The following is a 72,089-nucleotide window of genomic DNA, read 5'->3' as shown; positions in this document are numbered from 1 at the left end:
TCCAGAAAACTGTCTTTGTCATATAGGGCAATGCCCTTTATACATAGCTTAAACCACTCAAGACAGACATATGTCAAGACTGCAGACGCCTACAGACCTGGTTCCATCCTTATTAGGATCATCAGTATAGTATTGTGGTTGGAGCATTTTTAACAATCAGCAAGAGTTATGCATATGCAGGGTTTAAGAAGGCTTACAAATATTTCCTGCAATATGAAATGAGAGTATTCCACTTGAGCCAAGTCACGCATGCTACAATGCCACCTTTTAACCATCACAGGAAGGACACCTCAAGTTCAGTACCACACCAGCAAGGAATTGTGGGTATGTAAATTAGCTCAAATTGAATATCCATTTTTTCCAATTTCAGGTGAAAGGGGTTTTTACAAGCCTTTTTAAATCCACCATATTTTTGCTGGTGTTTGTTGAACATATCCCAACACTCCCATCACAAGACTGTCCGATTATACTACACTGATGATCTCTGATAAGGGTGTAGTTCTCTGCAGTCTTGAGAAATGTCTGTCTTTGGTTGATTAGGGTATGCATAAAGCATATGCATGCATAAAGCAGCCCTGTAAGACACTTTTCTGTTGCAAAGGACTTGCATGTAAGTTAATTTGCATACCTACAATTTCTTGCTGATTTCTTTGCTAAACTACTGTAACCATGGGTCCTCTGGGACCTGAGGGGAAATTCTGTCTGCTAGGAAGGTTCCCTAGCTCTTGGGTCTTGCATCATAGCCTGCAAAAAGGTAATGCTTTACACTAATCACATGTCAATTCCAGTGGCTTGATGATTTGTGGTTGCTATGCATTCACAAACAACACATTTGATTTAACGCACAAATAGCCAGCAATCGACCTGGATAAAAAAACAATTACAAAAAAAGATGAAAATCATATAATTGTATTATTTCAATGAAATGTGTTGGGTTCATGATGTCGTATAGTCACGAATAACCCGCTGTTTAAGAATTAGACATGCATTGTGTGTGCTTCCTGGCAATTACATGTAAAAAACGTAAATGCAGGGTATATTCTGCTTCATAAGCAATGTGTACAGTGACTCAGAGGAAGGGATCATATAACCCATGGGGATGGTGGTACATTAAGGACAAACTTCTTTGCCCATAAAATTAATAGAGGTTATTCGTGCAGTGCAATTAAAGTGTGTGCCTCTTCTCTGGTCTGAATGTTTCCAATTGTTTAGGAACTCTGGGAATAGATCAAAATTTCAGCAGCAGCTTCCTTAATTAAAATTGTCAAACCTATAATACACATTACTCTGTGGGATATAATAAAGTCCTGCTTCTTCACTATTTATTCAAGAGTAGAAATGGTAATTCTTCCTTAGAGCTTTGCACAGCAGACGTTCCATTTTGTAGGCCGTGACCCAATCCTCTTCAATTTTACAGTGTTTGGTTCAATGCATTCTGCTTATGCCAAACCCAGAATAGATGGGTGTTTTTTGTGTCTCTCTTTTTTACATATTGTTATGCAGAACACTTCAAACCGCTTTGAAGTGTGCATTAAATATAGTACATTCTAATGTCAAAGCGCATCAAAGTGAGATATCAAGCAAATTAGGCGAAGGTGTGTAAAAAATGCAGCACATGGAATTTTGCAAGTGCCCATCCGGGGAGATTGTCAGAATTTTGCAAATAATTAAATGTTGCAGTACGAATGTATCAGAGCCGAGGGATTGACAGTAAACTCAAAGACAGGTTTTCAAGGTTCAAAAGACATTAAAAAAAAAAAAAAAACAGTAAGGGATTAAGAAGCACTAAATAAACATGCTGGCTAACTCAAACAGTATTAGTAAATTAGGCGTTCTGGGGAACTTTAGCCCATCAGTCCTTACCTCTCTCCCCTGGGCTCTCCTAACGGGGAGATACACGAATCACTGACCCCAGTGCGTTGTATGTGCCACATCTTTATTTATTTATTTATTTATTTATTTATTTATTTATTTATTTATTTATTTATTTGCATTTATATAGCACGCTGTTACTTGCAATAGCTTAGTTACATAGTACAGGCATGGTAGCGATTGTTGACACATTGTGAATGTTACAGGAAATCATACTGTTATTACAGATATTGCTTTTGGTCATATAATACAGTATACATGAAAAGTATTCGTGCTGATGTGTCTGGCCTTATGTGAAGAGGGTAGTCTTCAGCGTTTTGCGGAAGGTGGTGAGGGAGGCCTCACCACGGATAGTGGGTGGTAGGGCATTCCAGTGAGAGAAATTATCTAGTATCTGCTAACTATTTCTAGTTGTTTCTGGCCTTTTGTCAGACTTGTCAGGATGTCACACTCTTTGAGGTATGAAGCCTGCAGAAGTACCCTTGGTGCTCAGACTCCTATGCTCATGTCCCACTCGATACCAGCACAGCTTGTTGTATGCCAGAGGCTGCCTTGCTGATATAATACTAGCATAGTTGTTTTCAGCTGGGGCTTCACCTTGGTCAAGCACCGTGATTGTCTGAGATGCATCTATATTATGAAGGCACATATTTCAAGATATTTCAATGCTTTTGAATGGGAGAGACAAGCCCTGCAACTCTCGGCTTCGGAGCGGGGCCACGCTGATCATGCGTGCATTGTTAATGCCTTTCCATCTCCATCACGGGCAGGCATTCGCTTTCCGTCTCAGTCATGGCTTCCATCCATGGTGATGAAAATAGCTGTTGCATGGCGACGCATCTTGACAACCTGGTCATTCTTTGTTCAAACGAGGTGACCGTCTATAGTTTAGCTACCAAAGCCAGTGACTGTGCTCTCACAAACACGCAAAGTATGATAACGCCTGCCTTGAGCTCAAGTACTTTTTTACCTGCTATAGTCAGTAGTCATGGTTTATAACAGAACAGTAGATATTTCTGGGTGGAGATGGTCATCATGTTTCCCTTAATGGGTGGTGATGGCCTATTTTTCAGTATTTGGAGAAGGTCATGCACATGCTGATTGGAGTTTGTTCTTTAGCTTAAAGGTCTGTTCCTAGTGCTGTGTGTAACATTACCTATTCTGGGGGTGATGATGAAGTGTATGCCCAATCCTCATGTGCCAACAGCTAGCTGGGACCTGACTATTTCCGCTTCCTGCTTCCCTATTATATAAATCCTTTCCTATTCTATAAATCCTTTGCAAAGCTGGTTTCTTCAGAAGTTGAAAAGTAGTGGGGTTTGTAGACTTGGAGTCATGAGAGAATTTGATCCTAATATAATTTGATTTAGCACTTATATAGAGGTACAAACCCTCAGGAATCTGAGTGCTGCCAATTATTACCCACGGTGTGTGGTGCTCATTTATTGACCTCGGAAGGATGAAAGGCTGAGTTTGGCACTGTCGGGATTCGAACCTGTGTCGGCGGGCTCGCTGTGCTATCTGACCTTCTAATCATTGGCCTGATGCTGGTGAAGGCTAGGGTGGCTGGGGGAAGGGGGGTCCCACATGTACCCTGGGTTGTACCTCATGTAGTGGGTGGCAGGTAACCAGGGTCACCCTGTCCTATAACCCCGGGAGCTCCCCATTAAAAAAGGCAAATGATTTAAAAATAGGAGTGTGCTAATAATACAAGCAGAGGACTCGAGTGAGAACTCTGGTGCATAATTAAGCAATATGACCTGAGCGGCGGGGCCATTGCCGACTCAGGTAATGCTCCGGGGCCCATAGTTATAGGCCCGAGCGAAGCGTGACTGGGGCACTAAAAGCATTTTTTTCTGTCCCGAAAAGCTGCAGCGTTTCGGGACAGAAAAAAAAAACGACCAAGAAAATGGCTGCCGGGAAAGGGAAAACAGGAGTCTGTTTTCTCTTTCCATGGCGGCCTTCGTGTTCCCAGCGCGTCGACTCCCGAAAAAAAAGAAGCAGACGGTAAGTGTGGTTGGGAGGGCGGGGAAGGGGGGAGAAAAAAAAAAACATACCTTCGTCCCTGCCAGGGGATGATGGAAGCCTCCAGCTGTGTGGAGGCGCAGAGTCTCCACACTGCTGGAGGCTGCCATCGTCCCCCACCAGGGACGCAGGAGCAAGAAGGTAAGTGGGGTGGGGTAGGGAGGAGGGAGGGAAGGAAAAAAAAAACCCTTACCCGAGTCCCCAGCGGGGGGCAGAGGCAGCCTCTCAGCCGTGGGGAGGCTCGGAGCAGGGATGGCCCCGCTTCAAGCCTCCTCATTGGCTGAGGGGCTGCCACGCTCCCCCCGCCGAGGACAAGGCAGCTGGAGTCCCGGCTGAGAATCAAGGAATTCTCGGCCGGGTAACGACCCGGCAAGAGCCAATCAGAATGCGTGTTGCATTCTGCTTGACTCTCGCCGTGTACTAATGGGGAATACGTAGGAAAGAAAAGTAGTGACAGAAGTGGCATTTGAAGCAGGGACAAAAATGTGATCCTGAAATGTTCGGTTCTCTAAGGAAACTGGGAGAAAAATGTGGACAAATAAAAGATTTTGTTAGCCCCTGGAGGAAATAAAATGTGTAATACAGTACGTTAATATCATACAGTACAAAACAGAAATCTAAACGGGAAAGAATGGTGGTATGAATACAATTAGTTGTGACTGACAGAAAAAGAACAACTTCCTTCCAGACATTTTTGTTTCTGCACGATTGATATTCAAGCCAAGACTCATTGTCCAAAGTCAACGTATGTATTTGAATTGAATACTGCTTTTATCAAAAACAATGTGTTTATCATAACTGTATTCCCTTCTATGAATTCCTAAATAGGGATTGGGTCTTTACATTTCTTTCAATATAGTATTGTGCTCAGTGTAAAGGTGTATGATGTAATGTTGTAATTTTGATTACTCTGCCTTGTGATCCACCAATATGCAGAAAACACACAAATGTGCTCCAAAATGTCATCATCTTCAAAACTGCCCACACTGAAAAGCTGTCTCTCCATCATCACCACCTGGCAACCCACTTCCTCAATCTCAACCCCCACAAATCTGAATACCTCATAATCTGCCTAACCCAGACACAACCCCAACCTCACACCCTGGATCGGACAACCCACCACAGGCAAACCACAGATATCCTTCTCGACCCCAGTCAAATCCCTAGTCGTTGCAATCAAACCTCATCTTACATTTGCGCACCACACAACTGCTGTCACCTGAACATGAAATCTACAACATCACCTCTTATACAAGAAAAAACACATTGTTCTCCCTCACGACTTACACACCACAGTCCAAGCACTGGTTATGTCAAAGCTGGACTGTGGAATGGATCTCACCAGACTCCCCAACAGCACCCGTGCCCCAATAAAAGCCATACAGGATTCAGTGGCAACTCTCATCATGCATCTACCCATACATTCCCAGATCAGCCCCTGCTGTTTCCCCAACTCTACTGGCTAGCTATATCCCAGAAATTGTCTTTCAAAGGACTCCTCATGGTACAGAAAACCATCCATCTCAACAACGCAGCCTACCCCCACAACAAATTGAAACCCTTCACCCACATACACACACCAGACAAACTAACCAGCATCTCCTACACATTCCACTCTGCAAACTAGCATGCACACAGAAACAAGCATTCACTCAATTGGAACTCAGAGCATGGCACACATTACCTGTCCACCTTCACGTTGCACACTCCACTGCCACTTTCCAAAAAAGCCTCATGCATACGTCCTTCCCCACACCTAATCCAGAAACACCACCTCCCCTTCCATTGCTTAGCTATCATTTCTTTCAATCCTAGCCTGAAAAATGTTTTAACTTTAGTTTCACCTCGCACCTTCTGAACTTGTCAACAGTATAGTGTGTGCCAAGACCCTCTTGGTAGGTCCAGGACAGGTAAAAAAAACACATACATGAATACATGCAATTATAATACCTGTGTTTAACTGTTGCTCTAGCAAAATGTATAGAATTAGTAAGAAGATGTAATTTCAATGTGATGTTTGGCAGAGAGAAGTGGTATTTAAGTGTGACATGTGGAAAGGGTCCCGATGGAACCTGCACACGTATTTGCTGTTTCATCCAACAGGGGACCACGAGGACACTTAAAATGAGGAAGATGATATAGATGATGGCGAACCCATAGAGGGGGTCAAGCAATTCAGGTCCGGAGTTGACTGAGTCTTCAGATGCTCCATGGGACACAATCCCAATATTCTTCAGAGCCATTGACATCCAGCACACAGCCAGCAAGAGGCAGACAGCATCTGCACAGCCATGGTGACTATGCCACCTCTGAAACCTCAACAGACAATCTTGGCTGAACATGAGGCACATCTGCTGAGGGCTGGGGACACCTTGGTACTAGTGGAGGTCATTGACACTCTTATGGAACACTCTCTTCCCCAATCATGTAGGGATCTTGCAGCACCTCCTCCAGGCACAGAGGATGTTGTCCATGGCTAGGAACAGTAATCAACTATTCCAATCCATACTTCTCCACTTGTACCTCCTGTACCTGTGGCTGATATTGCATTGACACACATTATGGATAGACTTAAGGCTCCCTTGGAGACTCTCCAGGTGAAGGATCATGATAATGCAAGGAGACAGGTGGATGTCTGTTTCGAAATGTGAACAATCGTGGCTTATGACAAACGGTCCCAGCTCTGGGTGGAATTGCTAGGGGAGGTTCTGACAGGTAGGCAATAAGCCAGACATGATTCCTGGCCTTCCCGGGAGAAGGTTGCAGCTTTACCAGCACAGATATGAGCTCAGGCTAAGGTGTATGCCCATCTGTCCTGAGAACTGTTGCAGCTGCAGCAGTATCAACAGATACTCATGCCAGGCGAGTAAGGATGCCCACATGTCCTGGGAGAAGGCCACTGCTCATGCAGCCTTGACAGCATATGCAAAGATGTGCACTCAGTGCAAGGAGGATGCACACTAGCCCGGGAGAAGGCTGCTGCATATGCAGCCACAGCTGAAGCAGAAGTAGCCTGTAGTAATCCTAGGGAGGAGGTCCAACTGTCCCGAGAGCAGGCCATTGCTGCAGCTGCTCAGACCTGTGTTCAAGGCGATTGAGAAGGCTGATTGACCCCATAGAAGGCTTCCAGGCAGGGCCAAGACAATTTCCCTGCTGCCCATAGCTCCTCAGCTGTGCTGCACCAATAGTCCTGCAGCAATGATGCCCTCTACGCCTGTATGGAGAAGAGAAGCCTACACCTGTCTTTTCTCAGAAAGCATTGAGCATTGTTGACCTGCCAGGATCAGTATCTTGTCCACATGCAGGATGATGTATATTGCAAATCAATCCCTACCCATTTCACAACTCTCCCTTTCACTGATCCTACATTGACACTGCAGTTGTTATCCATTCTAGTCACCCCTACCACTCCCACCATCATCAGAATGGGGGATCATTAACACTGAGCAAACAGGTGCCAGCACCGAAACATCAAATCACCCTTCTCCCCTTCCTTTTAACACTGTATTTTATTTTTCAATATCATGGATTTTGTTATGCATGCTTTGGACACGTTTAATATTTGGATACAAGCAGGACCTGGAGATATTGAACAAGGCCCTAGTCTCTGGCTCCTTTTCCCTCCCCAGTACATTTTTGGGACTCAAAGTGGACATTGTTACCTCCAACCCAAACGGGCACCCGCATCCTTCCCAACCCTTCATTTTGCATTAACATCTATTGCTGTTCAAGTTGTGTTGTTATTTGGTCTGTGTCTTTATACATAGGAAGTCGAGAGGGAAGGATTTCATGGCAATATTAACAGTGATGCACTCACCTCTATCAGAAGAAGTTGTTCATGATTTCCTCCAGCAGGAGTAGGCCATTGACATTGTCTTGTTGCTGCTGGGTCAGAGCACATCTCCATCAGGGTCAAGGTCACCATCCTAAGAATAGGAGTCATCAATGTCCTCATCGGGCATGGGGCAAATTGTGCCCAATGTCAATGTTGCACTGCAATCAACAAATGGCCATGATGACAATTGCAGGCCACTACATGAATGCACATCATCTCTAGTGCAGCCACCACAATTGGAAGAATTAGTACATCATCTGGATAAAGATCTCTGTGGGACAACATAGAGGATCTATGTTGAACCGCAGAGATCTTCATCTGGACCAAGTACCAATTTTGCCCTAGATGTATGTATTTGGGGCCTGCGGTAATGGCCCTGTATTTATGGTTAAGTTGCTCAACCCATAGGAAGAGCAGTTATGGGTGGCTTATAACTAGTGCGCTTTTTGATGAATTTGCATTAAACTTTGCAAAACAAGTAAATCACCACCTCTGAATGATTCTGCAAAGCTGCGTGTGGTTTTGCCAAGGTGGGCAAAGTTATTTGGGGGTTCCCAAAACATTTGAACTACTAATAGACATACATTGAAAGAAATGTTACTCATGCTTCAAGCCCACAATGTTGGATGGGTTTACACAAAACTTGTGCGAGGAGTGGCAGCCTAGTCTCGAAAGCGTGCTTTTTGAAATTCGGTGTAAATGCATCTGGTAGATTTTTTTAAATGCCCAAAATGTAAGCCCAAAAAAATTATGATATTTGCATCCGGTCCGTGGACTCACTTCCTGGTTCAGTGTCTTTAGGTGTCTCTGAGCCAATCAGGGAGCCATTTAACATTTGAAGACATTTATGTGCACACTGATTGGTCAATTTAAAATGTGAGGTGCGTCAAAACTTTGGAAATGGATGCCATGTTTGATTTGCGAACTGCACCCAAAGTCCGGGCGCATCGCAGTAAAAACATATTATAAAACATAACATTACACTTGTCTAACTAATAAAACAATCTCTGGGGAGGTGAGGGTTGATGAGGATGGGATGGAATATGTCCTGAAAAAGCAAAAAATCTGTGTTTTTTTCTTCTCCAAAGGCTGCAAGCATCTCAGATCTTCAGGGACATTGCTGAGAGGTTCATGAACTGGATAAAAGTTTGGGTGCATCCATGTATATTTCTCCATTATAGGGTTGGTGATGAGCAGGTTTTAGATGGCTTATAACATTGCCACCATTCAATGAAGGTGAATGAAATGTTGCAATATAATTGCAGACACAACTTCGAATGCTTTTCACGGTTTGGTGCAGTTTTACAAAGAAGGGGCAAAATTAGAGTGGGGTCCCAACATGTTTTAACAATTTATAAATGTGCTACCGTTTGACAAATCTGCACAAACGTTTGCAAAACGATTATAAACACAACTTTAAATGTTTGTACACAGTTTTAATGGATTATGTCAAGTGGGAGCTAAGTTATATCATTGTTTTTGTACCTACATTTTGACACTTTTCAAAAAATAAAACAAGGGCGGATTTGCAGCAAACTTGTGCAAGGAGCATTGGCAAGGACCCGAAAGCATGGTTTCGTAAATGTGGGCATGTTTTATTTTTTTAAAAAGTGTCATAATGTCAGTACAAAAAATTGCGATATGTCTTAGCTAATTTAGGAATAGCCAGATTGTCTGGCCAAACAAAGGCCTGGGACAACCTGGCCACTCTCCATGGCCAGCAGGGACTGGCTATGTGGTAAAGTTTTAAAAACTGGTATAGGTTTGAATGGGGAAAGCAAATTCTGCTTGTGGCTACGTAAGTGCTGGACGGGATTGCAGCAAACGTGCATGAAGAGTATCAGCAAGGACCTGAAATCATGATTTTGCAATTCTGTCCTGTGTTTATTTTTTCCAAAGTGTCAAACTGTAAGTACAAAAAATAGTTATGTAACTTTGGTGCCTGACCCTCAACAAGGACACATGAATACTCCGATTTTCTTATTGGGACATGCAACATGACGGACACCCATACCCTTTTGATTGTGGAGAGTGGCCATGGCTGCAAACCATGAGCTCTGGCCATTGGTCACATAATGGGGCCATAGTGGACACTGGACTAGGATGCAGGCTCGGTGCAGTGGATACTGAGGTTGGTTTGGTGGGGATGGGGTCATGGTAGAGCCTCATGCCCTAGGCAAATCAACCATGACTTGCATACTCAGAATGCACTGCTGAAAGCGGCACACATCAGTATGTGCTGCAAAACATATGGTTGTTAAAGAGGTTTATATTTCTTTCATATATGTTATAAGAGGAATTATTAATCACTTATATACAGTGCTGTAACACCCTAAAACATGTATACTAATAAAAACCTATGGAATTCACAGAAAAAACTTAGTTAATGGGACATTATAATTAAGTTGCACTAATAAAAACCTATGACATTCACTGAAAAAATTGTGTTAAAGGGACATTATTGTTTCTAGTTAAAATCGAAAAAAGAAAGACATTTGCCAGTTATGGTAAACATTGCAACCGTAACTCACTACACTACCATCTGCTAAGGCTAACACTCAGGACATCAAAGATGACATCAAAAAAGGGCAAATAACTAACATCAATAATAACTTAATAATTAAACATCACTACTAATACAATTGCATAACAAATGACAAGATGATAGATCGCAACACTGATGATGCCATGAAGTAAACAATACATGGAGAGGCACCGAAATATGACATGATACATGATATGCTTGGGTATTGACATCATAGCTGCAATATAAAGAGGTCCAAAATGGCAAACATGGAACATGAGGAACAAGTGGAATGCAAACTTATCAAAGCTGAATACACCCCTCCTATTTGGTAAGAAAATTAGCTAAAGACAGTTTTAATATTTTAGGATAAAGGAGTACTTTCCCCTAATTACACGAGTATCAATTCTCAATTCTTTTTCTGAAGGCTTTAAAAACCAAATGGTCCATAATTAAAAAAGCATATGAAATGAGAAAAAGAAATATGTGAATAAAGCAATATAAATCGATATGCGGTAAGCAATTGTTAGGCAGAATCACAGGCAGTACCCTTTGGGAACACTACATGCAATTAAGACTACAAGTGTAAGCACAATTTCACCTTTGGTACAAGCCTGTACTACATAGTAAAGTGGTACCGTGGCCAAAAAAGATTTCCGGACCGCATTTGCACAGTGCCTTTTTAGTGAAGAAGCGCTGTAGCTGAGGCAGTTGTTCCTGGCAGTTCGAGCAGACCTTGCTGTTCCTGGGCTTCAGTCGTGGGGACAAGAAGGAGAACATCAGGAGGTTTCTGCACTGCCTGGTGTTGAGGCCAATATCGTAGCAAGATGTTGGTTTAAGGTGTCACTGCCTTAAAGTCCACTAGCTGGTTTCCTTCCCTCTGGCTATCCGGTTTTCAACAGCACTCTGATGAAAATTCGACCAGATGGGGATGGTGTCCAGGTGGCTTGCGAGTTGGTTGTTCCCACCAAACTCAAGGAAAGAAGTTAACCTTGAAGGGCTTCTCTGTCTATGGAGTTTCAGGAAATTCGGACCTGCAGCAGGGCTTCACCGGTCGTCCAGGAGCTGTAGCAGTCCTCTTCCTTCAGCTCGTCTTTGGTTCTATCGTTCCAATGTTCGACTCTGCTTTCCAAGTCCCAAAGACCTACTTTTACACAGTTTTCCCCCATTCATTCCAGCCTGGCTGTCACTCACACAGCAGGGTGGCTGTCCTTGCCAGACAGTCATGCGGCCAATCACGCCAGAGTGCATTCAGGTCTCCTAGGAGACTAGGCACAGGGAGTTTTGGGCACCTCCCTCACATCCTGCCCATCCCAGACAATCAGGCACCAGAGGAGGGCTTCAGCACTGAAGCCCACCAAAGGCCAATGAACAAAGGGACCAAACCTGGTTTGGCGCGCAGAGACAAACACAAGAAGGACCTTTCCTAAAAGAAATTCCAAAAAAAGATGACCAGTCAGTTTTTACAGATAGGTCTGGGGCGCCATGTTGAAAAACATGGCTGACCCGATTTTTAGCTACCGTTGTTAGCGGTCGGAAAAAATCACGGTAGTTTGACCTAAACCACTGCCATCAGTCATTTAAAGTAGGAAAGGATAACATTTGACTGTTATATGAGTGTTTTTACTCAGGGGAAGCTAGGCAACCCCTCCAGAACGCTATAGGAAGATAGTGTGTGCTGGGTCAGTAAATTTAAAAAGACACACAGAAAAAGATGATGCCTATGGGGGTGTTTTTAAAACTCCATATCCAAAGAACAGAGAAGTAAAGCACACACACAATACATGGAAGAGTGGGAAAAAAAAGGCTCACACTCTTCCCAGGTAAAAAATCAAATCCTAGAAATCCAGCAAAGTTGCTGGGGGTCCCACAAGGTAAGGGAAATTTGCACATTTTGAGAATTCACCCTAACAGCAATATTATGCTAATTAACATCAGAGATGATATATGGGGTTATATTTGGATATTTATGACAGGTCTTACATCGTATCCCTCAGAAAAAGAATAAATGGAAACATGAATTGCTATCAATTTGCCTGTAAATACAGGATAGAAGCAGAACAATTTGCTCTATCACTTAAGTTTGATAATACAAAAGCAAACAATATACTGTGAACTTTAACAATATACTATTTTCTGAACACACATCTATTTTTGCTTGCCAAGAGAAGATAACAGGATTTAAATTGCCCATATTCTATCCTATATGACAATGTAATGAAGTTGGAGTAGGCTTGCTACAAGGATCATTTGGAGTAATTGTAACCATTTATGATTTGTTAAGGTTGAATGAGAGACTAACATCTTACTTTTTTCTTTCCTCTTTTTAAATTATTCCTTTCCTCTTTTCCCTCCCTCTGTTATTTTTGTTTCACTTGACTTAATGTTGGATCAAATACTGTTAAAGTAACTCTAGTTAAATAAAAATATCAGGTATTGTCTTTTTGTCTAAATGAATGTAAAACACCAAACTTGATTAGAATAGTGGATTGTAATCATATTTATCCATCTTGCCTGCCTCCCTGATCAGTCTAAATCCATATGACACATCGGACAACCATGGCCATGTCAGGAAGTGTGATTTCCCCCTTTTGACCCTGCTGCTATTGCTTGATTGAACCTATACTCTGATACCTTTCCTCAATCCTCAAACTCTTTTGGATGGGGCGGTGGTGTTTGGCTGGTTTTTAACCACTGCCAGCCCTCTTGGTCCCTTACAATGTTTTCTATCACATGTTCGCCCTTGTGATGTCTGGGACCACATATATCCCACTCTGCCCCATCTCCCTTTTCATAAAAAATGTTGTTAGCTAATCTCTCTAATCTTCCCCTTTGATGTGTACATGATGCCCAACTCCCTTGGTAAATAAGTTGAATGGCCCATGATGATTATCCATCAAGCCCAATAGAGCTGGAACTTCAATGGATCTGTATACCGATCCGTCCATTGCTGCAGCCAACCTGCCCTTGCAGAAATGCCTTCACTGTTTTATTACTTCCTGTACTACATTCCGCTGATCCACATGGTGTGTATAAACTGAGAAGAAGGCATATGTATTATGTGTACACATTAGGGTGTGAATGGGTCATATGCAGAGAAGGGCTGTGATGGCATGAAGGTGTGGGGTTTCTTATATAGCATGGTGGGACCATACCCATGGTGGAAGGTGCTATACACTACTACCAACTCTCTGTTCCTAAATATCTGCTTTGTTGAGCTATCCGCTCTTCCATCTCCAACTCTCTGAGGGTCAGTCGCTTTTCCAAGCAAAGAGTTGGGGGCAGATATCTTTCTTCGGCTGTGGCCTCCTACTGGAAAAGCCTCCCTACCTCTCTGAAACTTAAGCAGAACCATTGTTGGTTCCGGAACCAACTCAAGACCTCTTCTGCCTTCTCTCTTCGTCTCCCTTGCTGATCACCTGCCTGTTCCATACACTGGTCACCTGGTCACCCTCTGAATTCAGGCCCAGATCACTGCCTGTCCAGCTGCAATCCTGCACTGCCTCTTGGCTCCCCTGCATTTGTAGTCTATATCTGTAACCCTATAGTCCCCTCCTCTGCACTCATTTGCCACCCGCTGGCTGCACTCTTGTTTTTCTCCTTTGTCATGCACTTCTCCATTCTCCCCCTACCCTCAACACTTCTCCTCTCCCCCTTCCCTGCTCTTGCGCATTCTGAATGACACAAGGACTAGTAAGATCATTTTTTTTCCCTCCCTTTGATTTGCCCTCCTTGTCTTGTCGCACCTAGAAACACTTCTGTACAGGCACATTATAAATGACATATCATATCATATCATGAAAATGAATGAATTAATGAATAATACTCAGCAGACATGCCCAGGTTGCTATAATCCCTCCATGATGGTAGGCATATTATTGCAAGCCAGTGTTTGGAGCTGGGAATTCTGGCAAACATGTGGGTAACAAGCATGTCCGAATCGCAAGCCATTTGCACATTGATGAATGTTGCATGCAATTGTTTCTGAAAACCTGCTTTATTGCCCCTTGTGATACAAGGGCTGCATGTCTACATAGCCACAAGCACATTGGGGAAGCCTATGATGGTGTAGAACTTAGGTTGCATGTGGTTTAGGGTCACTGGGTCAGTGGGGAAGGAAATGTGGTGCTTGGCCAATTTCAACATGGTGGAGAATGCCTGGGATGCAGACTGATGGGCTGCCTTCAGGCATCTCAGGTACAGATTTATGGGACATGTTCATTAGTTGGACACACGCAGAACCTGCTTGAGGTTCATATGCTTGATCTCTTTTTCGTTTCTTCCTCACTAGTTCAAGTATTACCTACTCTTCCATTGACTTGGACTGACCATTATCTGTATCTTTTCAAATATTTCTCCCTGCATCCCAAGCTTTTTCCTCTTAATCCAAAACTCTATTACAGAGCTGGGAATCTGTTGAACCTTTAGTCCTAGCCCAGACTATCAACTTTAACTTTGTCTTTCTTTCTGCGATTTGTTCTTCTTTACCTATTGCAAATCTTGTGACAGCTTTTGCTAGTGTGGCTGACACATTATCACCCCTGAAACTCATATTTAAATTGTTGTGTCCCTCAGCTCCTTCGTTTACACCAGAGCTTACAGCTATGCTTTTTCAACTGCATCAAGCTGAGCATAAATGTCATCAAAATTATGAAGTTACAGCTGACCTTTTTTAAAGATAAACAGGTAGCATATCACAGAGCTATTAGAGTAGCTAAGTGCCTTTATTATGCAAAGCCATTATCAACTGCAGAGAACACTTCCAAAAGTCTGTTTAAAGACTATCAGATATCTGACAGCTCCCAAATCACTTGCTTCTGCTCTTGCCTCTCAGAGCTTATGTGATAATCTATCAGTATGTTTTCTTGAAAAAATTGAAAAAAATAGGATTGGTATCAATCACTCTTGTTGCCCTGTAATTACCACTACCCCCTTTCCTTCACTGCCACACTTGAATGCTGATCTGCCAGACTTTAATTCCTTTCAGCTACGGATTTCAATGACACAGGTAGTTTTGGATCTCAAATCTGCTTCTCCCATGGATGGAATTCTCCTTCACCTTGTAAAATTGACGGTGGGCCATCTTGATGAGATCTTGGTAAAAATAGTTAACTAATCTGTCAGTGGGTCAAATTCCCAACCCTCTAAATCATGCTTTGGTTGTCCCCTTCTTAAAAATGCCACCCTTGTGCTTCTATTTCACAAAACCTTTGCCCTATCTCTCTTCTTTCCTTTTTGATGAAGCTTCTTGAGGTGCTGGTTACTCCTCAACTCACAGACTTTCTCGAATTGTGGCGTTTTAGAGCCTTTACAGTTAGGTTTCCAGCCTCTTATGTGCACCAAATCAGTCCTTGTAGCAATGATTGAGGATTTGACCATGGTCCATGATCATAGAGGAGTGGCTGGTCTCATTCTGTTAGACCTTTCTGCAACTTTTGACACCATTGACAATGCACCCTCCTGTTCAGGATGTGGACATCTGGTATCTCGGGTACAGTTCTGGACTTGTGTTATGCTTTTCTTTCTTCTTGGTCTAAATCTGTTTCACTGCCTCCTTATAGATCATCTCCAGTCTCTCTTTCGTGCAGGGTTCCCCAAGGTTCTGCACTCTGACCGCTGATTCTTAACATTTACATTCAGCCTTTAGCTAAACACATCCATTCCCATGGCTTCGGTTTCTAAACTAATGCTGTTGATACCCAGCTTCTCTTTAGGCTGGATGGACCTGGAATGCAACAGCACTGCCACCCATCGTAAGCCCTGCCTAGAGGTCATTGGTGAGTGAATGAGCACAAATTGGCATAAGCAGAATGGCGATAAGATGGAGGTGTTGGTGGTGGGTCTTCCTTCTTTGCTGAACCCATGTGGACCCCTGATTATTGGGCCTCTTTGCTAGGTGCTCTGCCTGCTCCAGTTCAAGTGGTTAAAAACATGAGTATTAAATTAACATTCTCAGTTTTGCCACAGGCACAGTTTAGTGCCATTTGCAGTGCTGGCTTCTTTAAACTGAAACTACTGAAGATGGTGCTCCACTACATTCATCCTAGTTATTATGCTTGCCCAGCCTTCTTATCATCTTAACTGGCTAGAGGGTTTTGCGGAATACTGCTGTTCACATATGCACAGGGATTCCTTATGGCCAGCCTCACTGCTCAGCCCGCAGGAAACTTCACTGGCTCGCTGTCTCGGTACGAGTTCTGTTTAAAGCACTTTGACTAATACATCAATCTTTTTACAAGCAAGGCTGTCTCTCTCTTAAAGAGAAGATTTCTCCATATTGCGCTCCACGTGCAGTGCACTCTTCCAGTCTGTTTCTCCTTAAGGATCCCCACTTTCGGCTGGCTCAATGTGGTGGCAGGGCTTTCTCTGTAGCAGTTCATAAGCTCTGGAACCCGCTCCCTCTGCTCTTAAGGGCTATCTCAGATTGTAATCTTTTAAAACCTAAACTTGAATTCTGTCTGTTTTGCTGATCTTTCCTACACAGGTTAAAAAAAGACATCTCATCATAGGGACCTCAAGTTCCATAATGCATTATCTTGTAGAAACACGACCATGATTGTCGGGCAATATTCCAGTGACACAATTAATACAAGAACGGACACCCTCCATACAACATGCAGCTATTAAAGTTAAAGGTAGCATGTTAAATATCAATGCACCTGGGGGATAGAGTCTGTATACAGGTCAAAAAAAGACAACTTATCATAGGGACCTCTAGTTCCATAATGCATCATCTTGTAGAAACACAACCATGATTGTCGGGCAATATTCCAGAGACACAATAAACACAAGAATGGACACCCTTCATATAACATGCAGCTACTAAAGTCAAAGACAATATGTTAAACATCAAATACTACGATTCTCACAATCCTGTAGAATCATGTGATTAGATCACGCAAATACTTATGACAATGAGGAACAGGATCATTGATCTTTACGACCTTATTGTCACTGTCGTTGTGTATAATTCAATAGAAATAGTTAATACATACACACAAATCTTTTATCTAGAACGCTCATTTCTCGAATAAACGCTTACCGTTTATTATGCTCGGGTGGTTGAGTTGAAACTCGCATCCCATGAAAAAAACGAAAACTACGTTTCCCATAATCCCAAATGATCAGGTGATATGATCACATGAGTACAAAAGAAGTAGTTACTAGGCAACAAGGCTAACTTGGAAGGAAGAGGCAGTACGGGTAGGGTGGAATAGTTAGTTCAAATTAAAACGATTGGGTATTGAAAGTTGGACATATTGAGCGTCAAACTGACGGTAGCCCTCAACAGATAGAAATATTCACGAAGACACAGTGAGAGGAGTGGAGAGCATAGTCGAGCAAAAGAACGTCCACGGCGGCACTCAACTACCGGTTCAGGTAAAGAGAGGTAGTTTCTTAAATCACCTCTTTTTAACACACGTAAACACGGGCAAGTTAGAGAATGTACTGACTCATATTATCGTTACAACACAGGGATGAAACGGCTATACATGAAGGGATAAATACCGTGAAGCTGAGCTAATACTCAGCAGAATACCACGTTGGAACTGTGTTTAGAAAAACAACTGGCATTTGAACATTGGAAAGAGGCCTTATCTGTCCCGAGGGGGAGAGGTAAAGAACATGCAGGTAGTATTGTATGTTATATAGTTTGATATATAATTACACAGTATCTTAAAATACTACGGATATTAAGTAATACATAAACATATCGTATTATTTACAGATAATCTAAAACAAATTGGTCAACATAGAAGGATGACGTTTCAATCATCTCACAATGGAATAACTGCAACGGAAATTGTCGAAGAAATGTTCATTTGTTAAAGAGGGATGAAGTTCTCATTCTAAAATTACTATATTATTGTTTGGACAATAAGAATCAGACAACGAGAGATTTGAGTTTGAAGAAAATAGTGTTAGTGCTCCTGAAGAAGAGAGACAAAACTCTCGAAACGCGTTGAGCCACCTTTTTAACTTTGTGGTATTGGTGAATATAACAATTTTTTGTTTGGTTACATGCATAACTGAAGGTATTTGAGTGAAGTGAACTCAAAAGATAATAATATTTAATTTAAGCTAGATACATAATCAGCAATTATTAGAAAATTTAAAAATTGTAAAGCTGTGGATTGAATTGTTATTTGGAAATATATTTATGTTGAATGTGAATGAATATTAAAAAATTGTCTTAATGATTGAACGGCAGAATAATCATTCACAAATCATGAAACAATACTGAGACTTGTTTGGAAAACTACTTTTCCATATTTAAATGGTGTGCAGGGGGCGGGAGTTCCTATTATCAATGGGAACTACATCTTTTTTTACACTACAAGCTACACAAGCATAACTATTAGTAGGGTTCCATTTTGCTGTGAAAGATGTTACTTTCAGCGTATCAGTGCGCAACTGTATATGTAAAGAACACACATACCCACAATAGACATTATTGAGGTAGTCCTTGAATCCACATAACGGTTTGCACATCATGTAGAGGTGCCCTGTGTTCAGTTCCATACAATCCTGTTTCAGTGGATCAACAATCGCTTTGCGGGAAGCTTTCTTAACACTCAACTTTAGGCCTGGGTTTTGCTGTGTGGGTTCTCCCAGAGTAGAGACGAGTCGAGTCTGGTAAACTCTGGATGTACAGACCTAATCCAGGGGAGTTAAAGTGCCCCACTTAGTGTTAGAAGGTTGGCTAGTACAAGTCGATAGGGAGCTAAATGCTCATTGGACCAGATCCTTAGTCAGTAAAGCAAAGGTAGCATTGGCAACACAACAGCAATTGGGGGTAGGTTACACTCCCGTCAAAGGCTGGGTATTGGGGCTCCCTTTGACTACATCAAAAGGACCCATTGAAAGTCATTTTCTACAACACTAAGGGAGAATGCACTTTGATGGCCCCAGAACTTGGTTCCATATGTGGCCGTTGGTAATGCCTGAAATCTATACAGTTCCAAAGCGGGGAGACAGCTCTCTTTCCATGAGTGTTAAAGAACCTCTGTATTCCCCTGCAATATTTTCAATGGCCGCTGTTGCTTTGTGTTAGTGGTTTGACCAAAGTAAAGTCTCAGAGAACCGGATGCCTAAGTAGTCATATGTGGCTACTTGTTCCAGGACCTGGCCCTCACTTTCAATTCTCATGGTAGTCCTCCTTGCTGACTAGTGTCTAAAAACCATTACCTTGTTTTTCTCTGTATTTATCACCAGTTTTAAACGTTTGCATTTTTTGGTGAATATATCGAAATTGCATTTAAGGGCCAAAGGTGAGGTCGACAAGATAACTGCATCATCCGCGAAAAATAGAGCATGTTGTCTGCCCTCTCCAAACCTAGGGGAGTCAAGGCAGTGTCTTACAATTTTCCTTATGATCTCGTTGATGTACAGGCTAAAGAGCAGTGGGGCCAACACACAGCTCTGCCTCACACCCTTCTCTACAAACAGTGACTCAGTTCTCCCCCAGGCCCCATCTCACTGATGCTGTGTTGCTGGTGTAAAGAGCATGGATATTATTTATGAGGTTCACAGGTGCACCCCTCGTACTCAATTTTCCCACAACTGCTCACATGGAACACAATCAAAAGCTGTACGAAGGTCAACGAAAATTGCATACACTCGAACCCTATTACGCAAGATGTATTTCGACAGGATCAGGCCCAATCTGAATCCTGGGTCTATGGTGCTAATGCCCTGGCGATAACCTGCCTAGAGATGAAATATTGCCTCCATTTTATCTGCCCATGTCTGCAGGTGACCCAAGAGCAACTTTGCATAGATCTTTACTACAATTCCCGGGGGCTTAACTATCATCCTTCTTGTAAATAGGCAAAATGTCTGCGTTGTACCAGGCTACTCTGCCAGTATCAGCCGCAGAGTGTAAGACACAACACAAGATAGGAGCCCACAGAGACACCTCATCCTGGAAGAGATCTATCAGCATTTTGTCTGGCCCTGGGGCCTTCCCTTCACCCAGAGCCATAATGTCCACTTCCACTTCCTCGGGTGATACAGGCATCACATCCCACCCCTGGGAGCACAGTCTAATAGGAGTTGGCCATTCCCTAATGCAGGCAGGACACTACAATACTGGGCCCTAAAGTGTCTGTGCCGGGTACCAGGAACAATCGGGCACCATTGTGGTTCCGGTGAGTTTAATCCATTGCCATTAATCAACCTCCAGAAACCGGCAATGTCACCTCATATACAAGTTAAATGCAGATCATCCAAGAGATCCGGATTATATGCAGGCTTCTTGCTCTGCGTTATTGCGTTGCAATTTGCCCTCAGGGATCGCAAAGGGTGCTTATCTGTTGGGTTCGCCAAATTCAGATATTTCAATAGACTGGCCTTCACAATCTAACAGTATGAATCAAACCAATTTGTGTTATATTGAGGCGTAAAATGGTGGCATAAAGTGAAATTTAAGCAGAAGGCAGCTTCAAAGGTTTGTTACTATGCCTCATGTATGTGATTTAAAATGTAGCAGCGAATAACACATTATGCATTATGAGGCGGAGCATACAACCGGGCTGCCTTATGCCTTGTCTTTATACTTTGTATGCTGTAAAATGAGGCCCTATTTGTTTTGTAGAGATTGTCAGTGTTGTTTCAAATAAAATTGATTATCTACTCAGACTCCTAAATATTTATCTGATTTTACAATCGCATGTTTTGTGCCTGCTTCTAGACAACATTATGTTTTGTTTACTTCCTTTAATATATAGGTTTAATGTATTTAATAATTCAATTGAATCTCTATTTATCATTCTGCGATCTTTTTGAAGCCAGTTCACAAATAAATGAATCATCTGTAAATGATACAAATATATTGTTGCATGTCCAAGGGATGGCATGTTCAGGTCATGTATATTTCCAAACTATGTTTTCATATCAATTTTATTGACATCAAACAAAATTGACGCAATCAAACATCCTTGTTTCAGGCAATTTTCCATCATTATAGTAGTTGATAAAGAACTAAAACCAGAAAGTCTCCTCCACTTCTCTTTGTATAGGAATATCAATACATTTAGTAAAGTGAAAACAATCTCTATCTTTCTCAACATTGTGATCAACTTCATCAAATGTGTTTGACATATATTACACATCCTGCGTAAGCGACCATGTAGTTATGGTTAAGTTGCTCAACCCCTAGGGAGAACACTTTTTGGGCAGTTTATAGATTTGCCACCCCCCAGATGAATCCTCACCAAACCTTTCAAAAAAGGTAGATGGCACCTTCGGATTGTTTCTGCAATGTTTGGTAAAGTTTCGTCCAGAGGGGGCAAAGTTTTAGGGAGGTCCCAAAATGTGTGGTTTTTCTCATAGATGCAAAGAAAAAAAAAGTGCTCACGCTATTTGCCCAAACCACTGTATGGATTTTCACCAGGAGAGGTGGCTTGGTCTCCAAAGCATGCTTTTGTAAATTTGGTGTAAATCTCTCAAGTAGTTCTTTTTAAAACAGCCAAAAAGTAGGTCAAATACAATTAGTGATATCTGGGTTTGAGCCGCAGACTCACTTCCCGATTCAGTCTGTGGACAGCCCCCTGGACCAATCCAGGGGAGACTTGATGTCCGCAGACATCAGACGGGCCCGCTGATTGGATGGTGAAATGTGTGAGGTACTTCATTAAATGGCCACTGCTGTCGTTGACCGCGAATATCGCAGCGGGGAAAAAATCTGAAAAACACATTTTGGGTTATTTGGTGGCCAAAAGAGGGCCTGGAAAGAATGGGGGAGTGGAATAAGGATGACATGGGCTGTCTTTATTGGTGGGAAAAGGGCATGCAAAGGCTGGGGTAGTCCACGGACATTGCAGTAATCCACAGACAGCACTGTGAGCATACAGTTTGGAAAACACATTTGGGGTTATTTGATAGTTGAAAGAGGGCATGGAAAGGGTAGGGGCGTGAAATAAAGATGGTATGGCACGTTTTTATATGTAAAAAAAAAGGTATTGCATATGCTGCCTATTCCACTGATACTTTTGGTGTCCGTGGACACTGATTTAATGGCATGGGGTTCAGAGCAATCTTTGTTATTTGAAGGTGTATTGTATGTACTTGTTATATAGTTTAATTATATTGTGGTGGTTGTTTATAGTAATATGTGTATTGTAATTATAGGTACTTTAGGGGGATTAAAAAGTATGTGGTATTTATGATTGTAGTACAATTGAGTATCGTGCTTTCGGAATATGTATTTCTTCACACATGGTATGGTTACTTAGTTTTCAGTAGTACAGCTGGACTCTATGGTTCATTTTCAGTGAAAAATAAAAACAGTATAATTTGTTAAGCAGGATAGTTGAAAAGCTTTAAATGCATATCATTTTACATATGCATTTACTTTTTTTTACTCCCATAAATAGTACCTTATATGTACTATGTTTGGTGCAACATTAGTGCGTGATACACTTTTGTTGTATTGACTTCAATAACTTTGTGTCAATGGGAACAAAAGCCATAGAGGATAAAAAAAAAAAACTTGCCACAATTATGTCAGTGGAAGTATGATAGTATGTTTGTTTCAAGTGTGTTGTTATTTAGGGAATATTTAAAGTTGTTAATACATTGGAATTGTGATGGCTTATTTCAAGTGTACTGTAATGAAGGGTATTTTTCAAGTACTTAGATAACTGTTTGCATGTTTTAACTATCTTGACTTTTTAAAGTACTTTTGTAATATTATGGATGTAGTTAGATACCTTTCAGCGTATTAGCCCTCATGCTACGAGGTCCACAGACTCCATGTTACTCTGCGGACAGCAGCGTGCCATCAGGGTCCTTTGAGAATGCCTGGCATGGAAAGGGGACTGTGGGGATTTGCCAATGAGGTGTTCTGGTTGTGGTTTGCAGGAAGACAGAGTAAGTAGTAGGTGTTTTGTTTGTTGTGTGCAGGGGAAATGGCTAGGGCTATTGCTAGGAATAACATGAATGTGTGAATGGTGGGAGATTGTGGAATAAATTGATGAAAGTGTTATATTGAGTCTTGTGGCATTTCTGCTACTATTGGATTGCAGGTAGTGGAAGATAGGTGGTATACAGTTTGTGGGATACATAGGGTGAGTTTATTGTCATTTTGTAAGAGTCTGGCTCAATTTGAATGGCCAGATATTATTATCGTGCATTGTGGAGGGATGTGTTTGGGCCATGTGACTGCTGCATTGTTGCAGTTTGCTATTAAGGATTTATTGAAAAGGGTAATGGAATTGTTTACAAATGTGCAGATTTGTGTTTCTGCAATTAATCCAAGGCATATATGGAGATGATCAAATACATTGAGTCCAGACATGGAAAAAGTGAGGAAACATGTGCTTTTTATTTGCTTCAGGGAGGGCCGCTTTTAAGAATCAAAATATCATGTTGGAACGTGTAAATAGTTTTCAGAGCGAATGAGTACATGCAAATGATGTTGGGAATGACATTTTCCTTCTTAATATTAAAAATGCTTTGAAATTGTTCCTATGAACAACTTCAATGGAAAAATGTGGAGTGTTTAGTAAAACATTTGCTAGTAGGTGTAGGATATAAAAAGTAGAAAAAAATGCCTCTTTTAAGAGCCACAATTGTGGAATAAATTGTTTAAATTGAATGTACACCTCCCCACCCCTTTCAATTGGACATCATGTCCGTGGAAAACGCAGTAGTCCACACACAGCACGTGCCACATCTGGGTCTTTGAGGGTGTGTGACATATAAAGAGGACTGTGGAGAACGCGGACAGTCATGGATGTCCACAGACATTGGTGGATCAGCCAGTCAGGTTCCCTTGGTGTGTTTTACAGGAAGAGAGGGTAGCAGGAGTTTCATTTGGTGAGAGCACTGAAGATGGCTATGCTTGTGGCTTTGAGAAATCAGAGTATCTGGATTTTGGGAGATTCTCTGATCCAGTCATTGAAGGAGTATGCTGAAAATCATTGCATCTGTGGAAGTATCGGATTGCAAGAAGGGGAGGTTTTGTGGCATGCAGTTTCTGGTTTGAACTGGGCAAGCTTGCTGTCATTCTTTACATTTCCAGACATCATAGCTATGCATTATGAGGGAGCAGTTTGTGGTATGTGAATGCAGTGTATTTGAAGTTTGCCTGTAGGATTTTTTCAAAAGCGTAATGTAACTGTTTCCAACCGCAAAAGATATTTTTTTGTCTAAGAAATTAAAGGCAAACATGGAGATGTGTAAGCTTTGTCAGTTTACAAATGGAATAATTGTGACAGCTTGCTGATAAAGCTTTATCTGCTTTTTTATATGCTGCAGGTATTTAATATTTTGAGAATCACAATATAAAGTCTGCTAGTGTAAATCCTTTTTGTGAGGATGGAGTTCATGTCGCAGATGTTGAAAATTCATTTTTTCTTCATAATGGGCCTCATTACAAGTCTGGCGCTATTGGCGGGTTAGCGCCAGACTCTTAATACCTTTCTGCCACCTGAGATCCCAGTGCCACCGGGACATTACAAGTCCCAGTGGCCCGGGATATCCGGGGGGGCAGCTTTTAACAGTGCTGATGCTTCCATGACAACTCTGTCATCTTGGGCCATTGCGCCTGTCAGGTCGGACGTGCCGGCCGGAATGGCCCCTGGAGGCAGAGTTTTAGTGAGGCATTCCGGAATGGGTGCCAGTACAGTGCGACCAGCATCCTTATTTCCAGACAGCCACATCTGTAATGAAGCCCAATGTTAGGAATGCATTGAAACAGTCCCTGTAAGAAAATTGGAAGGGAAGATGTAAAGGGTACAGTACTACTCTAGTTAAAAGCAAGAAAAGGGAAAAAAAGGTGTTTATTAAGAAACCCAAAAAACACAAAAAAAGCTTCTGTTCAGAGCCAATACTAAAGAATAAATAACTGAAAATTAGTTACATCTCCCCCACCCCTTTCATTGGCTGCGGCATCCGCGGACAATGTGGTAGTCCGCGGACATCGGGGGATTAGCCAATCAGGTTTCCTTGGTGTGGTGTACAGGAAGAGAGGGTAGCAGGAGTTTTGTTTGGTGAGAGCACTGAAGATGGCTATGGCAATATCTTTGAGGAGGCAGAGTGTATGGATTTTTGGGGACTCATGGATCCATTGGCTGTAGGTCTATTGTGAACATTTTGGATTAGCTGAAAGTCTTGGATTCCATGAATTTGAAGTGTCATGGTATGAAGTGCGAGGAATGACGTGGGCTGACTGACTCTTGTTTTGCAAGAATATGGTTCATTTAGACATCCGGACATCATTGTTGTTCATTGTGAAGGGAACAGTTTGGGGTACGTTACCGGAATATCATTGCAGTTTGGAAAGTTGACAGAAATGTTTCCAAATTCGAAAATTAAGTTTTCTGGGATTGCTCAGAGACAAATATGGATGGGTTCCAATTTATTTTGTACAAAAATGGAAAAAGGAAAGCGCAATGTGAATAAATCTGTGTGTTTTTTTAGGGAGATGTTGGCATGACATCTTGTCAAAATGAGAATATTACATTTCATATTGTCAACATTATTCAGAGAGATTGAGTCCATCTAACTGATGTGGGCAATCAGAGTTTTCTGGAAAATGTTCAAAATGCATTAACTCAGTTTTTGTGAACACAAAGTATGAATTCAAGTATTTATTAGAAGTTGCATTAAATACCATTGAAAAATACACACAAGAAATACAAAGTGTGTTTGGTGACAGTTTCAAAAAATGATTAAGTTGTCCAGAATCTTTGTTAGTTTGTAATATAAAAAAATCAATAAAAATATCAAATTTAAAAAGAGAAAAAAAGGTTTTTACCTGAAAAACTATTAAAAACATTTTCATTCCCCCACACCATGCGTGGAACGTTCTAGGTATCTGTGGACTATGCAGGCTGCAAAGGGTCATGTAAGGTGTTTGTTCTCACTTCTATTTTTTACCTGTGAAAGGTCACTCCTAAAAGAACAATTTTTTTGTTGTTACGTTTTTTAATTTTTATGGGGTTTTTTGAGTTTTTTTCAGGAGAAGCGAAGCAAGGTGGGGGAGGGAATGGAGGGGAGGGGAAAGAGCACCAATTACAGAGATGAAGGGGCAGGTGGACAGAGGAACATGTTGGGCAGGCCTTGAATTTAAGGTAAGGGGCAGTGTTGTTCATGCACCTTGACCACGGCCTCAAAAGCACTCCGAAACTGCTCCCCCTACAGATCAGTGCTTTGCAGTACATACAGAGTCCTGTGACCCTTGAAAGATAAGTGCTAACAGTGATCTGTGTGGCCTGTAAAGCGGACGCTGGCATACGCTGCCCCAAAGGAGTATCCTTTGTGGTAACCGGAGCTATTGAAGAAGATGGGTTAGCGGGTGTCAACCTACTTTTCACTGAGAAAGGTAGTGCTTTCCTAAGAGCACCCGGGTGGTTAGATTTGGTGTGGCACTCATGGCGGTGGTCCAATAGGGATACAGCCCAGGTTTTCCATGACTGAATACCACTTTGTACTCAGCGCATCTCACCGTGGTTGTACGAGCACTCAGTACATCCCCAACAGTGTTGAAAAATTGCTGCACTCAGGACTCACTCTGGTTGCTGGAGATAGGGACTTCCTCAACCTCATCTTCATTTTCCTCTTCATCCTGATCATTATCGCCATGCCTGCTCCCTTGTCCAGGCCTTCCAAATGATAATGGTGGTGGGGTGGCTGGGGAGGAAGAATGGCCATAACAGATGGTACACAGTGGATGGTGCAATGGGGAAACTACTTAAGGGTAGAATCTGGGAGTGAGAGGTCATGATAATGGTAGTGATAGGGAGTCCTGGTCGTTGGACACAAGAAAAAGAGCTGCTCTGGCCCTCTAGTCAGGCACCCACAATCCCACCAGAGATGAGCAAAAGGGGAAGGCGGGGTTTCTTGTTCCCTGGGGTTGCCTGGCTTTGGATAGGAAAAGATGTAGTACCTGTCTGGGAGGGAGGGAATAGGGGCAGAGTTGGGCTCTCTGTATGTGGGTGATTATATACCACATGCAGTATTGACACATACAGCCTGAAAAATCAACAGAAACACTATCAAAAAACGAATGGGGCAACCATCATGGTGGTGAGTCAATAACAAGAGGGGGATTGAATCTCGTTTTAGACCAAAATGGTTTTTGGCTACCATGTACAGTTCAGAGACATCGGGATTTCCATGGATACTTTATTCACCCTGATGGCTCAAAAAAACTATTTACATGTGGGTGGTTGCCTATAGAGAAGCATAAGTAAAATCTGGTTTTCCAGTAAAGTGTTCTGTTTGTAGCTAAAAAACGCACAGTCCCACTAGTCCCTGGGACGTGCTGGCAAACCCGTGCTGGTCTGGGTTTAGAAAACAGGGAGGGAAAGTTGAAGGTATTTTGGACCCAGGCCCCAGAAAGCCTGGTGGACAATGCAGAGGATTGTAAATGTATTCCTTGCATCCAGTCGGAGCCAATGAAGGGATTTAAGAGCTGGAGAGATACGATCCCAGGGCATGAGGCCAAGGACAAGAGTAAAGTAGATGGAGCCCAAAAGATTATTTATTTTAGTTCCAATTTTTAACTGTGAAATTGATTCCTAAAGGAACCTTTTTTTGGTTATTTATTTATTTATTTTCTTTTACAGAAGGAATAAAAAGGTAGGGACTGGAAAGAAAAAAACACTAGGATTCGTACATATAATAAAAGGTATTTATATTTAGAACATTTGTTTGTATTTTTTTCTGAGAATAGAGTAAAGAAATGGAAACGTCAAAAATATACCTAGCATTGGCAACTGGCTGTATGTGCTGAAGGAGCCTTGCCCAAAGCATCTAGGTTGGCAGCACCCACCACGATCAAGCTGTGACCAGCTTTGCTGTGAGATCTGCTATAGCTTCTGTTTGTATTACTTGTCCTTTTAAAGGTTTTTTTTTTTTGAGGTACAGGGAACACATCTTGATTGGGGGTGTAGAGTGCCCCTTGGCCTGTGGCGTTGTTTCCATAAAAGTTAACTAGGAATAGACCATTGAGTGTATGCAGATGTGAATGTGCTGCGCAACCCATACCTTCTTTAAAGACTGTGCTGCCATTGTCAATCAATGCTTGATCTAGGGTTAGACCTTGTGATTTGTGAATAGTGACAGCATATACAAGAGATAGAAAAAATTGCTCTCTGTGTATGTACATGTCTTTGAAAAGAAGGAAACGTGCTATTGTCTGGCCATATATTTACCTTCTGCAAGTTTGTGAAAGTGGATGTTGGCAAACGGAGTGTTGTTTGTCATTTGTATATGTTTGGAAGCCAAAAAACGGTACCAATTGCTCCATTGACTAAACCTTGTTCTACGTCAAAGTTACATTTTAGAATGACTCTGCATTTTAGACACCTAGACAATATTTTCTCCAATCCAGCTGTGTTAGAGATATATTTTTCCAAGATATTTAGTCGTGCTATTGCTATTGCTTGTTGACAAATGAAGGTGTCATGGCTTGTACTTCTATTTTGTCAGTCGAACTGATATGCAGTATGGGTTGCATTTCTTTTTTAAGCATTTTCTGGTCAGCTTGCACGCGTTGGCATTAAGGACATACATTTTAGTTTTTTTTGAATTAATTGTTCCATGACATCAGGCACAGATGTGTTCTGTCCATATAGCTCATGGATTAGTCTCCTATTTAAGATTGATTTTGCATCTTTACTAAGCAGACCAGTTGTAATGCTTTTTAAAATGTTAGCATAGGTGAGGTCTGCAAACTGAAACATGTTTTTAGTTAGTGCTCTGCAGTGACAATGTTGCCAGAGATTTACATTTCCAATGCTGCCAAATGTATTGCAGCATTGTTTGTGTTCTTATGTAGTCAGAATAGGTTGACTTTTCACTGGTGTTAACTGTAGGAGTTCCCCGAAAACAATAACATGTTTTCCTCCAAACAGTTCTTTGTGGTTGTTTTTTAGGACTTCTTGAATTTTGAGATGAATTAAAGCCAACATGAGATTGGAAACCATGCTTACATCACCTATCAGGAGCATTTTCATTTGTTTTAGAATTCTGCATACTTCAGTAGCAGCTTCTGCTGATAATTTGTAGTATTATAATTTGTGTTGTTGTTCTATGGAGAGGAGCAGTAAATGGTGAAAAGTTGCACCTTCTATGGTGTAGGCAGCTAAAACTTGTGGGGACTGTTACTACAGCAGAAAAGTAGTTTCTTTGTTAAGTTTTGTAGAAATGTGCTGATTAATTTATTTAGAATGTTTTACCTGAACCAGCTTCATCACTTACATACAGGAGCAGAGGTTTATAATTTTTACAGCTACATGTTTTAATTTCATGTTAAAACCAATGTTCAATTTTTTTTTGAGGGACTTCTAGATACATGTTGAGTTTTTCATCATTTAGCTTTGATTCAAGCACTGACAAGTCTTCCTCAGATTGTTTATATTGATACATGGTATTTTCTACCTCGGTCATGGCTATTTCTGCTTTATTTAGAATTAGTGATTCTCCAAATGGTTCTTAGCTTCCAGTAAGGGAAGGTTTACTGCCCCCGTGAGTGTCTTTGTCTAATTGAGCTTCACTGTCTTCCTTTTGTTGGTGTTCATTGTCCAACATTTGTTTTTATTGTTTGATATTGTCATTTGTTATACTGCTTTCATTTTCATTGAATGCAGCTTCAAATGAGTCATAGTCACCTAATAATTATTTTTCTTTTCTCCAAGGTTTAAAAGGTTGGAGTAGGGCCATGTAATACAATTCTCTATGTTGTGGAGATTACAACGATAACTTTATATGATTAATTAAACTGGGTTTGGTAAGTTTCACTAGGCTTCCTTCATAAGTTACTAAATATTTGCAAGTTGTGTCATTTGGTGTAACATTGTTTTTTTAGGTGTCATTTTGGGAAATGTAGTGTAGATACATGTTATCCAAAACAGTACCTGTGTTTGCGTAGTATGTGTCAATTAATTGTTTTATAAAATGTCCTGGCTGTTGGAATCATTTGTGGCTATATTTTCTATCTCTTGGTAGGATTTAAGTACTCTTTTATGGGATGAAACTGGTCCAGTGTTCAGCAAGCCAATGTGTTCAGATTTTCCATATAATGTTGTATCTGTTAAATGGTCTGCAGCTTCGTAGCACCCATATTCTTTATGTGAGAGCATTTTTATAACAAACCTGTACAATTTGAGTGATAGTGTTTTGTCAGATGGTTTGTCATCCCAGAGGTCTTTAAGGTCTGTGTCTCAGCTTTGGTGGGATAGGCTGTGACATATCTTGCAACTGCAGTAGAATTGTCTGCAATGTATTGTATATCTATGTATTCATTCCACAATAGGGCAATGATTGCACTGTAATTATGGATGTTCTTGGATGCTCCATCCCTTTTAATGTTGTATGTATTTTTAGGGGATTTGCCTTGTATGCTATGTTTAACCGAAGACATCAGGCTATTTACTTGTTCTTTTTTGAAAACTGGTCTAAGGAAGCCAAAGTGTTATTTGGTATAGCATTTGCCTTTTGTTTTTAAATCTACATCTGCAGTATTTGCCCCCTTATGTTTTTGGAAGTGTAAGACATGTTTATATAGGTCACTGTCACTGGTTTCCGAAGGGATGTCGCAGGTAATGTATTTTACAATAAACTGTAAAACAGTGGTGTCACTATAATGGCCAAATTTAGGATCATCTTTTATCTACAAAACAATGTGGATATGTGGTGCTCCTCTGGATTGATATTTTTTTATCCACAAGAAGTGTTGCACTTCTCAGAGCGGAGGGGACATTTTATTGGAGATGAAGTGCAGCATGGCAATAGAGCAATGGTGAAAGTATCTTGACAGTTTTCTGGTATTTTAATGTCTATTTCATCTTTATTTTGGTTTGCAGTGTGTAAGAAGTCGTGCAAGTCATCCCATGCATACTCTGCACAACTTAAATTAACAAACTGTGTGGGGGGGCCTAGGTTCCTTAGCACTCAACGTACATCATTGTGACGTTGGAACCGGTATTCTTTAACCCCACACATTTTTGCCAAGAGAATAGCAATACTTGACTGCAAACTTAATCTTTGTCTTTTATTGTTTGAAGCAGTTTCATAGCGCAAATGTTTAAGAGGTTAGAGCCTGTTGTTATTGTGTGTGCAACTCCGTAACATAGAGGTGCTAGTTCACTTTCAAAGAGGAGGTGGAAAATGTATTTGACATTTTGTCTGAATCTGGGGTCTTCTGAATACATTCTTTAAAAGCAATATTCTGATGCACTGGTTTGCTGGGACCTTTCATCATATATTCTTCCTTTTCCTGTAGGAAAGAGTAGAGGAAAAGAACATGCTTTTACACTTTTTACACATATGCTATATGGGGATGCTTTGGCTTGATGCATGTGATATGTTTCTAATGCATCATCAATGGTGTCTTTGGAGTATAGTGGATGAATTGTAAACTGGTCGAAAATTCTAACTGCACTAACAGGATCTACACATTGAAATTGGCCAGTTGCTGGTGAGACTTGATGGGGATAGCCACTGTGTGGCAGAGCAGGGTAGGGTGGTCTCCACAGACCTCAATCAAGCCCCTCTGTAGAGTAAAGTTGTCGGAGAGCAAGGTAATGCCAGTGGTACTTGAGGTGACTATATTTCCACTGGATGTTAGGTGCTTGACAACACTGTAGTTATCAGTAGATGTACAATGTGCGATGACCCCCCTGCTGTTGTCTATATGTTCGCCAGGAATTACCTAAGTGTGCTGTAGAGTTTGACTTGTGTTAGTGGTCAAGTCGTTGGGTAGTAATGCGCCTGTATCTCTAGCTCTCTGGGCCTTACTAGGTGCAGAATGGTGGGGGGCCCACTGGGACCTCACAAAGCTGCTTTGCATCAGAGTTGCGCCAGTGGTCATTGAAGTACTCCATGAAGAGGCTGCATGGGCACAGAGCATGGTGTGATCAGCCTGTTGAGTGGTGCAGTGCCTGTGGCCTCAGTTCTTCGTGTGCAGGATGGTGGGAGGGATCGATGCTGTCCCGTGGTGTAATTCCACACTAGTTTTATAGTTTATAGTTTTACAAAGTATATTGCTGGGGGGGCATACCACCACACAAGTCCCGGGTAATGGGCGACTTAGTGGTGCTAGGAGGCCTCCTCAATGGTGCCGGTGTCCGGGCTCCAGCTGGCTGCAAATGAGCTTTCTAGCCTTGAGGGGGAGGAACCACCACAGGTGGACTCAACAGTGGGCAGGGGGCTGCCAACTCCCAGCCCTTGTGCCCAGAGTCTCACCACATCAGAGTGCCTGTCTCAGTCTTCCTCTATGGTGCCACTCGTGATGCAGGTGCCGTCTTCCTCCTTGTCCCTCACTGTTACTCCGGAGTGCACGAGATCTTCATCCCTCACTGGAGCTCTGTAGTGGGCTGTCCGTCCCCTGCTTCCCGATCACTAATCGGGTCCAGAAAATGGTCTGCAGGCTGCAAGAGCCGTTAGGGGTCTTGCCTCATGGGTGTGGGTGCTAAAACATGATCTGGAAGAAGACGGATGTCACCGCAGCTGGCCTCAGGCATAGGAGCTCTACACGGGTGCATCCATCTTGTTCATTGCCAACAGTGCCCCCCTTATTCAACTATGTTTAAAAAAATAATGTCCTTCTATCTGTTAAACAGAAAACATAATTCGTTAAAGAAGACACACACTTTAAGTAACACAATATAATACGCAACTTTTTCTGACCCTCATATCTTGTTTCTAGTGCATAAGGTCCCTTTAACAAAGTTTTATTCACTGAATTTTATAGGTTTTTAGTAGCGCAACTTAACTATCAAAGTTTTTTTTTATACTGAATATACATATACATATCCATAGTGTGAATTTGATAGATGTTTACTAGGATTCCCTTACTTTATATACATGTAACATAGAATATGCTGATCCCCCTGCCAGTGATTTGATGTTCGCGAACTGTGCGTATGTCCGCGGACAGGCGCGGACAACATCAACATTACCCAAAAACTCAGGGGGTATCTTAGATTGTTCTATCATGCCATATAAACACTGAACAAATCCAAAAAGCAACACATAAACATATTATATGCAATAATAAATAAGAAGTGGGACCTAAATATGTAATACATCAACTGTCCATTTAAATATCATCTGTACTAAAATGGAATATACCAAAACAAAAAAAAATATTCTTCCAACATAATTACCTCACAGAAACTGCACAGCAAGAAGCAACAGCAGACCTACACAACAGTACCAACAAAAATTACCAGAAACTATTAAGTAAACTTCATTATATATTTCTAAACTTTCTGTACTAGGTACACTAAAAGTAATATATATATATATATATATATATATATATATATATATATATATATATATATATACATATATATATATATATATATATATATATATATATATATATATATATATATATATATATATTTCTTTTACACAGAAATGTCCAGTACTTTGGAATGGCTTGAAGAACATTTCCCACGTGATGAAATGAGTGAAAAAAGTGATACCAATGGTAGACACTTCACTATATAAGCCAATTAATAGTCATTACTTTATGTGTACATAACACATTTATTTTTTAACAGACCATACAAACAGTGAAAATAAGATAGCAAAAGAGACATTAGAAAATGCTCTGCAGCACATAAAACAAAGAATGGATATGCTAATGGCAATATCAATCTTTTAAAACATTTTGTGGAGGCCAACATAAAAGAAAAAATAAATACCATTGTCCCACATGTACCTTTTCCCCCTCCATGTCCCAATCAACTATCCCCAAACCATCACCACCAAGAAAAACATTATGATGAGACTTCCATCCCTTCATCCCCTCCCATCCATCCTCTCTGAACCCCTAATTCCCCTGTATGTGTGTCAGTTTCTGCTTCCCCATCTGTTTCATACATTTTATATTTGTATATAATAAAAAAATATCATGTGTGTTTTCATTCAATCCTCTGTGTCTTATTTTTTTAAAAAGGCAGTTAGGGTGTCCATGAACAGTGCGGGTGTCCCAGATGTCCGTAATTAACTAAAATGGAGGTGTCCTAAGAAAACTATACCTGTCCGTAATGTCCGCAAGCAAAATGGAACTGTTCTTAGAACACGTTAGATGTCCGAAATGTCCTCAATTAACCAAAATGGAGGTGTCCTAAGAACACTATACCTGTCCGTAATGTCCGCAAGCAAAATGTAATGTTCTTAGAACACATTTGATGTCGGGAATGTCTGCAATTAACCAACATTGAGGTGTCCTAAGAACACTATACCTGTCTGTAAAGTCTGCAATCAAAATGGAACTGTTCTTAGAACACATTAAATGTCCGGAATGTCCACAATTAACCAAAATGGAGGTGTCCTAAGAACACTATACCTGTTTGTACTGTTCGTATTTAAAATGGGACAGTCTGCACTGTTCGTAGAACATCTACGCACATGCGCACCACACCCATAGGTCCTGCGAACATCGAGCCTGTCTGTAACTGTCTGTCGCACATGTGTCACACTTTAAATTAGTTTGAGGACCCGAACACTGTCCGTAGAACACCTGCGTGCATGTGAACAACCATCCCTGTGCATTTGGTGTCCTGCGGACAGTCGTCCCATTCGTGAACTTGTCCGCAACGTCATCATATGACCGCACCCATGCTGAGCGTGTGTCCTGATTTGCGGACACTGTCCGGGTCCCTGAACATTTTAAAAGTACTTTTTGGACAATCCAAAATATTTTACAGTAAAGGTTCACCATTGTACATGTCCCAGACTATGTCCCTGGCGATCTACATACTTGTTGGAACTTTTTAAGCCTTTTCTGGGTATTCGAAGTATCTGCGGACAGCACAGGTGTTCGTGGAGCATGCACCAGCACCCCCATAAAGGCCACACCCTACAATTGCTCCTAATTCTGCTTCTGGCTACCTGACAGAGCATTGCTGCAGATCTGCATTGACTACCTGCATTGCTGGTGATTTCTGCCTGCTGTCTCCTAGATGGTGACCATGGCTGCTTCAGCTGCCTAAGCACCACCAACCCCTCCACCACCACCACGTCCCCAAGGGTCTGAAGAGTGGAACAGGAGTGAGGATGCAGATGAGATGGGTGAAGAGGATGAAGAGGATGAAGTAGTGGAAGTCCATACTACCAGCACTCACAGTGATGGACTTCCAAAAGCACATGCGAATAAGGTCACCTGCAACCAGTGCAAAATGGTGCTGAGTCGTGGGAGGCCTGGTTCATACAGCTTTGATATGACATCAATGAAGCAACACCTAAAGTCGTTCCACAGTGGGGCTATTAGCAAGGTTGTACCTTGTGATAAATGTAGTAGGTTGAGTTCCTCTACAACATCCTAGGTTTCCGCTGCTGTCACCACAATAGACACTCCTGTGGGACAGCGCTTCCCTCCAGCTGCCTCACAGGCCATTCATGATGCTGTTGACCCTTACCTTTCGAGGGTCACAATATTGTGTATGTACTGCGACGCAGTACTCTGCAGGGGGGAGAATCTTGGATTGCTTTCGAGACTGCGGTCCAGGAGCATGCAAAGGTCTGCTACCTACCTAAATAAGGCCCACCTTACATCTTCATCTCTCCACCTGCCATTTCTTATCCCTGTGGTTGGTGTCCCCTCCTTCCCCTCCTTTCCCCACATTTCCTTGTGTGTCATGTTTAAAAAACAAAAAAAATATAAAACAACAAAAAAAAAAAGGTTCTTTTCAGATCTGCCCTTCACAGTTTAAAAATAGAAGTGAAAAATAAATAGTGGAGGGCCCTGCGCATTTTTTAGAAGTCTGCAAAAATGTATAGTTTGGAAGTGCTTCCCTCTCAGAACCATTGCACTTTTTTATGGAAGGAAGTGGTGGCTCTGAAAGGAGCCTTTTGGTAGTGTCTTTTGTGTTTCAAAAACTTCAAATGGTGAACACCTACTGCAAAATGGATTGCTGTAATTACAAAAAAGGTTGCAATGCATTTTGTACATTTCTCAGAAACATCTGATTGCCAGCATAAGTAAGATGGACTCCATCTCTTTGGAAAATGTATGTGCTACCAAACATAACATTTTCATTGTGAAAAGAGGACATGCCAACATCTCTTAAAAAGGCACAAACAGCCTTATTGACATTGAGCCTCGCTTTTCCATTTGCGGACCAAATGAAGAAGAACACAGCCACATTTGTCTCTGTGCAATACGAGAAAAAATTACTTGGGAATTTGGAAACATGTCCATGACCTTCCCAAGTTCTTCTTTGATTGCAAATTGCAAAGACATTTCAGACACATGTCATAAACTGTTCCCTGAATTATAATTATGTCTGGATGATGCTGTGTTTCCAAATTAGCACAGAGAGGTACCAAGTCCAGCCACTTCATTCCATGCACTCCATGCCAGCGACTCCACAGTGCATGCACCTCCAACCAATGTATCGATGATTCTCCCAAAATCCAGATAATCTGTTTTCTGAAACACACAGCCATAGCTATCTGTTCTCTCTCAGGAAAAACACTTTCTGACAAACTCTCTCCTTAAACAACACACCCAGTAAACTTTATTGACCAATCCCTTGCTCTACTCATTCTCATTTGCATGCCTCTCCACCCCAAAATCCCTGTATGTAATATGCGGTGTCCGCGGACAACCGCCATTTCCGCGAACATATCGAAAATCTGAGCGTGATGAATTTAAATTTAAGTAATGTACCACATTTACCCTTTGAGGTTGGCTATGAAAAGAGCTGTTTTTTTGTTTGTTTTGCAGATGTTTGACAGACACCTGTTGTTGTTTATTTCTTACTTTACTCCTAAAATCTTCACATAAGCTTCTCCAAAGCAACCCTTACATTCCAAAACAACATGGCATTTCCATAAAAGATAAAGAAATGTCATCTTCTTTAAAATAAACAGCATTACTGGAATCAACGTTCTCATTATTACAGAAGAACATAACAGCTCTAAGGAGGAAAGCAAACATGCCTCGGTTGATTGCACACCTAGCAGTGTTTTGCTGAGGACAAAAAACAGAACTATTGTCCCATATTTCCCCAGATACTAAACCAGAAAACATAACTTTGGCATTTGGAAGGACGTTCATTACTGCTTAAACCAAATGTTCGAAATCTGCCAACAAAGTAGGTGCACTGACATGGCCCAAATTCAAAGCACCATAATGCAAAACTACCATGTGGGGACTGTTCATCCTACCCATATCTTCACAAATGTGTACAATTCCCCTGTACATTGCAATCAGGCACAGTCCTCCACACCACCTCCACTCCTTTAACATCAAAATGATTTGCCACATCCCTACACTTAGCATGCTGTTGTAAACCATGCGCAAACATATCTCCAACCACCAACACCCTGACTTTCTCCACCTCTGCCATCTTCACTACGCACAGCCTCTTTCAACTCAAATCCACAACCCCAACACCTGATTGGTTAATCCCTACAGTCCCCTTTCCATGCTGGATTTGCTGGACAGCCACAGTGTCCATGGAGCGCGTATCTCTTGGACAGCCCTTCTACCCTTTCCACTTCACTCTCTGTGCCATTCCCTCATTGGATACAGCAAAGCACTCACACAACCATCCACCAATCACATCTAAGACCTCTAGATCTAATTCCTTCATCATAGTTCAGCACTTCAAATGTACTGTTGATCACTCTGAGTACAAGTCTCATATCATTGGAAAGCATCTACTACAAAAACTACTGTACAAATCTCCAAGATTGCTACTTGCAGCTGCATGCATATCCATATGCATAAATACAAACTACAAGTATGCATGTTTTCTGCACAGTACATGTACAACTCTTATGATTGCATATAAGCAGAGTAACTTCCACTTAACTTGTATAACCTATAACATGAACTTACTTTCATTTTTCTCACCTGCTATAATCATTTGTCACTTCCAAACCTGTGTGCTATCTACATTCTTTTTTTTACACACACAACTATTTAACAAAGTGTAATTTAATATTAAAAAGATGGGAGAAATAACAGTATAATTGTAGAAAAAACACTTGGTAGTGTATTATAAAATTAGACACAGCCAGGATAGTTTCATGCATCTTTATACACTCACACAGCTAGACACTATCATTAAAAAGCTCCCAGCTGAAATAACACCACTGCCATTACATCACATCCTTCTGCTTTATTACCCACACCTTCACAAATGCATGCATCCCATGCCTTTCTATACAGTTTCTGCCATTTACCCTATAAAGATAGCAAAATTATATGATTATTACTTTTATCTCCTAACATCCAATAACACAGCCTTATGAAACCAAGTGAGTTTCATACGCTTAGTATTATACTCATTTACAAAGCATGTTGAACTAATAGATTGTAAGTAACATGTAAAGGCTGCACATAGTCCAAGAAAACTGCATAAACACACTATGTTCAGTTATCAAACAACAATACTAATACAAAAACATAAAAATCAACTTCTAAATTAACAACACTGCTATAAGCACACAAAATTAATAACTTCTTTCTTTCACAATTGCAGTGAAGACCACTCTCCTGAAAAGTAGCAGCATCTGAAGTACAACTCAGAAGAAACCTACTCATTCCAAACAAAAAAAGTAAGTACAATACTTCCATGATGTTCTAACTGTTACTCAAACACACTGTGGGGTTGATTCATGGAATTTGTGCACTGAAAAATGAGGATTTTTGTGCCATTTTGTCCACAAATCCCCATTTGTTAAACAGGGATTTGCAGGTATTATGGCACACAAATCCCCTTTGTTCGATGCACAAATTCCATGAATCAACCCTAGAATGTTAGAATTGCAGAACAAAGAACTGTTTTCATTCTTTTCCATTAGATTTAGTATTAGTGCTTCTCCTCACCACTAGATTACTTTGAATTGTCATCTGAACCCCAGTATAGTAACACACAAATACAAGAATAGCCTTCCCAACTAGTTGTAGCTGCCCATTGCAACACCACAGACCTCCACATACATCCCTACCATCATACTCAGACACTCATGCACACAGCACACATACATTGCAGAACAGCCCTACCCATACTGTCTTTTTTTCCAACAGACCCAAAAGAATGCCTACCAAAAATCAAATTGGTAGAAAGCAATGCAGAAGTAGAGCAAATCAAAATAAAAGTGTCCAAAATAAGCATCCAACTCTAGCAGAATGTGTTAAAAAAAATTCAAATAAAAGATCTAATAGAGTCATTAAGCGAAACAAAACAAGCTTCCAGTACAAAAATGTTGCCTCCTCTTTCAAAATGTAAAACGAAACAGAACGTGGTTAACAATAATTCAGCTACCACTACTGCTAACAGTGCTCCTATAAATCTTGATGTAGTGACAAGTAAACATACCAAAAAAAGGATTTTACAAAAATAATTCGGCCACAGAGTCCTTCAGAATCTTATAAAAACAGGAGAGAAATCATGCACAACCCTTAAAACCTACCATAGAAAATTAATCTTAGAAGCTCTCATTGACAGTGCAATCCTTCTCAAAAAGAAGTTATTTATTTTAGTGTTAAACAGAATGAAACCACTAACATAACCAACTACTAAACTACAAAAAAGACTTCTCAATAAATGGAATGTCAACAAAAATAACTTCTTAAATATCTGTGGAGGTGAATGGAGTCACACCACGAGCACAGAAACATGTTTCAATGAAGAAGGATACAAATAAGCAAACAAACAGAATTTCCATACAAGGCAGTGGACGAGGGTATGAAAAACTTAATAATACCATAATGGAACAAGAAAGGCTGCTTAGAAAAATATCCCCAGAAAACTCAGTATCACCTCTCCATCCGGCTGAACCAAAACATCCAGTGTACAAATGGCCGTGCACATCAATGTGTTACGTTGACAAAAAACCGTTCAAATCTTTACGCCAGTTCCTCAATCAGTATGTGAAAGGCAAAGACAAATTCAAAATTAAACTACTACAAAATATGGATACCTGTCCAGTGCGCAAATACACAAGACTACAAGGACATTCATTAGTCTGCATTTCAGGACCTATTTGCAAAAGCACCTTCCAATATATGAAAATGATGTGAACACATCATTCAACTATAAGAAATCTAGTCCATAAACTATACTAAGCTAAAAGTCCAGCTTTAGCATTAGGCAATTTAAATAACAATCTTCTACATGGTACAGACAAAGACCTACTTGAAGAAATAGAGAATATCCAGAGAAAATATTTTGGAAGTGAAAGCCACTTACAAAATACAATAGCTTTACAACAGACTAGGAACAATTGTACAAATGGCAACCTTCTACTACACACATACAAACAAGAAATACTAAAATTTAAACGTACATCCGCTGAAGTACCAAACCATGTGTGTGTGTGTGTTGCTGCAGAACTTTTAATAAAAGTAGCACAAAAACTGTAGAAATAACATACAAAATAGAAGACAATGAAGATTCCAAATGGTTTCAATTAGATCTCTACCTTATAGCAGAAAAGAAATATGAAATAAATGAAATCTTAATACTTTGCAGTTACTGCACTGCACAACTTGACAACAACCAAACACCTTCACATGCTATCATAAATAACTTAGAATTATTCCCACTACCAAAACCCCTGCAACATCTCAATTTATATGAGAGCACCATAATTCAAACAGTACACCCATTTCAAGCAATAATACGCCTTCAACCAAAAAGAGCAAAATTACCTCCCTCTGAAATAGTGAAAGGCATTTGTGGCAAAGTAGTTTATTTACCATTAGATTTGAAAGAAAATGTACACACTCTGGGAGTGCAATGTCCAATAGATCAATCTTTAATTGTCTTAGTAAATGGTGTACCTACAAAAGACAAAAACGATTTGGCAACAACTCGTAGACTTACATAAAGTTAGAAAAGCCTTGCAATATCTAAAAGACAATATTGCATACTACAAATAAATTAATATTGAAGAAAACCTGAGGAAACCACTAAAATATTTCAAGAGTCACCGGAAACTGGTCAATTTGAGCTTCTAGATCCTGCTACAGTATCCAATATTTAGACCATTATATAATTCATCCATTACACTCTAAAGAACCACAGATGATGCACAAGAAATGTACCAAATGCAACAAACCAAAGGATCACCAATCAGCATATGGGAAAAAAGTATAGAAGCATGCGCCTTTCCTCTACTCTTTCCTACTGGGAAAGGAGGAAGGTACGATGATAGACCCACTCAGATAACAGCATCAGGATACCACTCATTACAAATGTATTATAAAGATCCCAGATTTAGACAAAATGTGTAATACATATTCCACCTACTCTTTGAAACTGAACTAGCAACTCTATGCTACTGAGTTGCACAGACATTGAAATCAGGTACCCATTTTCAAAATATGTCAGCGACGCAATTACTACAAAAAGTGCAAGAAAAAGATGAGTTTCTACAATCAAGCATTACAAGTCTGTTAGCAAACATGCGTGATATAAAAGAATACTGGTTCCGATGTCAAGGAGATGTACGTTGTATGATAAGAAACCTTGGCCCACCCACTTGGTTTGTTACATTAATTTGTGCAGAATATGCATTGGAAGATTTACATGATTTCCTATGCATATCAAACAAAAACAAAACAAACATAGATATACTAACACCTGGAGAACTCTGCTCTCTAGATCCTGTCAATGTTTCAAGATATTTCCATCATCACTTCATTGCTAAGCTACACTTTATTTGTAATAAAACTGTTCCTTAGCTTGGAGAAGTGCAACACTTCTTTTGGAGAAAAGAATACCAAGCCTGAGGAGCACCACATATCCACCTGCTTTTATGGATTAAAGATGCTCCTAAATTTGGTCAAGACAGTGATGCCACTGTTTTACAGTTTAACACATATTACGTAAAAAGAACAGAAGAAGCAAAATATATCAATGATTACAATGCAATCATTGCCCTCTTATGGAATGCAAACATAGATGTGCAGTACATTGCAGACAATTCCACTGCAGTTGCATGATATGTTACAGCCTACTTAGCCAAAGCAGAAAAAACAGAGCTTCAAGACCTCTGGGATGACATATCATCGGACAAAACACTGTCTCAGAAATTGTACAGCTTAGACATAAAAATGCTCTCTCATGAAGAATGTGGCTGCAATGAAACTGCAGACTGTTTAACCAGTACTGCTTTGTATGGAAATTCTGAAAATATTGTATGGCTAAGTATTGGTCCTGCTAAATCTAGAAAAAGACTTCTCAAATTATATGAGGACATAGAAACAATAGCCAAAAATGACCCAACAGCCAAGACATTTTGAAAAAAAGAATTAATAAACACATACTACCCAAACAGGAGTACCACTTTGGAAACCATGCATCTATACCACATAGCCCAAAATTTCACATACAAAAATAATATAAAACCAGGTGAAAACAAAGGTAGATACAGAGTGACAGATTGTGAAGGCACCTTAGTGAAACTTAACAAACAAAGCTTAATTAATCATATAAAATTGTCATTAAAAACTCCTCAACATAAAGAACTATATTACATGTCCCTGCTACAACTTTTTAAACCATGGAGAAAAGAAGAAGACTTACTAGATATCTATGACTCCTATGAATACGCTTTCAAAGCAAGTGAAAGCACTATAACAGATATAAACTTTACACAGTACAAAACAATGTTGCACAATGAACAGCAACACAAAGAAGAACTCCAGGCCCAACTAGATAAGGACACTCCCAACAGTAGTCAACCTTCTGTAAGAGGAAGCCAAGAACCACTGGGACAGCCACTAATAGCAAATGAGGCAGAATTAGCTATGACAGAAGTAGAAAACACCCTCTCTCACTATGAAGAAGATACAGAAGACTTCACTATACTGAAATCAAAACTGAACAATGAGCAGCGTAGTATTTTCCAAGAAGTAACAAAGCAAATTGATATACGTCAGTGATCAAGCTGGTTCAGGAAAATCATTCTGAATCAAAATCATCAGCAAGTTCCTTCAACAATTGACAAACAACAAACAGTCAGCTGTTGTGACTGCCCCCACAGATTTAGCTGCCTACAGCATAGGCGTTGTCACTTTACACCAATTACTACTCTTTCCAGTAGAACACCAAAACAAACTAGATTATTACAAACTTTCTACAGAAGCTGCAATGGAACTACACAGAGTTTTGAAACAAATGAAAATGCTACTAATAGATGAAGTGAGCATGGTCTCCAACCTAATGTTGGCTATGATTCACCTCAGATTACAAGAAGTACTCAAAAAATACTACGAAGAGCTCTTTGGAGGAAAACACATTGTGGGTATTTCATAGAATTCGGCCCACAAATGGCACACGTGGCTGGCGCACAGTGTGCGTGTGCGGCAGTCGGCGCCAGCCACTTGCACCAAAACCCATTTCAGCACACAGCGTATTGATGGGTTTCAACATCCATCACCAGCCGTGGCGCAGAGCAGCACAGGGACCCTGCATCAGTGCCAGTTACACCCCCAACCCCACCCCATGTGCCAAAATAATTGCACAAATCCCCTACATGGCGCAAAGGCCAGTAGACCAGCATACAGCCCCCCTACCAAGAAAATGTGTGGAAAACTCCCCACGCACCCCTCGAAATATGCGTACCTCGCTTGCGCTAGCGAAAATGCATTTAAAAGTCCTTGAGCACCCCTCGGAATACGCATACTCCTCTTGCACGAGCGAAAATGTGTGTAAAAGTCCACGCGCACCCCCAGAATACATGTACCCCGCTTGTGCTAGCGAAAGCGCATGTAGAAGTCGACACGCACCCCAGGAATACACGTACCGCTTCCCACGATTGATGGAAACCCACATGGGACCTTCAACCCGTGGCGTGGGAAACGCCTGCATGCACATTATGTCACCAACGTACTTACGTGCTAAGGGCCTTTTCTTGGAATTTACACAAACGTGCTGTTTTTCACGTGCCAAATCTCTTCGTATCAAGCTGGCCACATGACAACACATGGAAGACCACGCTCCGGCCCAGAAGGCCAAATGACTGCCCCTAGAGCACCAAGCAGCCTCCCACGAGCCATCTGCTGCTGCCTGCCTGCCTCCTGCCACCGTGCCCTGCCATTTGGTGCCTGCACATCTGCCATCTGCAGGGGCCAGTTGCTGTGATCACCCCTGCTGGAACAGAAACTCCAGACTTAAGTTCCATCACTCCACAGCCCAGGCAAGGGCCCAGTTGCCCACCCACACTTGCCTCGGGGGTTGCCATGTCCGACACAACACCTTCCGGCACCAGTGGAAGCCCCCCAGCAGAGAGGCAGAGGGCTATCAGCTTCAGTGAAAATGAAGTTGGTATCCTGGTGGAGCAAGTCCTGGGGCATTATGGTGCACTGTTCACACCATCGCGTGCCAACAAGGAAGGATGGAAGAGGATCTGGAAGGACATAGTGGGTGCCATAAACACTGAGGGGGTGGAACCCCATGACATCAAACATGTCCAGAAGCTCTGGGAGGACTATAAATCCAGCACTCTCAAGAAGGCCCGGCGCCTCTTGGAAGCAGCCGATGCAGTGGGGCGCCGGGTCCAGCTTACCACCCAGCAGATGGGGGTCCTGGAGCACATTCGCCCAGTGCTTCACCACCAGATCCTCCGGATGCAGGCCCATCTGGAGTCGAGCGGTGTTCTGGTAGTTAGGTACTTGGCTGCATGTGTGACATGGGTCATGTTTGGATGTGTGTGTGCAGGGACATGATGGAGCTGCATGTGAGTTCAGTCAGGCATGACCCACATGGATGGTGTATGTGTTACAATGCATCATGCAGAGCAGCATGCGGAATGCACACATGTATGCGAGCCTTTGTCTGTACTTGTTTGGGGTGTGAGAGATGTGTGCTGCTGTCATGGAAATGCATGATGTACATGTCCGTGTGTCTGAGTAGTGTGGGCGCCGTGGATGCATGACACATGCCTGTGACGATGTGTTGATTCATTGATACAGCCTAGTCATCCCTGTATCCACTGTGTCTGGTGGTATACCGGTGGTATACCGGGCCAGAAACATGACCCTCCGGTGATGTGTGTGCATGTGACCAGCATGCCCCATGATGCATGTGAATATCAGCCCACCATTTGATACAACTCCGGTGCCTTGGACATGGATGCCAATGTATGTTGCATATGCCATGACTTTTCCTGCATGTGTGTTGCCTGCACTGACCCATGTGTTGTGGAGGGACATGATGGAAGTGACGTTTGACAGTGCCACTCATGTGCTATTTCTTTGTGTCTAGGGGACTATAGTTCAGTGTCTCCCTTTACACAGCAGCAAGTGAAGAAGAGGGCGGAGACCGGATTGTGGAGGAAAGCAGCAGGGATTCCTCCACCGGCCATCAACGCAAGGCCCAGTCACCCTCCCAGGAAATTCCATCATCTGGGAGCGAGGGTACCGGTGCCGCGTCTGCCACTACGGCTGCAGCGGAAGGAGTGGATGAGCCCCCACAGCGGCTTGCAATGGCGGAAGACGGTGCAGAGCTATCCAGGTTGCTGGTTTGTATAGAGGAGGAAGAGGCCGCTACATAGCCACACATGGAACTGGTGGGGGTGGTACCACTGGTGCAAGTGTTGCAGTCCAGGTGCTGGGGCAGGAGGGAGCACAGGTCACCGCAGAGGTGCCTGTGCATGTCTCTGTCCCTGACACTGTGACTGCATCACCATGCACCAGCAGGGATTCCCCGTCCCAGGCCCGTCCGCAGGTAGGGGTGAGATCCACGTCATCTGGCACTCCTCTACCTGCGGGTGAGGGGACCCGTGACCGGATTGAGTCTGTCCTGATTGGTGTCACGTTGCGCACACATGACATTCGTGATGACGTGCGTGATTCCTGGGGGGACCACGCACGTCATCAAGAAGAGCTGTGTGGCAACATGGCCCAGTTGGGAGGGACCATGATCGGGGGTTTTCTCCATGTGTCGGCCAGTATTGCGGCCCTCTCCTCCTCTGTGCACACTATACGCCAGTCATTCTCTGTGCCGTCTTCCGGTCCGGATGCCACCAGGGCCATCGCTGGATTTTCCCCAACCAATGCAGCCAGCCTGGTGGAGATCCCATTCCTGCTTGAGTCAGGAGTCGGAGGTCCAGCAGGGGTGGCCACCCCATCAACTGGACCCCAGCGGGTTGAGGATGTGCCGGCATCATCGGGCAGGGCACGTGCACGACGGTGCCAGTGGATTCCATCATCCCGAATGCCGTCATGGTGGCAGAGGCAGTTGCATTGGAGCCAGCAGCAGCAGGCTCAGCGTGGGAGGCATCATGGCTCGGGGCCATCAACTTCACAGGGGCAGGAGGACCCTGGACTGGGAGTGTCTTCCGTGTGGCAGCGGTTGGGCCAGCAGATAGATGCGGAGCGGCAGCGGGCGGAGGAGGCACGGCTCACTATTCAGGGTGGAGAACTCCATGCGGAGGGCATTGAGTCGGGCAGAGTGCCTCGAGGCAATTCGCAGGGAGTTGGAACAGGCCATGAGTGCATTCCTGCGAGACCTCAAGGCCAGGGAAGAGGCCTGCCTCCGGGACATCGACATGCAGTTCGATGATGCCCTGGCCCGGAACAGCAACAAGTGAGCCGTTGGACTTGCCCGCCACCATTGTACATAGTTCATTAGTGTTAGGTTTCCTTTGTTTTTTCTATTATTTTGGAGTTCATGGACATTGCACCACTTCATTTATATAGTTTGGACCATTTCATACAATGACAGATATAACCAAAGAAAATGGTAATCCAATGAAAAAAAAAAATGAATGTTATGTTGAATAAAAAAGTGGTCCATTGCCAATGTCAATAAGAAATAAATAATCCAAATAAAAGAAAAGCATTGATCCATGGGAACATTGAAAAAGACAGTATGTACAAGTCTGCAACTATATACAATGGAAGTCCAAATGGTCCATGATCCACAAACAAAAGGAAACCTACAAAAAAGTCCTATGAATAAAAAACTATATACATAAAGTGGAACAATGTCCATGAACTCCAAAATAAAAGAAAAAACAAAGGAAACCTAACACTAATGAACTATGTACAATGGTCGCGGGCAAGTCCAATGGCTTACTTGTTGATGTTTCGGGCCAGGGAATCATCAAACTCCATGTTGATGTCCCGGAGGCAGGTCTCTTCCCTGGCCTCGAGGTCTCGCAGGGATGCAGTCATGGCCTGTTCCAACTCACTGCAAATTGCCTCGAGGCATTCAGCCCGCCTCAATGCCCTGCGCATGGAGTTTTCCGCCCTGATCATAGTGGGCCGTTGCATCTATCTGCAGCCCAACCGCTGCCACATGGAAGACACTCCCAATCCAGTGTCCTCCTGACCTCCAGGCGATGCCTGCCCCTGTGATGTTGAAGGCCCCGAGCCATCATGGCTCCGACCCTGAGCCTGCTGCATGCATGTGCCCTGCTGGTCGATGCCTGCACGTCCTGCTCTTGCTGGGGTCCAGTTGATGGGGTGGACACCCCTGCTGGACCTCTGACTCCAACTGTGTCAGGAATGTCTCCTCCACCAGCCTGGCCACTGGGTCAGGCGCAGCTCCACAGGGTGCCCAGGTGCTACTTGGACAGGAAGATGGCACGGAGGACGACTGGAACATAGGGGGTAGAGTTGAGGAGGGGGTCACTAGAAGATCCAGCACACGGAGGAACCCAGCCTGGGTGACCTGTCCTAGTAGGCCGACGCGGTCAATGAGGTATTCAAAATGATGTGCATTGTCCTCACGAGAACCCTGCACATCATCCTGAATAACACGTTGATGCAACGCCACCCCAGCTAGGACAGGCTCAACCCAGTCCCGTATTGCCTCGTCCGCAGGGAGAGGAAGTCCAGTTGTTGTTCGTGCACCCCTTCCCTGAAAACGGGTCTGGACAAAGGCACCCCTGCTTTTGCAGGATGATGCAGTCACAGGATCGGGGACAGGATTACACACATTCACCTCTGCGGCAGCCTGTGCTGCCTCCTGTCCCTGCCCCTGCACTGCACCACTAGCGCCAGGAGAATCCTCCCCTCCAGGCCCCGTGCATGGGCCTTCCACGGCCTCCTCCTCAACCAAACTCCCCACCAACCTGGATGACTCCATGCCATCTTCCTCCATAGGCCCCTGTGGGGGCTCAGCTGCCCTTACTGCTGCCGAGGAGTCCACCTCCAACCTCCTCCTCTTGGACCTTCCCTCGGCAGCTGTGGCCATGGACGCGACACCAGACTCCTCACTCCCGGAAGAGATGACAACGTGGGAGGAGAGCTGGGCCTTGCGTCTCCAGCTGGCGGTGGGATCCCTGCCTCTGTGCTCCCCAGCACCGTCTCTGCCCTCTTCATCAGTCGATGCTGCAGACAGAGAGAGACAGAACACAGGAATCAGGGCACTGTACAATGGTCAGATACACATGTCAAATTTGCACATGAGTGGCAGTCTCAAACATCACAGATGCCATCACACTCCCCAACACTCATGTCATTTGAACCCACACACATGCAGAATTTGACAGGAATCGTGCAGCAGGCAGCAGCATCCATACGCACACAACAGCATGAACAACCGAAGGTTGGCATGACGTCACAAGCTACATGGGGAATGACAAACACATGCACACTCACCAACAGACAGACTTGCATCTGTATATCTCCACTACCTGTCACAGTGCAATCATCGGCAACTATGTCACTTCTGCTAATCGGTTTCATACATGTCCGTGTCACATGCATCCATGTTTTATCACTGTCGCACACGTGCAACCCACACATGCACATGTATGCCGTGCACATAATTGAAGGTGTAACCAGTATCCATGTATCATACCCCAACCATGCCATTGTACATACACATAAATACCAACATGTGTGCATCTCCACATGCAGTCGTGCATCATGCTTTGGAACACATACACCATTGATGTGCATCACTCATGACATGACTCACATGCAGCACAGTCATGTCCCTGCACATACACATCCATACATGGGCCTTTTCAGACATATGTCCAAGCTGCACACTCTTTGAACACCTCAACATGCACTGCGTCCAATAGGTACGCATGGACACTTACCGCTCGACTATGGACTGGACTCCCTCTGGAGGACCTGGCGGTTAAGCGCTGGGTAAATACGTTCCAGGACCCTCATGTCATTGGTGGTAAGTTGGACCAGGCGCTTCACTGCATGCGCTGCTCCCAAGAGGCGCCTGGCCTTCTGGAGGGTCCTGGACCTGAAGTCTTCCCAGCACTTACAGACGTGTTGTATGTTGTGGGTTGCCACCCCCTCCGTGTTGATGGCAACCACGATGTCCAGCCAGATCCTCTCCCGTCCATCTTTGTCGGTGTGTCTTCTTCCATAGAGGGCATCATAATGCCCCAGGACTTGCTCCACCAGGATGCCAACCTCTCCTGCTGAGAAGCGGGCAGCCCTCTGCCTCTCTGGCTGGGGGTTGCCAGTGGTGTCTGATGGTGTTTCCCCCGACATGGCAACCCCCGAGGCAGGTGTGGGTGGAGCGATAGAACTTCAGTCGGAAGACTTCTGTTCCAGCAGGGGTGGTCACAGCAACTGGACCCCTGCAGATGGCTGACGTGCAGGCACCAAATGGCAGGGTGCGTAGCCAGCAGGCAGGCAGGCAGCAGCAGATAGCAGATGGGAGTCTGCTTGGGATCTGGGGGGCAGGAAAATGGCCTTCTGGCAAGTAGCGTGGTCTTCTGTGTGTTGTCGCGTGGCCAGCTTGGTACGAGTCATTTTGCACGTGAAAAACAGCATGTCCGCGTGTTAATGCGTGTAATTCGAGGAAAGGGCCTAAGCACGTAAGTGATGTTTACGCGCGCCGGCGTTTCCCTCAGCACGATTTAAAGGTGAGCAGGGCCAGCAGTTCGCTGTACGTGCCTTTTGTGGAGACTGACGTGTGTTGCTACTTCACAACGGCATCACAACGTCACAGCGGATCAAGGACGTATCTCTTCTTTTGGCGGGGGTATTGGTTACCCATGTTTTTCATTATCACGCTAGTCAGACGGTGAGTCGCGCACGCTATTTTTCCCACTGTGGGTCCCCCTGTGTATCGCGTACCCATTTTCGAGGTCATATTAGCCTGCAAGTCCCACACGTACGTGTTTTTCCTGTCCCTGGGTGCCACTGTGTACTGCGTGAGGTTAATTCCACACACGTGGGCTACTGGGGGTTGTGTGCACAGTTTTACTACAGTTTTGGGGTGCCTGAGCGTTGCGTGACCCATCACATTATCACCGGGATCACATGCAGCCTTGCAGGTGCACAGGGGTGCTGTTAACATCTTGTATCCCACCCCCTTCACCCCAATTGCCCAGCACAATTGCCGTGTACACTTCCCATTGGCACAAGTACATCTGTGCCGGCACTACTACATCTGTGCCATTTTTGGGAGGCCACAAAAGGTGAGGGGCGCCTCAGCTGGGCGTACTCCATGTGGTGTGCATGGTCAGGGACGTGGCCGGGGTGACCAGGGAGTAGGGGGACCCCAGGGTGTCCATGGTGGCTGCAGTGGGGGAAGAGGCTGAGGTGCGCCACTTCAGCACGATGTTGTGCCATGTGTTGGTGCAGTCATGCCACCACTCCCTGTGGTTCCAGGAGATGTAGCTCTTGAATCTGGCCCTGGCATCCTTGTGACCCGGCAGTCCATTTCATCGACTGCCATGGGCCCAAGGGTAGTGGTAGCTGCAGGTGCAGCTGTGGACACCACCACCCAGGCTCCGGGTCGGCCAACGCATGTTGCGTTGGCACCTGAAGAGTCCTGTGATGATTTCCAGGAGGTCAGGAGGCACACAGTAAGTGCACGCAGGGCTGCCCTGACCATGGCACATGTCCCTGGGGCAGTATTGTCATCTGCTACCCCAAGCAGCCGGGTGTTGGCAAGTTGGCAAGTGTAGTCCACCCCGGCTGTGAGTCTACCATCCCAGAAAGTCCTGGTCAATGATCTTGGCACTGCACATGTTGCTGCGTAGGGTCAAGTCAAGGGCACCCAGCATCCACTGATGCAAGTCAGGGCTTCCGTCCTTGTTCCACCTGCCACTCCCTCGGTTCAATCCACCAGCGCCACTGCCCATACTAATCAGGGCGGCATTTGCCAGTCAGGGTCTGGACCACTGTCCAAGAGGAGGAAAGTTGCATCTGCAGCAGAGGCTGGGACCCCAGACATGGCTCTGGCCTCCAGCACGTCAAGGAAGAAGCCTTTCTGCAAGCAGGAACTGGACTTCCTTGTGGACTACATGTCGGGACACGACCGTGATATGCTAGTGGGCCCCGAATTGACACAGTACGGCTGCCCAGCGTTTGTCCCACTGGAAGCATGTTGTGGAGGGTGCCAGTGCAATTGGCCATGAGGTGCACTCAGCTCAGGAGTGCAAAAAGCATTGGGATGACCTCCGACACTCTGCTATACTTAAGCGTGCCTCTAATTGTGGGACACCACCTGAGTAGGAAGATCTCACTTTGCACGAGTCAGTCGCTGCGGAGCTCATACCACCAGAATTGTACGAAGGAGTGGGAGGGATGCTGGACTTTGATGCCCCGTCCAGTGAGTGTTGTCACGTGTTTGTACAGACCATGTGTGGTTTGCTTCTGTGATGTGTTGTACTTGACTGCCACTACATGCTATGTGTACATGGTTCTCATGTCTGAGTCATGTGATGCTTCACTGATGCGTGCCTGCTGTGCAGCATGCTGTACATGTAGAGCAGACGGGGACTCTCCTCATCACTACTCCTGCACCCTGCTCACATGCTAGTCACCCGGAAACCCCTGCGGTCCATGTTCCAGCTCACTGGCCCTTCTGCATGCAGCCTGGGGTGTCTTTCCACTCAGCACTGGGACTATGTCATCACATGACTGACGTGCCTGTGGGTTCTGCCTGCATGCAGGTACTCCACATAGGAATGCTCCCTTGCACCCCAATTTCACCATAGCACTGGTGGGTATCATGTTGGAGTACTGCAATGGCCTGTTCAACGCTCCTGTGTACATGCACACTTCCCCCTGCCAACCTGCCAGACAGATACAGTTGGGTACATCCTTTGTCCTTGATGCAGGGTGTCTCACTCGGACTGTGCAGATGGCAGATGCTCCACAGGGACATGAGTGCCCATTCATGCTCCATGTGCATTCCATGCATGCCCCTATGTGTCCTTGCCGGATGATCATTGTAGTACGTGTACAAGATGACATACATTTAATGGCATTTGAGCATCCATTCCATGCACACTCTGGCTCAGTCCTACATCACGCACATGTTTAGGGTGTCACAGTCTGTGTGGGGCACAGGCCTCCCCCTGTTTCAGGCCCCCTGACTCTGTTCAACTGGTGTAGTTAGTGGCTTTTGCACACATGGGTGTACTACTGAGGGTTCATCATGTGTCCTGCTTACTGTCCCATTCTCATCTGCTGTGTTGTCAGTTGATTCAGATGATGCATTTGACGCTAGCCAACACTATCTGCCAATACACAGTTCTCTGGTCACCCTTTTGCTGCCATGCAATGCCTCCATTTGTTTTCTATAGGGGGGGTGGTTGCCTGTAGCCATGCAACCCATTGCATGCACATTGCATGCAATGCCTTAACTTGCCCTTACACTGCCTTCATGTTTATTGATTGACATCATAATGTACTTGTTCATGTAGATAGTGGGTAACATACCCATGTTCTGCACTGCATCAACCCACTTCTGAGCTGTGTTACACCGTTCTACATGCCTACTCACTGCTGCAATGTCAAAGTGACCTGACATGTATGGTCAAATTTTCATCCTTTCACTGTCAGGAATGCCACAGGCACAGGTGCATCCTCTGACACATGTACTCAGTACTGGAACACCCTACCGGGTGTTTAGCAAAGTTGATTGGTCAATCTGTGGCCTATACCAACGGGTTTAGGGTGCAGATTGATTGTAGCCTGCCAATCGGGTTGTAATGACTGTGGAGCTGCCTTCACGTGTGTTTGTGTACACTTTCAGATACATCAAAGCAAGCAGCGTTGTAGCTCGGACCATTCTGGGCGTTATGGTCCCTCATGCCTGGTGGCAGGCCCTTGCTTTGCTCGGGACATTCACTATGTCTGCATGGCCCATGACGCCCGGTACGGGATGATCTGCAGGTGCCTGAAGCTATATTGGTGATAGTGGTTTATTGATGCATGTGTACATGCATATTACGTGTGTCATTGTGTGTTTGGATTCACTTGCAGGTGTGGGCATTTAGCAGTTCAGACATGCTTGTGGTATGTGCCATCTCTTTGTTGTCATCTGTCATTTCTGCCTGTGACATGTGCCTGAAAGAGGTGGTGTGTGATGGAGGTGATATACTACATTTTGTACTTGTGCATGCTTTGCTATTTAGACACATCCATTTCTGCTTTTGGGATATGTTTGCATATCAATGCCACTGGATGCATGCCAGATTCTCATTTGTGTGTGACATGTCTGCTTCATGTGTTGGCTGTCGATGTGATGTCTATGTGTGTGTGGGATATGTGCTTCTGACATGTATACTCAAGTTTGTTTTTTCCACTTTTCAGATGATGACACAATGGAGGAAGAGGATGGTGATGTCATTCCAGACACAGGTTTGCTATCACACCAGCAACCCAGCACAAGTGGGGGTCATGGGGTGGTAGGCCACGAGAACGCACTTTTGCTCCAGACCATCATGTCTAGGGCTGGCAATGAGTCTAGCCCGGATGATCAATCTGACGACAATGTTGAGTTGGATGCGCGTCATGTCCATTCGTCAATGGTGAGTGAGTCTGATGTGGACGATCCTCTGTCCGCAACACCTGCACTGAGGGGCCAGAAAGTGGTGGGACCTCTGCTTGTGGTGGATCAGGACGCACGGTCACACTCCACACCAGTTGCTGATTTGCCTGGGGCATCACGACAACGGAGGAATGTAGTCCTGCAGCAGCGGGCGGTGACAACCCAAAACGGACCGACGCTCCGTAGCCCCCGTGGGTGTCATGACCAGCAAAGCGGTGGCCGTGCGCCACTGGGGTATACTGAGTGGGAGCAAGCCATGGTTGCCAATTCCGACCAACAGGGGGCAGCAATTGATAATATCCCTCAGAACATGGAACGTGTGGCCTAATCCGTGCCCCCCCCCTGCTAGGCAGTGGATCTCCAGCAGCCGGCAGCACAGTCCACAGCCCGCTCGCTCAGGCTTGGCACGGCGGCCTCAGGTAGGGCACGCCAGGCTGAAACGGTGTCTCTGTGTCAAGCACTTGCTGCTCACGCAGAAGCACACAGGGAGGCCCTGAGGGAAGACCATGCTTCCCTCCGATCTACTCTGGGTGTGCTCTTGATGTCCCAGAGGCAGCATACAGAGGAGAGGTTGGAGCAGCTTGAGAATACCATCTCGGCTGAGCTGCATGCTTGCCGGGAGGTGCTCCAGTTGTCATGCCAGGCCACGCAGGAAGAACTCTCTGTTACATGTGTTACCTTGCAAGAAGAAGCACGCATATCACGTGAGGTTCTGCAGATGAGGGGCAAGCTGCGCATAGGCCTGGTCAGGGTACTGTGCCACGTCCATCTTTTCAGTCAGAGGGTGAGGAGGAGGACGACCTATCTCCCACATAGGTTGGGCCGTGCAGGCGTTGAGCCCCCTGTACCTCCCACCTCTTGGGTGCCTTCCCCCCCGGGTCGTATGTGGCCATTTTTGATTTTTATAGTAGAATTAGTTAATATAGTTTAAAATTGCTTGTCTATTGTGCATTCAAGTGATGGTGTGGTGCTTTGTGGCTTTTGAAAGCATCCACTGTCTGTTCCAGCTGGGCCCTTCAAGCTTGTCACATGTATGTGTTTGAAGCTTGGGGTCCTGACTCACATATGCCACTCCTGCTTCCCCTATCCATGGGCTCGCAAGGATGGTTCAGTGTTATAACCATTTACACAAGAGCATTAGACTTTCGTGATATCTGTGGCCTGTCTGCTGCTGTACTACTTGTGTTAACACCCCTAGTGAGGATTATGGATGTTTTCTCCACGGCATGTCTGAAATCAATTTTTGTGAGTACATTATTGAAATGTCCATTTATTGATGTTGATTGTGATGTATGTTATTTTCTTGCCAGTAGATGTGCTTGATGCACTTCATGCTGTAGACAGTAGCTTGCACCCTTTGCCTGTCAGAGTCACACTGATGGTTGGAGGGGGCCTGATGTTGCAAATGTCAAGTTGGTGCATGTTGAGTTCAGCCCCTGGGGATTGTGGCAAAGGAGGATGCATTAGGAATGTGAACCAAGAGGCACAAGTCACGGTCCAGTCCTCACCTGAGATGTCCGCCTATACTACTACTAAACTCTGTTCCCTTTTGACGGCATGTTGTGTCTGTCTTCCCTCTTGGACTTTGATGCTGCCTGAGGATGCAGTTTTCCTACTGGACTACTGTTCTTTAACTTGTTTTTCACACTCTGGTGCCTTTAGTCCCTGTTCTTCTTCCTGCTACTGTCCTTGATGCAGATCTGTCCGCCTGTCTGTCGGGCTGTTATTTCAACATACTCTTACACTTCCTAGGTTTGCCTCTGTAGAATTCTGTTCAACAGCATCTTTCTGTCACTCCTCCTGTCTTTCATCTATTACATCCATGCCTTTATGTTGGCTGTTGGCTTTTACAAATGCTATTCGACTTTTGTTGCTCTTGACTTGCTGTCAGCTGTTTCTGGCTAGGACACATTCTCTGTGCCTTCCAAGACTTCTGCTGTCTCTGCCTTTCACGCTATCGATGAATGATTGGGTTTCAGGGCAACGATCCTGTTGTGCCAGCCTCCTTGGTTATTTCCCACTCAAGTTCCATCTCTACCTGTCAGGGTGCAGAACCTGGGGTTGTGTGGGAGGAGGTGGGATGTAGGTCTCAGACATGGCCCATTAACAACCAGCATGAAGACACACACAGTAAAATGTCAATACTTATTGATGCCTTTTATTCCCTTTCTGCAGGAAAAGGAGCATCCAGACTACCTTTGCCAGCAGACACCGGTCCAAGAACTACTAAACCCTTGCCACATTGGGTGGGGCACACGTGCGCATGCACGCGCAAGAAGAAGCACAGGGCTTGTGCTCAGACGTCTGACAGAAGCAGACGTGTTTCCAGGAGCTCCAAGCAAGGTGAGCAGCATGAGGGGCTAGGCCCCAGCTGACCTTTCTCCAGGCCCCTCACACATGCAAGCTAAGTTGAGCCAGTGCTGGGAGGTTGGCCAGGCACTGGGGAAGATGCACCTAGTACAGATAAGCCACGCTGAGGACAAAATGCCAAAAAGCTTTCCCAGTTGTCAGGCGCACACGCAGGGAGCATCAGCCATATCCTCGAGTCCACCCTGCTCCATAGAAGCGAAGTTATTGGCGCAGTAGCGTTCCTAGACACAAACTAATACAGCGCAAGGGGGGGGCACCCAGCACCGCACAAACTTGAGTGCAGTGCATACCATTAGCATATGCATATTGCCACATGTGCTACCTATAGAAATCCATGGCTGACAGAACGCAACTTGTACTGAAGTCGCACCTCGCCACACGCGTCTAGCAGCTCACCCAAGGACCATTCTATCATATGTGATTCTTACCACATGGTCTTCCATTTACCGTGGGGTCACGTGTGGCTGCATTAACACATTAACAGTGTATGAACCATCACGGGGGCACAAGCAAGAGGATATGAATGAAACAGCAGACAAGAATGCTTGTTTGGGGAGGAGTCACGAAGTTTGAAGCATGAATGGTGTTATGTGTCTGGGGAAAACACACACAGAATAGTAACTCACGCTATCTTTGCAGCATCGGACCTGAGAGTGCGCAGGCAGGAGGCCAGCACTCACCGCAAAGATAAATCTCTCTTTATCTCGGCTTTGAGCCATTTTGTAAAATTTGCATGAGGAACATGGTTTCTCTGATTATGTGTAATTGTCAATAGTAGGATTTTGTCTTTTGCCTACTTTCCCTTGCCCATCCACCTCCCCTCTCCTGTCCCTCTTTCCAGTTAACCTGAATACCGAAGCCTATCCAAACAATGGATCCCTGACCCTCTTTCCCCGCCAGGGTCTCGGAGGCCAGTGTAAGTTTGACCTTGCAGGCACCCAGACCGCAGAGGGGGTGTTTGGTGTGTGCCACTCCTGCACCTGGAGACCAGACCTATGACACTACCAATTAATTGTTGCATCCTCATTGATTATTGTGTTGTGAAAATGATACCCATGCCGTTGATCCATTCTTCAATTGTGCTACCTTCGTAGTTCTTCTGTCATTCTTCTTGAACATGTGCTTGGCCATATTCAGCAACTTCAAGTCATCTACTGGAGACTCTTCCAGGGTTTTTTGTGGGCACCAGGCTTCTTCCCAGTTTGGGGTTTTGGCTCCTTGGAGTTCTCTGCGATTTGGTATTTTTACTAGTCAAGGTGGCCTCTGAGGGGGCTCGTCCTTATTTCCGTGCAGGGTAGAACAAGGAAACCAAGGGGTAGGGGGATACTGAAGCCAGGAAGACTAGAAGGAAGAAGCCAACGGACCCCAGACAGAGTTCTTCTGAAGGTCATGGTGATGTGTAAATGAGGGAGGGGCTTTTGTTGTCGGACAGTACCCTGGGCTACAATGTTTGGGCACTCTTTGACATTGTCATTGTGGGGTACCACGTACACGATGTGTTCTGCTGGTCAATGGCTGTTCCTGTGTTGGCTTTACTTTTCAGGTGTCAAGGGATTGTTGTGGTTGGACATACTGGGGTGTACACATGGGCAATGTTCACATGTGATGTGTACAGGCAACTGAGGGTCACTTGATTTCACATGCATGTATTGTGTGCATGTCCCTACTGACACACACACTTACAAAACGCTCCATCAGCTTCTTTTCCTTTGCAGATGGGGAGCAGGTGCAAGTGGATCTAGGTCACCTGGCCTAAGCCCCGCCCACCTGGTACCTTCCTGCCTGTTGCTCTTTTCACCACTTAGCAAGCCCCGCCCACCTGGTGCCTTCCTTCACCATCACTGTCTTGTGGCCAAAGCTGGATTTGACTTTTATGGACTTCATTCATTCACGGTGTGTCACTCTTTCTCAACTCTCATGCTGGACTTCCTTTGCATCTTGTGCTCATGGTGGCCCTGAATCATGCTGTTCCCATCTTCATCTTGTATCCTGGCTTGCAACATTATGTGTTACTACTGACTTCTGCAATTGTATTTGCTCTCCACTCTTGCTCCTCCACTCTTTTTGACTGCTTACTCTCTTTTCTCTCCTCCTTTCCCCTCTCCCTTTTCCTATCTCCTCCCCTTATTTTCTTCTATGCACTTACTCTATCAGAATTGTCCCTTGACCTAATATGATAGCAACCTCGTCTGTTTCCTCCACCCTCCCATTACTGTTTTTTTCCTCCCCACCATCCCTCCAGCACTATCTGAAATGTCGTCAGGCCTAGTATGATAGTTGCTTGTTTTGTTCCTCCCCTCCCTTTCTGCATCCCTCTCCCTCACCTTTTGTTTTTCTCCGGCTCTACCAGAAATGTCGTCAGGCCTAGTACGGTAGTCACCTGTCTGTTTCCATTTCCTTCCCACTCTCCCCCTCCCTTCCTTATCTATGTCTTAGCTCTTGCACTATCTGAAATGTCGTCAGGCCGAGTACGATAGTTAATTTCACATCCTTACTGTTCATGGCCTGTGAGAATGTGGTTGTATTTTCCCTTGTTCCCTCCCTTGCCTTGAAGCGCTTTGAAACACATTGTGTATAGGTGCTATATAAATAAACAATCATATCATATCATATATCACACATACAACCACCCTTCCATGCCCATGCATGCACACAGATTGCCTTCTCTGGCATGCTGTGTCCCTGCAGCGCATGATCACTTACCACTTTGGGATCATGTAGATGCGGCAATGGGTTATTTTTGTTGCTTGTCCTTTTTATATGATGCTCAAGGTGTATCCCCAACAGAATGTCTGCTCACTGTGCTGTGTGCTGAGCGGTGTGTTGCAGGAGACACACACAGCACACGGGTGAGGGATTTGCGGATTTGGCTTGGACAATGTGCATACAAACAGGCATTCTGTCTTTTATTGATGGGACAGCTGGTGGCATCCATTTGTGTATGACTTTGTATATGGGTGGGATGTTGGTTATCCATTTAACCTGATTTCATGCCAGGTGTGATTGTCTCAGGCCTGTTTCCATCTATCACATGTCACTTTGTATCTAATTGGTCATGTGTTGGGCTTTTGGTTTGCTCTTTTGCTGTTGTATGCCATGTCATGGTGTGGCAGACAAGGGTGGTGTGGGTTGGGAGGTTTTGGGTGACATACCAGTGATTGTCAAGGCCTGTTTTGCAGGGGGTGGTGTGATGTACACCTTGCATGTGTTCCTTTTGGTCAAACTGGTTTGGTTATGTTTAAGTGGCTAGGGACGCACACAATGTGGCACTTCCATGGCAAAATTCTCAGGGTGGTAGGGTAGTGACAATTGACTGTATCTTTATCATCATCGATTGTCACCTGATGTGCACTCTGCAGGGGTGAGAGTTTCGGTGAAAAATGTGGCCACAAGGTGGGTCTGGGCTGCCTCGCCACGTGCCCTTTCCTCTCCCATGGGCAGCGCCTGTGCCTGTGGTTGGGGATGTGGGGGCACCACCATGTCCACAGGTATGCCCTGTCGTGTTGCAACATTGTGAAGGACACATGCTGCTGCAATGATCCTGCACACTACTGGGGGTGCATATAGTAGCTGTCCGTCAGAGCGGAAGCGTGACTTGAGCACTCCGAATGTATGCTCCACTATGCCCCTGGTTGCAATATGGGCAGCGTTGTATCTTACCTGGGGTGGTGTGGTGGGGTTCCGTATTGGCATCATCATGTGGTTGCTCAGAGGGTAGGCACTGTCCCCTGGGGAGGTGATAAAGGTTGTGATTAGTTGGGTTTGTGTATTTGTCTGTGTGTGACATGCATGCATGTGCACAGGCATTTGTACTCACCTAGGAGCCATGTATCACCTTGCTTCCCAGCTACCAGGGCCCGGCTCAGGGCAGACATTCTGTATATCTAGCTGTCATGGGTAGACCCAGGATAGTTTGCATAGACAGAGGTGATGATTCCCTTGGCATCGCATACAACTTGTACTTTGATGGAATGCTAGTGCTTGCGGTTTCCATAGATGTGCTCAGTGGCCCTAGGTGGACGAAGGGCCACATGGGTGCAATCTATGGCACCAAGCACTTTGGGGAAGTGTGCCACCCGGTAAAAGTTCAGGACCACGGCCTGCCTTTCTGCCGGTGTTCTGGGCATGCATATGTGCCTGCGGACTGAGGGGCGTGCAGTCATGATTGCCAACACCTGGTGTAGGCAACGTGACTGGGTGGCCTGTGAGACGCCCCCAACTATGGCAATTGTCCAATGAAATGACCCAGTGGACAAAAAATGCAGGACATTGAGCACCTTTTCCAAGGGGCTCAGTGCTTGGGATCAAAAGGTGGGTGATGTGAGGTCATCCTCCCACTCAGTGATCAGGTCTAGGATGATACGAGGTGGAAACCTATACCTGCCATAGACCTGGTCATCAGGCATCCCAAAAAGGCTGGTCCTGGGCAAAGAAATGTGGGTCCTGGCTATTCTCCTCCTCCTGCGGTGTCACACAATCAGTGCAGCGACAAATGGGGCATTCATCGTAGTTTTGTATACGTGTTTGTGGTTTGCACGCACTTTTATACTGCGCAGGGACGCTTCCGCCTGCCTTCGTGTGGCAGACGTGTTTACGCCTATGTGCGTCTTTTGGCGTGCGCGGGTTTCCTGTATTCGATTCCATGAATACGTGTTGTCTGTGTGCGTGGGGGCATTCCGTGTATTGCCCTGCAGTACTTCCCCAGTTACACCTTCTTTTTCACGCGTTGTTCCCCATTCCACGTGTTCCGCCCCATGTTCCGCCCCCTTTTTGCTGTGTGCGCTGAAGTTGTGCGTTCTGGATGTTGCAATAACATGTGCGCCCGTATTCGCCACCCGCAGACTTGGCGCACATCCCATGGAAAACACGCGCAGGGCCTTCCATGAATCGCATGGGTGCTTGTGTGCTTGCTTTTTCATGCTTTCGCCAGCTTGCGCCACGGATTTTGGCGCAAATTTGTTCTGTGAATCGGCCCCAAAGTAACTCAGATACTTCTTCAAAGAAGCAACACACACTCTGGAGAAATTACTTGGACACAGAACTATCAGGTCCATTCAAATTTTCAAATATATCTGGTGTAAATCGCAGCGCAAATGTAGCCATAAACATGTTATTCCAATTGCCACCAATTGTTGACAACATTTACTTACACAATACAGACCAATTGTGTTTGCAAATGTTAGTCCTTCTTAGAAATGCAACCAACAATCCGGACAACACCTACAGTGTTATGGAATAAGACAAGAATTGGACTACTGTGCTGGAATGGTCAAATTCACCATAAACTCACAAGAAGATCCTCAAGAATTTCTAATGTACTTACTAAAAGTACAAGAAAAGAAAAACATACTTATAAATGAAATCTTTGAGATTTCATACATGTGGAAACATACATGCACTCTCTGCAACCATGTGGCACAGGAACACATCCCTAAATAATGCTTTGTGTATGTATCCATACCTAACTGTGAATCCATTCCATTTCAGCAACTTGTACAAAATGCGAACCATGGCAGATTAGTACTACCTGCAATTCATGATTGTTCGACCTTACAAATACAAACACATAGGCCCTCATTACGACCCAGGCGGTAAGTTACCGCCTGGGTCGTACCCTTACCACCATGGTAAACATAGTTTACGCCATGGTGGTTGGCGGATTTACCGCCCCATTCCAAGGTGAGTGGGGCGGTAAATCCCCATTTCCCATTTTACCCTTCCCCATTCCCATTTTTGCCCCATATGGCATAATGGGAATGGGGAAAGGTGCTAATTACGCAACCGTAAATTACGGTGGCGTAATTGGCATCAAGGTCCCTTTGCGGCATGGGTTTTAACGCCTGCAAAAAGCAGGCGTTAAAATCACCATCCCGCAAAGGGACCTTGGAATCAGGCGTTAAGGGTCGGCACCGTTTACGGCGCCGTAAACCCCTTAACGCCTGGGTCCTAATGAGGGCCATAGTAAATACGTAATACTAATGCTTTTACATTACAATGCAAAAGGTACCAAAAACAACTGCAAGCTGACTGGATTCACACATGGTCAAGTATCACATGGCAAGAAAACCTTCACAACAATAGATATAATCTACCACGCAGGAGCCACAACCAATGCAGGTCACTACACTGCATATATAAACAAGAATGTAATGATATTAGCATTACTCAAAAGCAGAGATTACCAGCAAATCTTATAAACTCTTATATGTAGGGTCATTCATAGAATTCAGCACACAAGTGGCGCACGCGGCTGGCGCACAGTGTGCGCGTGCGATTTTCTGTGCCAGCCGCGTGCGCTAATATCCATTTCCGCGACTGAAGAAAAGGACAGAACTCCTAAAACAACAACGGAAGGAAGATAGGAATAAACCTCCATTTATTTACCTCACAAAATATTCAACGAAGAGTGCACATATCAAAAGGACATTACAGAAAAACTGGAAAATTACAAGGTTAGATCCACAACTTTGCAGTCTTTTCCCAGAATCACCACTAATGGCATATACCGAGGAAAGAACCTACGAGACTCACTAGTAAAAGCGGAAAGGGTCAATAAGATACAACAAAGATTTCTTGGTAAACAGAAAAAGGGAACGTTCCCCTGCCTGAATTGCAGTCAATGCAATAACGTACAAAAAGGTCTGACAATAAGACATCCATAGACAGGACAAAAAATAAACCTACAACACTATGCAACATGTGAAACTAAATGTGTCATATATGGATTAATCTGTCCTTGTGGCAAATATTACATTGGGCAAACCATTAGACGTGCTAAACATCGCATTTCAGAACACAAATCCAACATCAGAATTTGAAACATAAAATCACCGGTGGCAAGACACTTCAAAGAGCAACACCATACAATCTCACAATTGAAATGTATAATTTTGGAAATAATTATGAGACCACCTAGAGGAGGCAATCTAGAACAAATATTAACACGCAGAGAAATGTTCTGGATTCATAAGCTAGATGCTCTTGAACCGAGAGGAATGAACGAGGAATACAGCCTAAGTTCATTTCTATAAAGAGAGGTATATAGGATTTTGACATTTAGTAGCACTACAAACAACAACAAGGAATGGGGGCAGCAGTAGAGAGATCATGCAAAAATAAGCAAATGTTTGAAGGGAGGAGCAACAAAAATGTAAATTACATTGTGACTTGATGGAAAGATGATCTAGAACACATATTGTGGATAAATGTAATATCATGAACTAAACATACAGCTATTGGTTTCATGTTAAGACATAACCGTATACAGGTTAATAAGACAACTATCCACAGGGACTTCGATCTCCAGAATGCACCATCGCACACAAACACGACCATTCTCGTTGTTTCGTGTAATATTGTATAGATGCAGTAAATGCATGAACAGTCACTCTTTATACAACGTTAAGTTGTTAAAGGAAAAGGATTGTATTCCACGGGAAAAAAAGAAAAAAAAGGGAGGGTGAAAAGCAAAACTACGACTCCCATAATTCCCAAGAATCATGTGACTAGATCACATGAATATAAAAGACAATCATGAACAGTGACATAGATTTTTATAATCTTATCGTTTTTGTGTAAAATCTAACAGATGCAGTCAATACATGGACAGTTACCTTTTTTCACAACGTTCATTTCTTTCACAACGTTCATCTAACAGATGCAGTTAATATATGGACAGTTACCTTTTTTCACAACGTTTATTTTTTTCACAACGTTCATTTTTTTCCACAACGTTCAGTTGTCAGAGTAAAAAATTACACCCCATTAAAACATGAAAAGCTAAACTACGATTCCCATAATTCCCAAGAAACATGTGACTGGATCACATGAGTAAAAAGGAATCAGTTGCTAGGTAACTGGGTTAACTTGCAAGGAAGAAGAACCAGTGCGGTAACGTGGAACAGCCATTTCAGGTAAAATAGAAACTATTTGCTATTGTATTATTGACATGCTGAGCGCTACATTCACAGGATGCTTAATAATATACTAATAGTGAGCATTCTAAACAGGCAGAGACATTCACGGAGATACAGCTACAGGAGAGAAAAGCAGTGTTGAGTAAAGGAACGTTTACGGCTGCACACAATATCTTTCAGGTAAAAAGAGGAAGTTACTTTTTTTAAATACGTAAATATGGGCAAGCTAAAGAGTGCATTGATTAAAACTATTGTTAATACACAGGGAGGAAACGGACACATACGAAGGGTTAGGTCCAAATACCGTGAAGGTGATTTGACATTCATCACAACACCACGCCAGAACTTTGCATGAAAATAGGATTGGCAATTGAAAAATTGGGAAGAGGCTTTATCCATCCTGAAGTGGAGAAGAAAGGAATACACAGGTACGATTGGATACTATACAATTCTAAATACAATTACTCATCATCTCATTACATTGATGATAATATATATATATATATATATATATCATATTATTTACAGATAACCAAAAACGAACTGGGCAGCACAGAAAGATGACGTTTCCATCATTTCACAATGGAATAGTTGCCACAGGAAAATGCTGAAGAGGTGTTCATTTGTTAAAGGGAGATGGTGTTCTCATTCCAAAATTAAAATATCATTTTCAGATATTGCTATGAATAACTAGAATTATAAAAAACAAGTGATTAAGGTTATAAGAAAAGTGAATTATTGCTCCTGAAGAAGAGAGTTAACTCTCTCGAAACGTGCTGAGCTATTTCTTAATTTTGTTGAGCAGTTGAAAATAACTATCTTTTGTTATTTGTATAACTGAAACTGTTTGAGTGAAGTGAACTCGAAAGAAAATAACAAATTTATGTTATATAATCATGGTATAAATCATCAGTAAAAAACAATCACTTATAAGGTGTAAAGTTGTCGACTGAATTCTAATTTCAAAGTGTCTTGACGTTGATGGTGGTTAAACAATTTCTTGAAAGAGTGATAGAATGATTGCAGGGGACGGGAGTTCCTATTACCAATAGGAACTACACTTTCCTAATATCCATTTCCGCGCACAGCGTATTCATGGATTTTAGCATCCAAAACCAGCCGTGGCACAGAGTGGTGCAGCGACCCTGCAGCAGTGCCAGTTACACCCCCAACCCCTCCCCGTGCGCCATGCACAACGCACAAATCCCGTACATGGCGCACAGGCCCCGAACCATGAAAACGCCAGTAAAACTCCCCGCGTACCCCTCTCAATACATGTACACCCCGGAGCGGGGAGTTTCCCATGCAATTGGCCCTGTGCGAGTGGGGTACGTGTGTTACTGGGGTGCGCGGGAACTTTCCCACGCGATTGGCCCTGTGCGAGCGGGGTACGTGTGTTACTGGGGTGCACAGGAACTTTCCCACATGATTGGCCGTGTGCGAGCGGGGTACGTGTGTTACTGGGGTGCGCTGGAACATTCCCACGCGATTGGGCTTGTGCGAGTAGGGTATGTGTGTTACTGGGGTGCGCGGGAACTTTCACACACAAATTTGCTGTCAGAGCGGTGTACATGTATCCAGTGTGGTGCGCAGGGAGTCCTACATGTGAATTGGCAGTGTGTGTCCTCCCAGGTGACCCCTCTACCCCCTCCACGGCCCCTGCAGGCAGCCCACACCACAGGGGACTAACCTGCACCCCCGGACATGTCCCGCAGGCAGCCCGTCCACCATGGCCATGCCCCCCTGCCAGGCCACGTGTCACGTTGCACTAGTGATCACCAACTCATGTCCCCCTGCACCCCCACCCTCCATCAGTGAGGGGCACCTGCCAGCAGGCCCCCACACATGTCCCCCTGCACCCCCACCCCTCATCAGTGAGGGGCACCTGCCAGCAGGCCCCCACACATGTCCCACTCATGTCCCCCTGCACCGCCACCCCATCAGTGAGGGGCACCTGCCAGCAGGCCCCCACAGATATCCCCCTGCACCCCCCATCAGTGAGGGGCACCTGCCAGCAGGCCCCCACACATGTCCCCCTGCACCCACACCCCCCATCAGTGAGGGGCACCTGCCAGCAGGCCCCAACACATGTCCACCTGCATCCCCACCCCCATCAGTGAGAGGCACCTGCCAGCAGTCCCCCACACATGTCCCATGCATGTGCAAAAGAAGAGTAAATGAAAAGTATAACCAATACAAAGAAATCCTAAAGAAAAATAGTCCAAACTCTCCCTCCACCAACACAAATCCAAAGGAAACGTTAAAAAAAATCCATTGATCTATAGTGAAAATAAAAGAAAAAGTTCAAAATAATCCATTGTCCAACTATGTACAATCCATTGTCCAAAAGAAAAATCCATTAATCCATGTCCAAAATCAAAATCAATCCAACGTCCAACTATGTACAATCAACTTTCCAAGGGTCCATGAGCCCAAAGAAACAAATGAAACCTATCTAATAACCTACCTAACAAAAAATCTATTTACAAAAGTGTGGGGCATAGTCCAAAAGCCCAAAGAAAAGAAAAAAAAGGAAACCTAACACTATAAAATATTTACATTGGCGACGGGCAAGTCCTGCGGCTCACACAGTTCGTGATGGCATGCGTTCTCTGCCCAGGAAGAATGCACGTCATCATGAATGTCACACGTACGCAACGCAACACCAATCAGGACATAGCCCATACATTCATTGGACCCCTCGTCCGCAGGTAGTGGAGAGGCAGATGACATGGCACTCTCCTCTACCTGCGGACGGGCCCGGGACGGGGCATCCCTGCTGGTGCATGGTGGTGCAGTCACAGGGTCAAAGACAGGGACATGCACAGGCCCCTCCATGGTGACCTGTGCTGCCTCCTGACCCTGGCCCTGGACTGCAACACTTGCACCAGTGGTACTACCGCCACCAGGCCCCATGTGTGGCTCCGTAGCGGGCTCCTCCTCTGTGGAGACCACCAACCTGGATGTCTCTGCACCGTCTTCTGCCATTGCAAGCACATGTGGGGGCTCACCCGGCCCTTCCACCACAGCCATAGTGGCAGACGCGACACCAGCCCCCTCGCTCCCGGATGATGGCAAGTCCTGGGAGGGTGGTTGGGCCTTGCGTCGCCACCCAGTGGAGGCATCCCCGCCGCTTGGCTCCACAGCGCTGTCTCCGCCCTCTTCTTCACTTGACGCTTCGTAGAGGGAAACATAGAACACAAGCATCAGGGTACAGTACAATATTCACCTAGACAGGAAACAATAACACATGAGTGGCAGTGTCTAAAGTCACTTCCATCCTGTCACTCCACAACACATGGGTCAATGCATGCAACACACATGCATAAACAGGCACAGCGCTTGCAATCAACATCAGCATCCATGTACAAGGGCCTCTATTAATCCAAATGTTGCCTTCAAATTCAAATGCATCATGTCTCACACTGATCCCATGCACACACATCACTGGAGGGTCATGCAGCATGCCTTGTACACCACAGACACATTGGATAGACACAGTGCATACAACGGTGACCGCACTGCATGAGTGAATGTACACATCATCACGGACATGTGTCATGAATCCATGGCGTATCAAAGTCACAGACACACTTCTCAGACACACACACATGTGCACCATACATGTACATGACAGCAGCACCCATCCCTCACACCCCCACCATGTGCAAGAACAGACACTGGCATTCTTTCATGTGTGCATTTGCCATACAGCTCCCCATGTTGCATTGGAACTCATGTGCCAACCATGTGGTTCGCACATTACTGGCCTCACATGCATGAACATGATGTCCCTGGAAACACACATCCATACATGGCCCATGTCACACATACAGGCAAGTATCAGACTACCAGCACGCTGCAACATGCCCTGTCTCAAACAACAATGCTTGTCCACTTACCGCTCAACTCCAGACGGATCTTCCTCCAAAGGATCTGGGCGTGGAGCGCAGGGCATACGTGTTCCAGGACCCTCATCTGGATGTCCCTCATGCTGACCCGGCCCCCCTCCACGACGTGCCGGGCCTTGTGGAGGGTCCTGGACCTGAAGTCCTCCCAGCGCTTCTTGATGTGCTTGTTGTCGCGGGTTTCCACCACCTACGCGTTGATGGCAACTACTACGTCGTCCCAGATCCTCTCCCGTCCTTCCTTGTTGGCGCATGATGTTCCGAAGAGGGCATCATACTGCCCCAGTACATGCTCCACCAGGACACCAACTTTCTTCACACTGAAGCTGGTGGCCCTCTGCCTCTCTGGCTGGGGGTCGCCAGTGGTCTCAGATGGTGTTTGCCCCAACATGGCGACCCCCGAGGCAGGCGTGGGTGGGCATGTAGGTCCTGGGGATGGGCTGTGGAGCGATGGTATCCCAGTCGGGAGTCTTCTGTTTCAGCAGGGGTGGACACAGCAACTGGAACCCTGGTTGATGTGCAGGCACCAAATACCAGGGCACGTGGGCAGCAGGCAGGCAGGCAGCAGCAGATTGGAGGTGGGAGTGTGCTCAGGGCTCTGGGGGCAGTAATTCGGCCTTCTGGGCAGGAGCATGGTCTTCTGTGTGTTGTTGCATGGCCAGCTTGATACGGAGTGATTTGGCACATGAAAATCTTGCATGTCAGCGTGTAATTCGAGGAAAGGCCGTTCACGCGTAAGCGCGTCAGCACACGTATGTGGTTTCATTGGACCAAAGGCCCTTAGCGCATAAGCGCTTCTGTGACGTGACTCGCGCAGGCATTTCCCTCATGACGTGGGCATAGTGGTTCAACGCACGTGAAAAAACTGCACGTCCACGTGTGAATGCGTGTAATCCAAGAAAAGGGTCTACACGCATAAGTGACGTGACGCACGTGGGTGTTTCCATCAACACGGGTGCGTGTTATTCGTACACCTCCAAAAACTGCACGTCCGAGTGTCAGCTCGTGTAATTGGAGGAAAGGGCCTTAGCGCGTGCACGCGTAAGTGACGCTGTACGTGTGGGACGCTTCAAAAGGTACGTGTACGACCCCATTCCCTTGTACGTGCTTTTCGTGGAGAGCGAGTGGGTGAATTCTGTACTTCTTGTCGGTTCACACGCGATTACTTCACAGCGTTTCAAGTTCGTACTCCCTTTTATCTCTGACAGCGTTCTTTATTTTTTTTGGGGCCTGTTTCCTCAAACAGCATTCACTTCTTCTTTTGTCCTGTCTTCTCAGACAGTGCACAAATCTTCTTTTGGTGGGGGTGTTGCCTACGCGCACAAGTGCGTTTTTTTCACGTTATTTTTCCAGGCAGACGGTGAGTCGCGCACGCATTTACCAACTGTGTGTCGCGTACCCCTTCAGAGGTCATTGTAGGCTACTTGTAACACACGTACACTTATTTTTGTGTTGCTGGGTGCCACAGCATCATTTTTCCACGCACGTGGTCTTCGAGGGGTTGTGTTTACGTTACTTTTTGTTTTCGGGGTGCCTGTGCGTTGCGTGACCCGTCATCTTCCCCCAGGGGTCACAGACAGCCTTGCTAGAGCACTAGGGTACGAATTCCATCTAGTACCTTACCCCTTTCACCCCCAATTGCCAAGGACAATTGTTTACTGCAACTCCCATACGCACAACAACATCAGTGCCATGGTTGGGAGGCGACCACGCGGTAAGGGAGGCAAAGGTGGCCGACCTCCAAAAGGTGGGCGTGGTGGGCATGGTAGGGGACGTGGCCAGGATTTGCAGGGTGCCCCTAGACCCCCATGTGTGGAGGACCAATCAAGGACACCCGTGCTCCACCCCCATGGTTGAGGGAAACGTGGCTGACACCATCCCAGCTCAGCCCTTGTTGGACCAGCCCATTGTGGCACCTGACCCGGCACAGGATTACTCCCAGGCTGACTTCCAGGTCAGCAAGTCTAAGCCACCTGTGCCGGTGCAAGTTGGTGTCACCAGGCCACATGATCTGGGGCAGCAATGTCATCTGCTGCCCCAAGCAGGCAGGGTGGGGAGGCTGCAGGGGCAGCTGCAGCTCTATCGACCCCAGCTCTGAGTCTCCCAGCCGGGACAGTTTTGGTCCTGGTCCATCAAACTGACGTTGCCCCTGCCAACATCACAGAAGGGTGCTCTGGCACTACAGGCTGAGACCCCAGACACGGCTACACAGTCCGGCACCTCAAGGAAGCCTAGCTTTAATGACCCCGAACTTGATGCACTTGTGACCTATGTGTCAGCACATAGCCACGAAATGGTGGTGACTGCAGGATGCAAGAACACACCTGGTCAACGTAGGGCACACTGGCAGACCATCGCGGACCGCATAAGGTCCCTTGGATTTGTGAGGCGCACAGCTGATGATTGCAACAAGCGGTGGAATGACCTGAAACGCAGAGCAAAGAACAAGCTGGCCTCAAATCATGCTGCTACTCTGGTGACTGGCGGTGGGTCTCCACCAGAGGACAATTAGCCCAACATTACTGCTGTTACACTTGAACTATCATCTTGCAACAACATTGTTTTTTTCTGTGTTCATTCAGGCTGATTGTTTAGATTATCCAATTTTTCATATGCTTTTTTCATCCCTAATGCCACATATGTGACATGCTTCTGTCATTGTTTACACCCCAAATTGTGCCACTTTAGTTACTTGGTTATGTGAATGATTAAACCATTCTGGGCGAGGGAGTATTGGCCTGCTGAAATTTATTTTTAGGGCCTGTTTGCATGTGGAACATGATAGTTGTTTCCTGTCATGTTGAAGTCACCAACCATTGATGTGTACATTTGCCTAAAATCACTGTCTAATTGTACACTGGATGTGTTGCAGTGTGCGGCACATGCATATTTTGCAACACTATTTTGCATTAATCTTCTCATCATGTCCATGTGACATGGATGTGTGACAGTTCTCATTCACTGACATATCGCTGTAGTTGCTTAATTTACCATGGCTATGCTACATGACATCTGTGTGCTGGCATGTGTCATGTATGTGTATTGGATATGCCACTCACAGGCTGATGTGTGATGCCAGTGCTACACAAAATGCTGCAAATGTGTTGCTTTTCCATCTTGGTGTCCTCATTGTCTGCCTTTTTGACTCCCCTTCAAAATCATTGACAGTGCATGCATGCCAGGGTTATAGTCATGTGGGACATGTGTAAACCATCTGCAGAATCTCTGTCTTGTCAGGCCTATGTGTGTGCTATGGTGCTCATGCCTGTTTCCATTTCTTGTGTTTCATGTTTTTGCAGGTGACGACGCACTTGATGCTGGTGAGGTTCAGGAGATGGTACAGTGGGGGACGTGGTGTGGTGGTGGGTGAAAACACTTTGGTACTGCAGACCATACTGTCGAGGGGTGCCTCTAGGTGCAGCTCCCCAGACCTCTATTCAGGTTCTGATTCGGAGGATGAGACTTATGTGCTGTCGCAGGTCAGATCTTCTGGCAGGAATTCTGTTGTGTCCAACCCACCTGCACCAGGGTTAGAACCCTCTATCGGGATGTCAGTGTTGATAGGTCTGCCTCTGGGGGTTACAGATGCAGGGTCACACTCCACAGCATCTGATCCTCTTCCTGGGCCAGCAGATCAGAGGGGGAATGCAGTCCTGCAGCCTCAGGCAGTGCCAGCACAGCAAGGTCCAGATCGCCTTGCCCCGAACAGGGGTAGTGCCCGCCGACGCAGTGGCCTTGTGCCACCAGGCAATACTGTATGGGAAAACTCCATGTACGGTATGGCAACCCAACAGGCAGCATCAGTATAAATGATGGCTCAGGCAATGTAGAGGGTGGCCACTTCCATTATCCCCCCTGAAAGGCAGATGGAGCAACAACAGCAGGCAACAGACTCCATTTGCCAATCACACAGGGAAGACCTGTTCGCGTCCA

Source organism: Ambystoma mexicanum, chromosome 6q, assembly GCF_040938575.1.
Source record: "Ambystoma mexicanum isolate Mex_15411 chromosome 6q, UKY_AmexF1_1, whole genome shotgun sequence".
Taxonomy (NCBI): Eukaryota; Metazoa; Chordata; class Amphibia; order Caudata; family Ambystomatidae; genus Ambystoma; species Ambystoma mexicanum.
Note: the sequence above shows the minus strand (reverse complement) of the source record.